A 72,089-nucleotide genomic window follows, 5' to 3' on the forward strand; every position below is an offset into this window, starting at 1 on the left:
TGATACCCAACGACTTGAATGCTGACACAAATAAAGTCCTTTTGAAAGGTTTTATTTTGCAGTGATAACATCCAATAACACAGTCTCTCATGGGAACAGAGGGCACGGGGTGAAGAACTCAGGCACCTTGAACTGCAGATCTAACAGAGTCTCTAGTTCCACCCAGAGAGTAGCCACTCGCAGCTGGGTACTTCAAGGCTGAACAGATCTCTAGCCAGAGATCATGGCAGTCAGCACGTCAACTCAAAACTTGAAACAATCCTATGAAGGTGTACAAGTTGTAACTAAGGGTGAACAGGAACCTTTTTCTTCAGTACCTGGAACGTTCTCTGTCTCCTTAATAGTACTGGAAAAAGTGTGGATTCGTCAATGCCCTTCCCAACTCAGTAACCAGGCACTTCTCAGGATGCCACTTGTCGACCCTCCTTTAAAGAATCCTCCCCCGGTCACTTCCAAGAGCTGTGGTGCCCCTCCAAGCCGAGAGCACACCCGGACACCTTGAATCCTCCCTCAGTTACTGCGCCTCGGACCAGCCGGTTCCAAGACTCGGGAACAGATGGATCCCTATCCCAGACCAAGCTGGTCTAGTGGGGGCATCTAACAGGAACATGTTGTGGAATGTCAAACACCCCGTGACCGGGACCCCTCACGGGGCTACCCCGGTCCTGGAACAAGAACAGACCACGCGGGCCTCACAAACTCCTCTCTCGAACACGTGACCCACACATCTTAAGTACCCCTTCCCAGACTCCCCAGCGGGGGCCCGGCACTCCCAATGATTGGTTCCAATAAGGTTGATACTCAAAAATGCCAACCAGGCCTGGTTCTGGCCTGTCATGTGCACCTCCCTGTTCACATGACCAGACAGAACTTCTAACATAGCCCAGCCAGACTGATGTCAAGGCCAACCTACATAATTAATCCTCAGAACCCCTACCGTTCCGAGGCAAAAAAACTAATTTTCATCGCATAACACTTTGTCCAAAATGTCATCCGCTACATTATTATTATTTTTGTCCCCATTCAGTATCCCTGCCCCTTTATGTGAATGTGCAATGGATGGCTGATGGGTTGCTAAACTAAGATCAGTCTGTCTTGCATTAACTGTATCAGTGTTGAAATAAGCACACGTGGTTCAGCTCATCCCTCCTGGTATAAAGAATTCTGGTCCAGATCACTTGGAAGTCTTCTGTGCTCAGGTACATTGGGACCCAGTGACACAGTCTTCCTGAATAAGTCCTCACAAGGCTACATCTCTTAGCTCCTCGCTGGTTCTTCCTTGCTGTAGACACTCGTGTCTTACAGCTCTGGTGCTAGCTGAGCAAGCAATCTCTCACTGGCTCAGTATCCCTAATACTATTCTCAATCAACAAGTCCACATTTTCTGGTCCCCATATTACTCTAAGATGGTGCCCTGGTCTCTGCACAGTCTCAGCAAAGGCCTCAGGTCTGTATGACTTTGCTTCCTTCACACAAAAGAGCAATATCTATCTAGAATTGTCCAGTGAATGTCCTATTTCTCCTCCTCTGTTGTGAAGGGAATACTGGGTAGTGAAGTCCATAGCTCCATCAGGCTCCATTCATTTGCATTGCGCGATGCCCCCTTAAGGACAGCATTTCCCAGAACCCATGGCAGACTCTGCATAGCAAGTTCTCTTGCCGCTGACTGGCTCTGATTCTCTGCTGTCAATGGGGGGGCAAGAGTGAGCAGGGGATTTCACACAGAGTCCACTCTGCTTACACAGCAAGGAAGTGAGTGGTGAGAGCTGGCTGCTGCATAACACAGAGAAGTCATGGCTCTGTCCCAGTCAAATGGGGGGGGGGGGGGCAAATGATTGGCAAATGATTGGCGCCTGGTTACATGTGTAAGGAAAATAGAATTCTGAATTTTTGTTACACATGATTTGTTGATGGAAGTCAGCAGCTCATTCACTAGACTCTGGGAAAAAAATTATCTTGTGAGGTGCACATGCCTTGCACAGTCATTTGCCTTTAGTAAATCCAAATCTGAACATTACAAAACATAACCCCAATATCCCACACAAACAAATCTCTATATACATAGTTTAAAAAACAAACAAAATCTAATGGACAAATCAAATAATATTACAGAACACACACACACACACACACACACACACACACACACACACACACACACACATATATATATATATATATACTTTTAATTGTCCGCATCACCCTACATATTGTAATCATTAGACATAAATATAATCAATAGGGGCTAATTGGCACTCATAAAAAGTACTACAGCTGCAGCCTTTCAATTTCCACTGTAACCATGCTACAATTCTTAAAGTCTTTATGAGGGCCAGTGATTGCATGAACTGCACTTACCCTGAGTATTTAGATTTGATTATATAGGGCATATTTATTTTTTGTGATTGTTTTAGTAGGTCGGGATAGCTCTGATTTTTTTCAATTGTTATTTTGAATAATAGGGGTGTAAATCACTTATTTAGTGTGGCATGGAATTCACTTGTTTAATTTTGGTAACTTGTAGCATTGGTTGTGCAGACAGTTTTCACTCTCCTGCACAGGAAAATTATACATTTCCCTGTGTGAATGAGCCCCAAATGCTCTTAACAGAAGTTAAAGAATATCTGCCTCTTTGAAGAAAGCTATCAAATTGTAAAACCTGTTTCAATCTTGTCTGGTTTGACAGTAAGTGTCACAGACAGACATTATTTAAAGCGGTAGTAAACTTTGCAAGATAAAAAAAACTTTTCCCTGCAATTAATGTCATAATGTGCTAGTATGCACCAGCACATTATGAAAGACTTAACTTGAAACTAAGCCCTCCAGCAGCACGCTGTTATTGATGGCAGGGCTTCAATATTTACCTAGTCTTCCTTCCGGATATGCTGTTCCTTCAGAGTGCATGCGCTAGTGACATCACCAGCTGCAGAGAAACTGAATATCTTCTAAACGGTGCACGTTTCAGAGATATTCCTTGTACCTACAGGTACCGTGTATCCCCAAGAATAAAGTTGGGTCTTATATTAATTTTGGCAACAAAAGACACAGTAGGGCTTATTTTTGGGATAGGTCTTAACAGGTAATGTGCTGTCTTCTCTCCCCCTCTCCCTCCCTGCCTGTCAGAAATCCCCAATGGAACCGAGTAAAAGGGGTTGTAAAATCCTATAATCAAATCTAATGCAGTATTATATGATGTAAAATGTGTGTGTTTTTGTAATATAATATTGTGCCAAATACTTTCCTTATAGCCCCACTCAACATTTCTGTGACCCGCGGGAGCTCTCTTCCCCGCTCAGAGCACTGAAGGGGGGAAAGATCCCCTGATGACAGCTGGGAGAAGAGGAGGAGAGCAGCGGGAGGTAAGCTGTACCAAAGGTATTTGGCACAATTAGATTGCAGAAACGCACACATTTTACATTATATAATACTGTAATAGAGTGGATTATAGGATTTTACAACCACTTTAAATTATGGCATATTTTCAGGGTAGGGCTTATATTGCAGCCATCCCTGAAAATCACAGTAGGTCTTATTTTCAGGGTAGGTCTTATTTTCAGGGAAAACACTGTAAGCTTTATTATACGTTTACTGTAGGTTGAAGTGTCTAAATGGATTTTACTATCACTTTAAATGTCAGAATTGCTACAGTGGGGGTCGATTTACTAAAAAAGGATAGTGCAAAATCTGGTACAGATTTGCATAGAGACCAATAAGCATCCAGTTTTTTTTTTGTCAAAGTTTAATTGAACAAGCTGAAATTAGAAACCGATTGGCTACAATGCACAGCTTCACTATATGTTGCACTCTCCAGCTTTAGTAAAACAACCCCATGGAGGTGGATACAGTGTGGGTGTGTAAGGAATGACTGCAGAGATAACCACTCCAGTGCTAATCACTCTCAGTCTGCTGATGCTTAGATTGTTGTCCCATAAGCTGAACCATGTCTGTACAGGCTAAGTCTGAGCAATCATTCCAGAACTCACGTGACATCTTAAAATCTTAAAATCTTTTCCCAGATTGCCTGAAAGAGTTGTGTGCAGAGACAAAAGAATAAAATAAAAATGTCTGTATACAGTGCCTTGAAAAAGTATTCATATCCCTTGAATTTTTCCACATTTTGTCATGTTACAAAAAAAAAGTATTTTATTGGGATTTTATGTGTTAGACCAACAAAAAGTGGCACAGAATTGTGAAGTGTAAGGAAAGAAGATTTTATTTTATTTTTTACAAATAAATATGTGAAAAGTATGGCGTGTATTTGTATTCAGCGCCCTTTACTCTGATACCCTTAACTAAAATCTAGTGGAACCAATTGCCTTCAGAAGTTGCCTAATTAGTAAATAGTGTCCACCTGTGTGTAATTTAATCTCAGTATAAATACGGCTATTCTGTGAAGCCCTCAGAGGTTTGTTAGAGAACCTTAGTGAACAAACAGAATCATGAAGGCCAAGGACACCAGACAGGTCAAGGATAAAGTTGTGGAGAAGCATAAAGCAGGGTTAGGTTATAAAAACTATCCCAAGCTTTGAACATCTCACAGAGCACTTTTCAATCCATCATCTGAAAAGGGAAAGAGCAGTGGCGGTGCGTCCATAGAGGGCGCAGGAACGCCACCCCTCTCTCCTGCACCGCTCTATCACCAATAGATAGATCGCTACTGCTGCATCTTGTCAGGTGTCCGGCCCCTTGTTGGGCATCGGGCATCTGAATTACAGCAGCAGGGTTTCTTTGGAAGCTCCTGATTAGAGCTCTCGGCTCTAATAGGCGTCCTGATTAGAGCCGTGGGCTCTAATAGGCTTCCAAATTGGTAAACAGCAGGCGCAATGCTGTGCGTTCCCTGTTTACACAGTATTGTGTTAGAGAAGTGAATACATCACTTCCCTAACACTGGCCCGCCTCTCAGCCAATCAGGTTGCCAGTTCTGTGTTACCTGTCACCTGATTGGCTGAAATCCCAGGCACTGTGATTGGACGCCTACCAGGCATCCAATCATTGCAGAAGACGAGAGGAGGAGCGGGCGGGAGAAGACTAGGGATGAGCTTCGTGTTCGAGTCGAACGTACGTTCGACTCGAACATTGGCTATTCGGCCGTTCGGCGAATTCCGAACGTTTGGGCCGTTCGCGTCAAAATTCGAGTGACGCGTGCGCGGACCACAATGCACTGCGGTGGCGCAGTGCATTGCTGCCCCATGATTGGCCAAGCATGCACTGTGACCCCGCATGCTTGGCCAATCGCAGCGCCGGCAGCGAGGAGAGCCATGATTGGCCACAGGCATCCTGCCTGTGGCCAATCATAGCTCAGGCTGTGTAGTGCACGCCCCACACTATATAAGGCCGCCTTTGAGGCGGCCTCGTGTAGTGTTACTTAGCATCTGAAGCAGTGGGTGTTCTGTGTACCTTCAACACAGTACACACCAATCGTTTTGGGCTGATTTCCTATCTTGCTGCTGTGTAGTGGTTGTTGTCTGTGCCCTGACTGCAGTATACACCACTATATTCACCTCACCTATATAGCTAGTGATCTAGCTTTAACCACTTAACAACTGCCCATTGCCGATTAACGGCTTCAGGGGGGTTGTTTAACTCTGAGAGGCCGTTAATTAACGGCCTCCCAGAATTCTGCTCTCGCGTGCCCCGAGGTGTGCGCACTCGAGAGCATCCGTGACCGCCGGGTCGCATCACGGATCACGGTAAACGGCCGCTCATAGCGGCCGTTTACCACGTGATTGCTCCGTCAAATGACGGAGTGATCACTTGGAAACAAACCGGCGTCATGTTATGACGCCTGTTCCTCCCTCCCCTCTCTGTACCGATCGGTACAGCGGAGGGGAAAGAGATCGGTGTCAGCAGCGATGTGGGCTGCATCTGCAGTGCCCACATCGCTGCTCACCGAATTTAACCCCTCAATTCCCTGCCAATACTCTGCAATACCAGTGCATACTCTGCAGTACCCTGCCATTACTCTGCAGTACCCTGCCATTACTCTGCAGTACCCCGCCATTACTCTGCAGTGCAGTACCCTGCCATTACTCTGCAGTGCAGTACCCTGCCATTACTCTGCAGTACCCTGCCATTACTCTGCAGTACCCCCCATTACTCTGCAGTACCCCCCATTACTCTGCAGTAACCCCCATTACTCTGCAGTACCCGCCATTACTCTGCAGTACCCCCAATACTCTGCAGTACCCTGCCATTACTCTGTAGTACCCCCCAATACTCTGCAGTACCCTGCTATTACTCTGTAGTACCCCGCCAATACCCCGCCAATACTCTGTAATACCCTGCCATAAATTGCCATACCCAGCCATACTCAGAGATACCCAGCCATACTCGGTGATACCCTGAAATACCCAGCCATAGACGCCCCCCACCCCTCACCGCCCTCCGGTGCTTCTACCAACTCGCCAGTACGATCAAAGCCAGAATCTTTTTTTTATTTTTTATTTCAGGCTTCCCAGCCTAGAGGTGAGATGTGGGGTCATATTGACCCCCCAGATTTCACTGTAAAGAGGACCTGTCACCCCATATTCCTATTACAAGGGATGTTTACATTTCTTGTAATAGGAATAAAAGTGATCAAAAATATATTTTTGGGGAAAAAAATGTCAAACTAAAATAAATAAAGTAAAATGAACAATAAAAAAATAAAATAAAAATTAAAGCGCCCATGTCCCCATGTGCTCGCATGTGCCACACATGTGAGGTATCGCCGAGAATGTTAGAGCGAGAGCAATAATTCTAGTCCTAGACCTCCTCTGCAACTCAAAACATGTAACCAGTAAAAAAAAAATTAAAGCGTCGTCTATGGGGATTTTTTAAGTAGCGACGTTTGGCGCCATTCCACGGGCATGTGCAATTTTGAAGAGTGACATGTTTGATATCTATTTACTCAGCATAACTTCATCTTTCACTTTATGCAAACATTGGGCTAACAAGTGGTTAATAATAGAGCTTGCAGTCAGTAGTGTTAGGAGATAGTGCGTGCTGTCTGCGTGCTCTGTACCCAGTACATACTGCTATAATATAGGGCAGGCCCCTACTTTCAAACATCCAACTTACAAACATCTCCTACTTGCAAACGCAAGGAGACAGCAGCAAGTGAGATGAAAAAAGATGTACGACAAAACAAATTATACAGGGGTGATAACCCTTCCCTATGTTTTCCAAAAAGCTTAAAGATAGTTTTTTTGACTGGAGCTACACTTTAAAAATGTACCGGTTGAAAATGACAAACAGATTCAACTTAACACAACAAACCTACACAGTCCCTGTCTTGTTTGCACCGCCTGTATACTGCTGTTCTGAGTATATAGGGCCTGGGGGCCACACGCATTTCCTTTTTTTAATATGGGTACGGGGTTCCCCTTAATATGCGTACAAGACCCAAATAGGCTGGTAATGGGCAGGGAGGGCTACCCATGCCATGTTTCTCAATGATTTTCAACCATATTGCAGGAACCAGATATAACATTAAAACCGCAAGCAGTTTTAAATGGTGTTATTTCCGTTTTAATGTCATTTTGTGCAGGGACTGTTCTAAACACGGGAAACACGTGGCACTTCACGGGCATACTACAGACACCCCCCAGGCACCATATTTAAAGGAATATTTCACTTTTTTTTTCACTTTAATCGTCATTAAAATCAGTGCTCCCGCCAAAACGGCAGTTTTTAAAACTTTTTTTTGCAGTGACCCATGTCCCCTGAGGCAGGAGGCAGGTCCCCAAACCCTTTTTAGGACACTATCTTGCATATTAGCCGTTAAAATTAGCACTTTCCAATTCGAACGTTCGAGTCCCATAGACTTCAATGGGGTTCTAACGTTCGTACCGAACGCGGGGGTCGTTCACAAGTTCTGGTGCGAACCGAACCGGGGGGTGTTCGGCTCATCCCTAGAGAAGACATCGAAGTCGGGATGAAATGGAGGACTACCACTGTCACCTGCTGCCCACCCAAGACAAGGTAAGTGCCGGGCAGAGGGCACAGTGGCAGCACCTGGGGCACAGTGGCAACATTTGGGGCACAGTGGCAGCACTTGGGGCACAGTGGAAAAAATGTGGGGTACAGTGGCAGCACTTGGGGCACAGTGGCAGCATTTAATGGGCACAGTGGCAACATTTGGGGCACAATGGCAGCATTCGATGGGAACAGTGGCAGCATTTGGGGCACAGTGGCAGCATTCGATGGGAACAGTGGCAGCACTTGGGGCACAGTGGCAGCATTTAATGGGCACAGTGGCAACATTTGGGGCACAATGGCAGCATGCGATGGGAACAGTGGCAGCATTTGGGGCACAGTGGCAACATTTGGGGCACAGTGGCAACATTTGGGGCACAGTGGCAGCATTTGGGGCACAGTGGCAGCATTCAATGTTAACAGTGTCAGCATTTGGGGCACAGTGGCAGCGTTTGATGGGCAAAGTGGCTTTGTTTGATGGGTAAAGTGGCTGCGCTTGATGGGCAAAGTGGCTGCATTTGATGGGCACTGTGGCTACGTTTGATGGGCAAAGTGGCAGCATTTGATGGGCACAGTGGCAGCATTTGATGGGTACAGTGACAGCGTTTGATGCCACAGTGGCTGTGTTTGATGGCACAGTGAGGCTGCAATTGATGGGTTTTTTTTCTGAATTTGTCAGTTTGTTTGCACCCCCATAAACATTTTGAGCTCAAGCCGCCACTGGGAAAGAGTATGGCACAACTGCAAACCTATGAAGACATGGCCGTCCACCTAAAATGACAGGCCGGGCAATCAGCCAAGAGTCTCATGGCAACTCTGGAGGAGTTTTAGAGATACACAGCTCAGATGGGAGAATCTATCCACAACTATTAGTCGTGCACTTCACAAATCTGGCCTTTATGGAAGAGTGGCAAGAAGAAAGCCATTGTTGAAAGAAAGCCATAAAAATTCCTGTTTTAAGTTTGCAAGAAGACATGTGGTCAGATGAGATCAAAATTGAACTTTTTGGCCTAAAAGCAAAACTCTATGTGTGGCGGAAACTAACACTGCACATCATCCTGGACAACCCATTCCCACCTTGAAACATGGTGGTGGCAGCATCATGTTGTGGGGATGCTTTTCTTCAGCAGGGACAGGGAAGCTGGTCAGAGTTAACGGGAAGATAGATGGAGCCAAATACAGGGCAATCTTAGAAGAAAACCTATTAGAGTCTGCAAAAGACTTGAGACTGGGGCAGGGGTTCGCCTTCCAGCAGGACAACGACCCTAAAAATACAGCCAGGCCTATAATGGAATGATTTAAACCAAAGTATATGCATGTGTTAGAATGGCCCAGTCAAAGTCCAAACCTAAATTCAATTGAGAATCTGTGGCAAGACTTGAAAATTGCTGTTCACAGACACTCTCCATCTAATCTGACAGGGCTCGAGCTCTCTCAATTTGCAAAACTGATAGAGACATTCCCAAAAGACTTGCATGTGTAATAGAGAGAAAGGTGGTTCTACAAAGTATTGATTCAGGGGGGCTGAATACAAATGCATCCCACACTTTTCACATATTTACTTGTAAACAATTTAGAAAATCATTTTTAATTTCCCTTCTACTTCACAATTATGAGCCACTTTGTATTGGTCTATAACATAACACCTCAATAAAATACATTTACATTTTTGGTTGCAACATGACAAAATGTGGAAAATTTTAAGGGGTATGAATACTTTTTCAAGCCACTGTAACTGGTGTTTTTTTTTTTCTCATGTGCATGAGGCCTTACAGAAGATCTGCTCTGCAAACTTCTTTAAGGTGTAATACTTACCTTACTTTTATAGAATCCAATTTTGTCCTTTTACAATTTCTCCAAGGTGAAATATTAACTTTTTCCCCGCTCACATGATTAATTGTTCAGTCCTGCCCTATAAGAATGAAAGGGTCAAGGTGTGCATGCTCACTAGGAAGAGGATCCAAGAAGGACATTTTGTCTGAAAAGCTTGATTGGTGCTAGCTAGGTATGGTTGCACAGTGAAGATTTTGGTAATGGGCAAAAAGGACAAAAGGGTGAAGTAATTTTTTTAAAAATTGAGGTGAGGTGGATTTAAGATCTTTTCAATGGATTTTATTAAAGGAAGTAACAGTACAAGATATGCTTTAAGAAAGGCCTGGATTATTTCCTAAGTGTACATAATATAACTGGGTACTAACATTTATAGGTAAAGTTGATCCGGGGAAAATCCAATTGCCTCAAGGTCGATCAGGAAGGAATTTTTTCCCCTGCTTTAGCAAATTGGATCATGCTCTGCTGGGGTTTTTTGCCTTCATCTGGATCAACTGTGGTTATAGAATTGGGTATATGGGCTGATATGATATTATTATATATATATATTTATTTATTTCTTTTTTGTGGTTGAACTGGATGGACTTGTGTCTTTTTTCAACCTGACTAACTATGTAACTATGTAACTATATATGATAAAGGCAACAGAACATTGTCACACATCACCTGGTTTGTACATTTTTCGACTAACTGATCCTTACAAAAGAAGAAACAATAAGGCCGCGTACACACGGGCGGACTGTTCGCCCAACCTTGTCCGCTGAACAGTGTTTGGGCGGACAGTCCGCTCGTGTGTGGGCTTTCAGCGGACAGTTTCAGCGGACAGTTGGACGGACAAAGTCTTTCGGAAATTCCGAAAAACTGTCCGCTGAAACTGTGTTTGAGCGAACAGTCCGCCCGTGTGTGGGCCTGTCCGCTGTACTTTCGAAATGAGCGGACTGTTCCCGCTCGGAAAGTCCGCCCATTTCGAGCGCGTGTACAGGTAGGCGGGGCCCGCGAAGGAGACGTCGCGGGCTCCGCCGCCTGGAATGGGCTTAAAGGGGAACCCCAACGCCGAAAAAAATCGGCGTGGGGGTTCCCCCCAAGTCCACACCAGACCCTTGTCCGAGCACGCTACCCGGCCGGCCAGGAAAGGGGGGCGAGCGAGCGCGCCCCCCCTCCTGAGCCGTACCAGGCCGCGTGCCCTCAACATGGGGGGTGCCTTGGGGAAGGGGGGGCCGCGCGGCCCCCCCACCCCAAAGCACCTTGTCCCCATGTTGATGAGGACAAGGGCCTCTTCCCGACAACCCTGGCCGTTGGTTGTCGGGGTCTGCGGGCGGGGGGCTTATCGGAATCCGGGAGCCCCCTTTAAGAAGGGGGCCCCCGGATACCGGCCCCCCACCCTATGTGAATGAGTATGGGGTACAATGTACCCCTACCCATTCACCTGTGAAATAAAGTACAAATAAAAACACAACACAGGGGGAAAAAATATTTTATTGCACAGCCGGGGGTCTTCCGTCTTCGGGGGTCTTCTCGCCGGACTCCTCCGCTATGTGTGTGTAGCTCTTTTGCCAGCGGAGGAGTCCGGCTTTCTTCCTCCCCGCCGCCGGCCTCTTCTCCCGACTTCGGGGGTCTTGTCCCCCTCTTCGGTTCTTCTGCCGGGCCACCGCGCCTGGTCCGGTGGCCCGGTCTTCTGTCGCCGTCTTCCGTTCTTCTGTCGCCGCCTTCGGTTCTTCTGCCGGGCCACCGCGCCTTCTTGTAGCTCTTTTACAGGCGGTGGCCCGGTCTTCTGTCGCCGTCGCCGCCTTCCGTTCTTGTTCTTCTTCTTGTTCTTCTTGTTCTTCTCCAGGCGATGTTGACTCGACGAGCTCTCCGGCCGGAATGCCGGGGACGCGCTGTGCGGTCACTTATATAGTGACAATGGGGCGGGGTCACATGGTATATGTCACATGGGTTGGTCACATGGGTTGATGTCACATGGGGACTATGACATCGTAAGGGGGCGGGGTCACCATGTGACATCAACCCATGTGACATATACCATGTGACCCCACCCCATTGTCACTATATAAGTCACAGCGCAGGGCGGCTCTGGCATTCCGGCCGGAGGGAGCGACGTGTCAACATCGCCTGGAGAAGAACAAGAAGAACAAGAAGAAGAACACGAACGGAAGGCAGCGACGGCGACAGAAGACCGGGCCACCGCCTGTAAAAGAGCTACAAGAAGGCGCGGTGGCCCGGCAGAAGAACCGAAGGCGGCGACAGAAGAACGGAAGACGGCGACAGAAGACCGGGCCACCGGACCAGGCGCGGTGGCCCGGCAGAAGAACCGAAGAGGGGGACAAGACCCCCGAAGTCGGGAGAAGAGGCCGGCGGCGGGGAGGAAGAAAGCCGGACTCCTCCGCTGGCAAAAGAGCTACACACACATAGCGGAGGAGTCCGGCGAGAAGACCCCCGAAGACGGAAGACCCCCGGCTGTGCAATAAAATATTTTTTCCCCCTGTGTTGTGTTTTTATTTGTACTTTATTTCACAGGTGAATGGGTAGGGGTACATTGTACCCCATACTCATTCACATAGGGTGGGGGGCCGGTATCCGGGGGCCCTCTTCTTAAAGGGGGCTCCCGGATTCCGATAAGCCCCCCGCCCGCAGACCCCGACAACCAACGGCCAGGGTTGTCGGGAAGAGGCCCTTGTCCTCATCAACATGGGGACAAGGTGCTTTGGGGTGGGGGGGCCGCGCGGCCCCCCCCTTCCCCAAGGCACCCCCCCATGTTGAGGGCACGCGGCCTGGTACGGCTCAGGAGGGGGGGGCGCGCTCGCTCGCCCCCCCTTCCTGGCCGGCCGGGTAGCGTGCTCGGACAAGGGTCTGGTGTGGACTTGGGGGGAACCCCCACGCCGATTTTTTTCGGCGTTGGGGTTCCCCTTTAAGCCCATTCCAGGCGGCGGAGCCCGCGACGTCTCCTTCGCGGGCCCCGCCTACCTGTACACGCGCTCGAAATGGGCGGATTTGCCTCCTCCTTACGTGGGCGAGTCCGTTCATTTCAAAAGTTGAGCGAACTGTTTGCCCAACCTTGTTCGTCAAACAGTCCGCTCGTGTGTGGGCAAGTCCGCTCATGCAAATTTTGAGCGGACTGTTTGACAAACTGTTTGCCGAACAAGGTTGGGCGAACAGTCCGCGCGTGTGTACGCGGCCTAACAGGATTTTTTTCTTTCAGAGTGCACCAATGCACTCCTAGGGAGTACTAGGTAAATTATGCAATGAGAGAGACATAGAGGCAGAGGAGAATTTTTTTTACCCTGAATTCCCATAACTGGGGGAGGGGAAGAAAGCAGAACCTGAGCGATAAAACAGCATTTCATACAGAAGAAAATCTGCACTGCAGATAACTAGATGGATCCTCTTTGCAGGGTTACCAAACTATAAGGGGGGGGGGGGTACACCTACTGCATTGTAACTGGCACCTAGGCCTGTGTTTGTAGTCAAGAGCTATTTGTTGTCATCCAAGATACTGGCATAGTAGAGGGAAAAAAGTTATCGATATCATGTTTAGGTCTCTGGGGCCTACTGGAAAGGGATTGTTTTCAGGAGGTATCCTTATTGTAGAGCATTTGGAGGCCCCCCTATAGTATGAAAAAATCTCTCAAAGGACTTGAGTTCCTCATGGGATAGTATTGCGTCCATGAATTCCTTCCATCTTAAGTAGAGGCATTTTCTAGAGGGATTATGGTTAAAATCAGTGTTGATCTTGTCCTTGTAGAGTAACAGCAGAAGTTTACATTTGATATGCAAGATATTTGGGAAGTTGGAAGAGGTCCAGCTTTTTCAAATGGATCTCCGGACCATGAAGAGGCAAATCAGAATGAAGTCCTTGTGTTGAGAGTTGGCGTTGGAGGACCACACCAGGAGTTACTTTTTCCAGTATCCACAGATGAGAAGAAGAGGGTCTTTTGGGAGTTCTAGCTGAGTAATCATGTGTATGAATGAAAGGACCTGGTCCCAAAAGGTGGAGATGTAATGCAGGTTCAGAATCAATGGGTTAGAGAAGGTCTTGGCTGGTGGCATAGAGGGCAGGAGGCAGACTGAGGGTTGTGTTTTTTCTGATAGGAGGGGTATATAAGCACGGCATATTTTCAGTTGTGTTTCTCTCCAAGATTTGTTGGTAATCAATTGCAGAATTTTGTTGTAGCCTTACAGTACTTTGTTTATTATTTCTGCTTCTGGGAAGCCCTACCCCAGTTGGCCGCTGAGGAGAAGGCAATAGGAGGAGTAATCTTACGGATAAGTGGTTTGTAGCTGTCTGAGATGGTATACAATCCTTCTCAGAGTAAACAGTCTGTTATAGATATATAAGATAGATAAAGGTTGCAGTATTCAATTATGCACTGTATTTTTCGATCCATAAGATGTACTTATGGAGCAACTATTGACCAACAGGGCAAATATTGACCAGCAGGGCCGCTAATAGGGGATGGTTGCGGCGGGAGAACTATGCCCTGTGCAGCTCTCTGCAGCAGCTGAAAAACTGTTTCTCCCCTGCCTTAAGCTGCTAAAGGGAGAGAAGCACAAGGTATTGTTCTGTGATTAACTGATTGCCTGGTAGAATATGTGCTTTTTATTTGAAAATTGATGTTTATAAATAAAACAGAATGATTTTATATTGCTGCTTCTTCTGTTGACCAAATGATTATGGGTGACAGTATAATTCTAAAGAAGATACAGTATCAGGAATGATGATCTATAGGTTCACAGGTTCAGCATTCACATGTAAATTGCCTGCTATTTATAAGTAACTGAAGTCGGGAACCAGCCGTGATTCATATGCAAATCAGGTCACCTCCTCTACATGCCACCCACGTAGAGGATGTAAATAGCATACAGGTGAGCCTAGGGGGCATTTAGAGGTAATCAAAGAGGGGGGTTTGAGGTGCAGGGGCTAGGTGGCAAAAAGTTGGAGATTTTGGGAAAAAAAATTGACAGATTTTCTACAGTTTTCTCTTGTCCCATGCAGTGTATATGCACTCTAATAAATATCAAGATGACTTCTTTAGCACTCTACCTTTGACTGTGTTTTGCTTTGTGATAGCATTCTGCTGAAGGTCAAGGTAAATTGGACGAATCACTGCCTGTATGTGGATGATATATCCTAACAAATGCTATGTTTCACTTTTAAGCTACATGACTATAGATCATCATTCCTGATACTGTATCTTCTTTAGAATTATACTGTCACCCATAATCATTTGGCCAACAGAAGAAGCAGCAATATAAAATCATTCTGTTTTATTTATAAACATCAATTTTCAAATAAAAAGCACATATTCTACCAGGCAATCAGTAATTGAAGATATGTTTTGATTGTCCACGATATTGAACATGTTTAATATTTCTGTATTTATATATGTATATATATATATATATAGCGTCAGCTCCTGAAGAGCATGCGCTATGTGCTTTGCCATTTAACCCTACCCTTGAACCACAGTTTGATTTTGGTTTCAATTATTCTAAATCTAGACCTCAGCACCAGTCTAGCTGGACTGCCTGATGTTCTGCCTGATCATAGGTGGCGCTGTCATCATGGCAGTGTGCAGAACGCAGTCTAGTTGGGTGCATTAAGGTTACTCTCTCTCGGAACCAGCCCAGTGGGAGTGTCACTCTTGCTGTGCCTTCTGGTAGAGGGTACTTAAGGTGCGGCTGTCACGTGTTTCGAGGTTCCGGTCCAGAAGTGTTTTCTGACTGTTTGGTCAGAAAACACTTGGATACTTGGACAGTTGGAAGACCCCAAGTGAATCCAATCTCGTGTGGTATTGCCGGACCGGCTGCAAGACACTGGTACCATACAAGGGTTCTACAAGTTGTCTACAACCTTTCAGTTTTACACCAAGTCTGTGGCAGACACTTGTATCTGATTTAAACACCTTGATGGCTACTAGGCCTGGTGAGAGAAGGACTATCCAATAAGGGTGAGGATCCAGCTGTGAGTGGCTATTCTCTGGATTTCCTGATATAAGAGATGTGTTTTGTTTCATACTGACTTAGTGGATGACTGAGTGGATCTGGTGTCGGTCTCTACAGTTCTTGGGCCATCTACCTTGGTAAACCCCTAGATGCGCATGAGGTGAAGAAGGCCCAATTAAATCAGCCGCTCCTTCGGGGTCAGTGCTACATATATATGTATATATATAGATATATATACAGTATATTCACACATCTTGTCTGTCATGTGGCCATATACGATTAAAATATCCTTATACTTGGTTAATGTAAGTCGTTGTGCTGGAAAATAACTTTCTGTGACATTTAAATAGTTAACACAATATTATAATACTGTAACTAGCAAAAAAATAAAACACGGATAGTCTAAACAAAAAATCATTACAACTATTCATATGAATCAGCTATATTAAATGTTAGTTTACCTTCTATAGTCTGCTGGAGAACTGAACAGATAGTTTTATGATGCAGACTGTATGTGGTGAAATGAAAACTGAAATATGTACTATGTCCTCTTTTAAAAATATTAGTTGATGAAAGCCACACAAAATACATTTGCCACAAATATGTGTTCCTTTCATGTCTGAATTGGAGGATTTTATAATGTTAATATTTTTTCCGACAATTTGACCAATGTTGCAACAGTTCATAAGGTCTACAGTTTACGAGGTAAGTAGTTGTTCTGTATTTTTGTTATTATATTACTATAGACAATCTTTTGTTGCTGTACACGAAAAGTGCACAATGCAAGTGAAAAAAGAATGAAATCATAATAAAAAAAGACTCTGCTCAAAGGGGATGGTGAATCAACGTTATGGAAAGGAAAGGTAGAGAACAGAAGCAACATTGTAGAGCGAGGACACTTAGAAGATTAGCAGTGTTTTATAAAATGGAGGTGGAGGAGGGGCATAAGGCTAAGGAGAAGAGAGGTTAAAGTGGTTGTAAACTCTTACAGACCACTTTGACCTACAGGTAAGCCCAGATTAAGAAATATTTCCTAAACCTACATGGTTTAGGAGATATGTGCAAAAAGACATGCACCGATGTCTATGGCGTTAGTGGCGGCTCCAGTGCGCATGCACGGGAGTGACGTCTTCGTGGCTCCAGTCAATCCCAGTGCCGGAGCCAAGATGCCTGGAAAGAAGATGGACGCTTTGTGGAAGAGGGGACGGTGGTGACATCGCTGGCTGCTGTGTCAGGTAAGTGACACATAATGGGCTACTATGCGGTGCAGAGTAGCCCATGATGCTTTACCTTTGCAGGGAAACTAAGAGGAAGTAAACCCATCAGTGTTGTCACATGAAAAGATATAATACAATATTTACAAAAATGTAATGGGTGTACTTACTTTTGTTAGATACTGTAAGGGGTAACAACAGTGATAGGCGTTCTGACATAAAAAATATATGTTTAGCAAACTGGATAAGTACTATAAAACAACTAAGGCCTAAAGAACAAGCACCGTTGAAACATACATAGAATAATACATATAATTACTACTTTACACACAAATATACACACAATCTGTTTATTGCATACAAGCATGCACTATAATCACTAGCCTACACAAAATGCACACAAACATACACACAGTCAGGGGCGGACTGACCATTTGGCCACTCAGGCACTGCCCGAGGGCACCGAGCCACTAGGGGGCCCCATCAGGGTTGCCAGCCTCAGTAAAACCAGGGACAGTATGTAAAAATCTGTGTTTTTTTTTTTTACATCTGTCTCTGAAATATCCCTTACCGACATATTTTTGGTCTAAAAATCCAGAGATTATAGCTGCCCCACCTCTCTTTACCTTTTCAGTCAATAGAAACATGCCTGTGTATACTGTGTGTACATGTATGTGTATACTGTTTGATTGTATACTGTGTGTGTGTGTGTATACTGTGTGGCCCCATAATCTCTGATTGCCTGGGGGCCCCATAATCTCCTATTGCCCAGGGGCCCCATGAGCTATCAGTCCGCCCCTGCACACAGTACTGCATTATGCACATACTGTAAATGCAACCATGCCTGATTATAAATACAATCATAAGCCAGCCTCCCCCTTCCATCCTAGCACACTTACATGTAAAGAAGAACAGTTTGTCTTGCATTGCAGCACGTAGCGTCTCTTCTCCTGAAGAGAGAAAAGAGTGGGCAAGGCCTGGTGGTTCTACTGTGTTTTGTTTTGCCAGATCACTAAAAAGCTGCAGGTGTTGGTGAGGGAGGAGCCCTAAAGAATGGGGGTCAATTGCGCTATTTGATCCCCTCAAATACTGGCCCTGTTGCAATGACAGCCTGGGCTCACCGGAAAATAGTTAAATTACGCTGGCCATCATTTAAACAAAAAGGAGGAGTGACACTGAATATTTGTCCATATGGTACAGGGCTGGAGAGAAGGTGAGTAGCACAGCTGGACCTACATTTTTTCTTTAAAAAAATGAAAAAAACTGGCAAGCCACTGATTAAAAAAAAAAGAACCTAGAGTTCAACTTTAAATATTATATTCAGCTTTCACAGATAATAATAAAAGACAGTAGGTTAATTGGATCCTGTCTAAATCGGCCCTAGTATGTATATGTATGAATGGGATTCAAGGCCTTTAGATTGTAAGCTCCTTGAGGGCAGGGTACCGCTAATAAATAAGTAAAAATAAATACAGTACATGTGGTGGAACTGGATTTCGACCAATTCACACCACCATTTGCCTGACCTCTGGTTGCACTCTTCCTATTTGTTTTATAAAAAAAAAAAGGGAACAGTAATGGAATGATTTTAGCTAAAGTTGAATTTTTACACTTAACTGTTTTTTAATGCTTCATTGCTTATTTAGTTGGAGCTTTAAAGAGGAAGTAAAGCCTCTGAAAAAAATAAGCAAACTAGTTCATTATGAATTACTTACCTGAGATCGAAGACCCCGCATCGGCCTTCGTTCACCTCCTCCAATGCCTCCATCTATCCCAGAGTGATTTCAGGGTATCGCGGCTCCGGTGCTGTGGCTGGCCGGAGCCGCGATGACCTCACCCCCGCGCATGCGTGATGGTGCCGCCACTAACGGCATGATCACAGTTAGAAACGGCACGCTCAGTGCGCCTGCGCCCAATGTCTAAAGTGGTTGTAATGAGCTTACTTCAACTGGTATAGTTTATATATTATGTTTCCAGGGCAGCTTTTTTTTTACACTTTTAGAAATCTGTTTGTATATGTATTAAGTTATACATTTTTTCATTAAACTTGGAACCAGATAACAAGCACAATAACCTTAACATGCTTTGGTAAAAGCAGATCCAACATAATTAAAATACAATTAAACATTTAAGAATAAGCGGTTACAATAAGCAAATTCAATATTGACTGATTTTTATTTTTTTCAGAAACAAGTATGACACTGTGAGCGGGGTCTTGCTGCGGTGAAGCTTCATGTCTGGAGGAAAGATGCATTCTAGTAAAATAAGCTCAGCAAATCTTTTATCTTTCTGTGACGATGGTTTTCTGACAACCAGATCAAGTTTAGCAGTGTCAGTATGCTAATTTTTTACTTTTTCCATTTGAAAACAAATGCGCATTTCTAGTTCTATGCCTCAATGTTAAATGTTAAGCTCACCTTTTTCCAGAAAATATCCTATGCAGAGCTCCAGTAGGTGTTGAAAAAACTGTGCAGCTTTGTAAAATGCTTATTGATTTTATTGTGATACATGTAATCCATTTGGGCCACCTAGAATCCTGGCTGAAAAACTCCCAGTTAGCTATCCCCACATCCTGCCTTGTTGCTAGGATGTGAAAATAATTAGTTTTCACGCCTGTAACATTGGGAGTGAACATACAACAGTGAACTTTAATTAATGTTCTTAAGTTAGGGGGCAATTTTTATGTGGACTTAACAGGGCATAAAGAGGTTAATGACTTATTTTTATCAGAATGGCTTCACCGTGGTGGGCTTAAATGCTCACCTTTAAAATAATACAAGTATTTTTTAAGCCATGATACTTTGTATTTGTCATATAGTAAACATTCTATTTTGCTTTTAACTTTAAAAAAATGTATATCTATTTTTACTTAAGCACGTTTCTTCTTTTAGTTACTTTTAATTAAAATGTGTTAAAGGTGTAAAAAAATACTGCGCTGTGAAAAGATGTGTTCTACCCAGCTGCCAACACTACTGAAGACTACACAGTAACATACAAAAATTAAAACAAAAAAGTGTGGCGCTTAGGTGGCAACAAACCACATGAACCAGTAAGGCACTAATTCAAGCAAAGAAAATTACATACACTTCAAAAAAAAGAAATTATGTGTAAATTCCGTTGTATATTAAGAGATCTTACTCCCAGGTGGAAGAGTGCATGAACCTCATGCACACAAAAGATTAAGGTAAATAAAATTAATTTAACATATACAGTCCATCAAGTGAACGTCTAAGGCCGCGTACACACGCGGAGACTGTTCGGCCAACTTTGTCCGCTGAACAGTGTTTTGGCGGACAGTCCGCCCGTGTGTGGGCGTTCAGCGGACAGTTTCAGCGAACAGTCCGCTGAACAAGGTTTTTCGGAATTTCCGAAAAACTGTCCGCTGAAACCTTGTTTCAGCGAACAGTTCCCTCGTGTGTAGGCTTGTTCGACAAACTAAGTTCCGCGCATGCTCAGAAAGGATTTACACGCCGAAAGTTATAATGCAGTGTATAGGACGTCGTATTTTTCGTCCCGTCGTACGTGCCATTCACGTCATCGCACACGGTTTCAGCAAACTGTTCGTACGTCGTGTGTGGCCATGTCCGTCCATGCTAATTTTGAGCGGACTGTTTGCCGAAACTGTTTGATGGACAAAGTTGGCCGAACAGTCCCCGCGTGTGTACGCGGCCTTACAGTCCTTGAAATGTGTAATATCAATCACAATTCCAAACTTGAGGTGACGTGAAAAAAGGTAAAATTCAACTTCTGATGTGTAGAATAATACCACCACCACCGTGATAAAGAAGGGGAGAGGAGGCTTACCAAATGACGTGGACTCAGAGGAAGGCTTACGCCTCTCGAGTCATATGGGCCTGTAGGTTAGCAAACCAGATAATCATACATCTAGTATGTAATCTCCCGCAAGTCTTCAGGTCATGTAATCATCCGTAGCGATCCTCCTATAGTGCTCATCCCACGAAAATAGGGGGCTCAGGTATCAAAGACCATGGAAGTAGAAAACTAGCATAGCGTGATACCGTTTTAACATCCAATTTATTAAAAAATAATAATAAAATTACACTCACATTTGGTTCAATCGTAATAACATAGTCAGAAAGTAGCGATGTCTGTAAGGGGGTCCACCCGACGCGTTTCAACTAAACAGCCGTCCTCTGGGGTGTGGACCCCCCCAAACAGCATCGCTTATAAATACAAAATGACCCCAAAATAACCAATGACCCCGGAAGCACTTGGCACTTCCGGTCACATGTTCCGGAAGTGTATATATTAAAAACTCCTCCATGTATATTTATTATCCTTACATATAGCATCATCCCCATCAGAGATGCCCGCCAAATATCCAAAATATAAGCGAGACTGTGAATATTTGGATATGAAAGATTTTCCACATCTTGGGCATAAATTAGCATCCGTCCTGTGTCATAACCAAGCCTCGTTCTGATCACGAGGCCTGGCCATCCAAACAGCAGCATGCAGCATAGTCAAGCCTTGCTCTGATTATGAGGCCAGGCCTCATATTAGCATCCATCCTGTGTCGTAACCAAGCCTCGTTCTGATCACGAGGCCTGGCCATCCAAACAACAGCATGCAGCGTATTCAAGCCTCGCTCTGATTATGAGGCCAGACCTCATATTAGACCTCATATTAGCATCCATCCTGTGTTTGGAATTGTGATTGATATTACACATTTCAAGGACTGTTAGACGTTCACTTGATGGACTGTATATGTTAAATTAATTTTATTTACCTTAATCTTTTGTGTGCATGAGGTTCATGCACTCTTCCACCTGGGAGTAAGATCTCTTAATATACAACGGAATTTACACATAATTTCATTTTTTTTGAAGTGTATGTAATTTTCTTTGCTTGAATTAGTGCCTTACTGGTTCATGTGGTTTGTTGCCACCTAAGCGCTACACTTTTTTGTTTTAATTAAAATGTGTTAGAATGTTAGAAAAAAAATGATATGAAGCATTAGGTCTGAGATTTGTAGGTTACTATATGGTTTCTTCTGGTTATAGTAGGACATTGCTAATTCAACTTGATGACAGCACTGCAATCAAAGGGTCATCATGTATTAATATATAATATATACTTACAAGTGAATATCTGTCCTGCATTTTCAATTTAACTGCACATGTACTGTTCAGTTTTCAACATATTGCCCAGTTATACTTCTGTTTAGATCAGATCGGCCCACCATTGCTGTTCCTGGGTCTGTACACCTGCTGTGCCCATTGTGAGGGGTTCCCACCATCCCTGTGCTGGTTTCCAAGTCTCCTTACCTGCTGTGCCCATTATGAGGGGTTCTCAGCATCCCTGTATTGTGTTCCTGGGTCTGTATACCTGCTGTGCCCATTATGAGGGGCTCCTACCACCCCTGTGCTGAGTTTCCAGACCTGTACACCTGATGTGCCCATTATGAGGGGCTCCCACAATCCCTGTGCTGAATTCCCATGTCTGTACACCTGCTGTGCCCGTTGTGAGAGGCTCCCACCATGCCGGTGCTTAGTTCCAGGGTCTGCACTTTCACTGTGCCCATTATGAGGGGCTCCCACCATCCCTGTGCTAAGTTTCCAGGTTTGCATACCTGCTGTGCCCACTATGAGGGGCTCTCACCATTTTTTTGGGATTTTAATAATGCTTAAAGTGAAACAACAAAAATGAAATATTCCTTTAAATATCGTGCCCGGGGGCTCACCCTAGTCTGCCTTTAACCACCTCAATAAAGGGGACTTACACCCCCCTTCCTGCCCAGACCAATTTTCAGCTTTCAGCATGCTCACACTTTGAATGACAATTACTCAGTCATGCAACTCTGTACCTATATTAAACATGCAACCTTTTTTTTTTACACAAATAGAGCCTTCTTTTGGTGGTATTTAATCACTAGTGGGTTTTTTTGTGCTATAAATTTAAAAAAAAAAGACCGTACATAGTGTGAAAAAAATGCCTTTTTCTTTGTTTCTGTCACACAATTTGCAAATTAGTAATTTTTCTTCATACATTTTGGACAAAATATATACTGTTACATAGCTTTGGAAAAATAACTCAAATTAGTGTATATAATTTGGTCTTTGTGAAAGTTATAGAGGCTACAAACTATGGTGCTATCTGATCAGGCCTTCAGTACATGAGGTGTATCTCATTGGTTGAGACACTAACAAGTCAGAAATAAATAACCCCCAAATGAGCCCTTTTTAGAAAGTAGACATTCCAAGGCATTAACTAAGTAACATGGTGAGTTTTTTAAGTTGTAATTTTTTACCGACAATTCCTTGCAAAATGAAGATTTTGTTTATTTTTTATTTTTTTTTACAAATTTGCCATATTATCAGGTTATTTCTCACACACAGCTTATGCATACAACAGATTACACACCAAAATACACTCTACTACTCTTCTCGAGTATGGCGATACCACATGTGTGAGACTTTTACACAGCTTGGACACACACAAAGCCCCAAAACTGAAGTAGCACCTTCAGGCATTCTACAAGCATAAATGACACATCTCATTTCTCAACCACCTATTACAGATTTGAAGGCCCTGGAGCACCAGGACAATGGAATTGCCCATAAAATTACCCAATTTTGCAAAGCAAACACCCCAATGTATACTGGTACCCTGATGGTCTACAGATAGGTACTCAAGTACTCTGATAGGCTGGTGACTGGTTTTCGGGTACGCTGAAGGGCGGTGACAGGTACTCAGATGGACTGTGACACTTACTCAGGTACTCGGTACTCATATGAACTGTGACAGGTACTCAGATGGACTGTGACAGGTACTCAGTTACTCAGATGAACTGTGACAGGTACTCAGGTACTCAGATGAACTGTGACAGGTACTCGGGTACTCAGATGGATTGTGGCAGGTACTCAGATGAACTGTGACAGGTACTTTGATGGGCGGTGACAGGTACTTTGATGGGTGGTGGCAGGTCCTCTTTATTAGGGGGGCAATCAGTGTGATTTGTATACACTGTAGGCAGTAATTAGATGTTACAGCAATCTCCTTCTCACACATGATTGGTGTGTGAGGAGGAGAACCCGGTAATATCTCGTTACCGCTCTGTGTTTACATTTAGTGATCGGCTGTGAAAGGATTATAGCTGGATATGTGGTAAACAGCCACCGTGAAATGGCTGTTTATGAGCATCGGTGACTAGCAGTGTTCCTGGGCGGATGCTGCCACTGATGTGCATGCACAGTGTGCTCGCAATTGCGCACATGCACCGTGCAAAGTGGAGTGGTACCATCTATCACGTGATAAACAGCCATGCCATATGGCTGTTCACCCCCTCAGCGGCGAGCGGTGTCTCCATGACACACTGCCACCAAAGGTACAGGGCTGCGTGCACACGGTTGCACGCATGTCCTGTTTAAATGGACTGATGTCATATGATGCCCACCCAGAACAAGAGTAGTGCAACCTGGCTATCATATGACGGCTGGTGGGCAACAAGTGGTTAAAGTAGCGCATCTTTTCCATGTTTATAACAGTACCACAGCAAAATTACATTTCTAAAGGAAAACATTTAATCTAAAACTGCTCACGGTTGTAATGTATTATTCGGATCCTGGCAATATAGGTCAAAATCATTGAAAAAAAACAGCATGGGTTCCCCCCCCAGTCCATTACCAGGCCTTTTGGGTCTGATATGAATATTAAGGTGAACCCGTGCCAAAAATACCAAAAAACAAATGCCTGGTATGGCCCCACCCATTTTTTTAAATGGCGGGGGGGCTCCCAGGCACTATATACTCTGAACAGCAGTATATATACAATACGGCCTGCCCTACATACTTTGCAGAAAAATTGGGTGGTGGTGCCAGAACACTGTAATCCCTGCTCTGTGACTGGCAATCGCAGGTGCCTGGTGGACATCGCGGCTCCCGAGTGATGTAGCGGATGAGTGCATGCGCTCCCTTGCAGTAGGGAAGCCCAGGAAGTCATATGACGGCCGTCGAGGTTGAAAGAGCCACCTTGTGGCTATCATTTGACTATACGCGGGATGGGGTGGGCCTTTAATAAGCCAACCGTGACTGAAGAATGAGGCGATTTCAAGCCTCACTTCTGCAGCGGCTTAGGAGGGTCATGTCTGAGAAGGAAGAAGAGCACAGAGAAGCTGGCCTTATGAAAGACCCACTTCTTGGCTCACTTCTTCTTTCCCGGTAGCACCCCTCCTAATTTGCTATGAAAGTGAGGCTTGAACCTCACCTATGCAGTGTTTGTGTAGGCCTTCACGCTATGACTTCACGCATGAGTAGTAAGTCACTATCACTAACACTTTTAAATGACCAATATATGGTAAGCGCAATCTTATCTTGGTGGTCGGGCTCTTTTTCACGTATTCATCTGTGTGGAATCACCATGGTGTTTAAACAGGATTATCCAGAGTGGACTGTGTTTTTTCATTTTTTAACCCTTTCAGTTTTGAAATAATGATCTGTATAGAAAAGCCAATACCAGTGGTTGATTTCTACTGATATGGACTTATATATATGATCAAATGAATTGATATACAATTTATATAATTTTTTTACATATATTTTAGTTGGCGCAGCTCTTTAGCGCTTCATACAGAAGATAATGTCTCTTGGTGATCTATCCGGTGGGGGTTTAGGGTGCAGATATGTGTGGATCCATTAACAAAAGAACACAGAGGATTCTGGTTTAGGTAGCACAAATTAAACATTTTAGAGACAGCAGACATGAGATCAATAACTGTTTCAGGAATACTGAATAAGGTTATTAGTATCACCACAGAGTAGTCCTGTGGATACTTGTAAAATACTCTGTCCAATGTCCTATAATTTGGAATTTTTAGGCACAACCACATGGGTAATTAATGCATAAAAAGTTTATCATACATAGAAATTACATAAAAAATATTGACATTAGAAAAAGACAGTATAACAAGGTTGAATAATAATATTACCCATGTGGTTGTGCCTAAAAAGTCCAAGCCTTCTACTCCATTTTTTCTGTCTTAAATTATAGGACATGGCACAAAGTATTTTACAAGTATAAACAGGACCACTCTGCGGTGATACTAATAACCTTGTTTCAGGAATACCCCTGATTCTCAGGTTATTTCTCTCATTTCTGTTGTCTAAGTCTTCTACTTGGGACTCCACTTGAAAGAAAGACATTACCAAGGATTTGTGTTTTCTGCAAAGATCAATGTATGCCAGACTGAGTTCATCATGCGGCACCTCTGACCTGTCTGTGCAGCTCCACATAGCTGCTGATAATTCCTATGAAAGTGTATTAGTAGTTTTGTGGAGCTCTGTTCGCAATCTATTATACATTGTTTTTAAACTGCTGTTAAGATCCACCTTGGTGAGCTTGTTAGAATACTCACAGTCCTGGAAATATATACATCAAGGAAAGTGCCCTGTGTCATCAGCCTGGAGGAAGTCCAGAACTCCATTTTGATTCATGTTGCCACAGAAGATAGTTTGTGATAGTGGGTGCTCTTGTGTGTGTTTTTTTTTCTTTGATGCAGATATTCACAGTGATTCAATAGGAGAGTGCTGTGGAGGTATGAGTGGAGTGACCTCAAAACAGGCTGAAGTCCAGGTGCGAGAGTGGAGCTGTGCCAACAGGCTGCTGCTCCATGTCATGCCACGCATGCGCCTCCTTGAGTAAAAATGTGTATAGCTTTTGGATCTGTTGTAACTCCTACTTCCACTCATTAAGCCAAGCAAAATGTAAAAGCTAAAAAAAAAAATCAGTGGCATATCCTAAATATGTGATGCCAGAATACAAAATTGCAGAAGCTGTTCACTAAAATTATAATGTTCTGTACAAAAATGGGCAGCCTAAATAAATCTCACGAACATTTATTTTAAAGGTGTGGAATCTTTCCTGTGTCACCTTCTAAGTTTCATTAAATGAATTCACAGTTCCTATGCCCCTTTTCCCTACAGTAGATTGCCTTTTAGTCTTCTAAACTGAAGAATTGATTATAAATATTTAAACCCTCACACATAGACTTCAGTTTTTTTTTTTACTTTTTTGCAGGATTTCAAACCCCCCAAGAAATTCATACCCAGGTGTTTGTCCTTTATAGCATGTTCTAGGGGAAAAAAAGTAAAGAAAAATGAAGTAATAGTGCTTACATTTTTTTTAAATTTGTACTGCCCACATAATGCATACATGTGGCAGCAAAGAGGGTGGGCTTTACTGCCCACATGGTGAACATACTGTATGTGTCTATGGATCGTTAAGGATTCTATGTAAGAGCGCATTCACTAAACGCTCCCAGCACGGTGCCAGAGCTATCATAAACAGCTCTTGGTCTCTCTTTATGATTGGGAACCAGCATGAAGGGCTCAAAATAATGTGACCACCAATCACAGTGGCCATGTAGTTGCGAAATTCATCCCAGCCCTCCCCAGGCATATAGACCCATTAAAGGGACACCAGGGCTGGGTGAGAAGAGGTTCAATTGGCTATATGTTTTCAAGCATAAGTGGTTACGCAGAATGAAATTTGGATTAACCAATTAAGGTAATGATACCTAAACAGACTGTAGTAAAATTTTTAGAGTGGTGGATTGTACAGCTGCAATATGAGTAAGTGTGAATCTTATCAATAATGCAAGTGGTGTTTCTAACAAAAAGGATATTGTACTTTTACAGGAGAGTGGAGAGTGTGGAGAGTGAGAATACAAGAGGTTACTTCTGGCCACCAGCTGGATCATAAAATGATCTTACCAGGAGCATGTGCGCTAGGGATACTTGATCTTCATTAGTCACCAATGATTTGATTGTAAATTTGTCAGTGAAAACCCACACAGTGTTATTTCCAAGATGACCTTGCTAGTGGCAGCTGGCAGGACACACAAACAAAAACAATGAATAAAGCATACGCATTAGGCAGGGTCATGAACAAGATGGTCTAAGGTCAAACAACCAAAGCAAAGAACCAGGAAGATACAAAGTTAAAGGAATACTGTAATTCAGAGTTTAGGGCAGGCAGGGCTAGGACATGGTCAAAGTTAGGCATGGTTGGTATGTTTGCAACAGGGAACACCCACAAAGAAGACTTGTAGACTCCATCCAGGAGATGTTTATTCTGAGGGGAATAGCCATTGTAAAAGTGCTAGACAACCAATAGTGGTCTGAATTACCACAGTAACACACTTACATGCAAATTAGCCTGCAGTAACATACATGCACTATCAAAGACCTTTGGCTTCTATTTTATCAGTTGTGATTTGGACATTGCATATTATAAAATTTTTAATTATTTTCTAATCATCACACACATTTAGATGCAAAACAAATTAGAGTTTATTTTATATATATATATATATTGTATATAATATTATATTATATATATATATATATATATATATATATATATATATATATATATTGTATTAAATCTTTATGAAAGCTTATATTATTCATGAGATAAGTGACCTTGACCTCATCTCAAAAGCCAGGAAGCATTGACCAGAACACTGCAGATTCCACTGTATTTTGTTAAATTATTAAACATTTAGAAGCCTCCTAGAATATGCAATCATAAACTTCCTATTAAGTAGACATTTTAGCTCTAACTCTGACAGCATGAAACAATTTACTACTATATGTAATGAAAGAAGATATTTCCAAGTAGTCCCTAGTGGTTGTGAATCAAATCAGAGAACCAAAAATGGGGTCTAGATTGGACATGCCTTCCTTGTTTTAAACATGTAGTCCAAGATAGGAAGATAAAATTAATCTTGTGCATCCATCTGTTGCCAGCATCAACGAGAAATGTGAAACATCATTGAGAAGCAAATGTAAAATGCTCTCAAAGGCAACACAGGGAACTGACATAAAGAAAAAAACTAAATAAATGTTTCCACCAGTAGCTTCCAATTAAAAACCAAACCATTTATTTTTAAAGAGATAAGGTAAATGGCTTTAGAAAAGTGTGTCTTAGCAGCTTAGATGGTTGCTTTGTTATCAAAACTGTTGCAAACCAAATAATAGTTGCAACTGCATGTGTACTACATTGTTAACACAGAAGAAAGCAGTGCAATGGTTCATAAAATACACACTTAAAGCAGACCTCCACCCTGAAGGGGAAGTTCCGCTCATCTGATCCCCCCCCCCCCTCCGGTGCCACAATCAGCACCTTTCAGGGGGGGAGGGGGGTGCAAATACCTGGATAATCCAGGTATCTGCACCCACTTCCGGGACAAGAACGCCACAGACCACCGCAGATGCCCTGCTCCCTGTTGTGTTCTGGGAAACATGCAGTTCCCAGGACACAGCGGGGACCAGTAGAGACGCGCAGCGCGACTCTCGCATGCGCAGTAGGGAACCGGGCAGTGAAGCCGCAATGCTTCACTTCCCAATTCTCTGACAGAGGATGGAGGCGGGGGCAGCAGAGAGACGAACGATTGCTCATCATCTGCCGCTGACATCGCTGGACCCTTGGACAGGTAAGTGTCAATTTATTAAAAGTCAGCAGCTGCAATATTTGTAGCTGCTGGCTTTTAATATTTTTTTTAAAAGGTGCAGTTCCTCTTTAAGGTACAACAATAACAATATTTAGTAAATAAGACATTGGGGGTTATTTTCTAAAGGAAAATCCACTTTACACTGCAAGTTCACTTGAAAGTGAACTGAAAGTGCACTTTGAAGTAAAGTCACTGTAGATCCAAGGGGGACATGCAAGGAAAATAAAAAACATTTTAGCCTGCACATGATTGGATGATAAAATCAGCAGATCTTCCACTCATTTTAGAGCTACCCCTTATATTTAGAGAGACTGTGCTTCCAAGTGCACTTGCAGTGCAAAGTGGATTTGCCTTTCGTAAATAACCCCCATTGCCACATAAAAAAGAAAAACTGTCTATGTTTACAGTTTTACTATCACTATATTATCTTTTTTATTTTCTTTTTCTTTTTAAATATCTTTTTTTTTTATTGTTATGATGTCAAGCGTACAATTGCACAACACACAAAACAGAAAGGAAAAGGTCATAATAAAAGTCATAGTCAGGGAGCAGTGATTTTAATAATGCCTAAAGAGAAACAATAAAAGTGTAATATTCCTTTAAATTTTGTACCTGTGGGGTGTCTATAGTATGCCTGTAAAGGGGTGCATGTTTCCCGTGCTTAGAACTGTCCCTGCACAAAGTGACATTTCTGCAGGAAAAAAAGTAATTTAAAATTACTCGTGGCAATAATGAATTGTCGGTTCCCTATAATACAGAGAACAGTCATTGAAAGTCATTGATAAAAAAAAATGTGTGGGGTTCCCTCAAATTCAATTACCAGGCCCTTCAGGTCTGATATGAATATTAAGGGGAACCGCGTCAAATAAAAAAAAAAATGACGTGGGGTTCCCCCTAAATATCCATACCAGACCCTTCAGGCTTGGTATGGATTTTAAGGGGAACTCCACATTCAATTTAAAAAAAATATGACGTGGAGTTCCCCCTAAAAATCCATACCAGACCCTTTATCCGAGCACGCAACCTGGTAGGCCACAGGAAAAGAGAGGGGGACGAGAGAGTGCCCCCCCTCCTGAACTGTACCAGGCCACATGCCCTCAACATTGGGAGGATGCTTTGGGGGTCACAGACCCCTCAAAGCACCATATCCCCATGTTGATGAGGACAAGGGACTCATCCCCACAACCCTGGCCAGTGGTTGTGGGGGTCTGCGGTCGGGGGGCTTATCAGAATCTGCAAGCCCCCTTTAACAAGGGACCCCCAGATCCCGCCCCCTGTTTGAAATGGTAAGGGCCTACCATTTCACAAAGAAAGTGTAAATGAATGTTAAAAAAGACAAACACACTTTTGAAAAAGTCCTTTATTAAAAAAAAAAAAAAAAGAAAAAAAAGATTCCAGCGGTGGTAATCCACTCTTGCTATCCACCGAGGGATGATCATCTCTGCGGGGTCCAGAGATGGCTGATCTCATCCAGTGAGGGTGATATCTCCGTCCAGTGCAGCACAGCGCAGTCCATCCATCCTCTGTCTCCACTGGCGGAGACACTGCGGGGATCCCGGCAGCCTGACATTTCTTATATGAGGAGGGTGGGGCCACCCATCACCTGACCCTGCCCCCTCTGACGCAGGGGGGAAAGTCTGGCTTCCCCAATGATGTGTGGGTGACTCCGCCCCCCTCTGGTGTAACGCAGGTTTCCCGAAAAAACAACTGTTTTTAAAACTTATTTTTGTATTGATACATGTCCCCTGGGGCAGGACCCAGGTGCCCAAACACTTTTCAGGACAATAACTTGCATATAAGACTTTAAAATTAGCACTTTAGATTTTGAACGTTTGAGTCCCATAGACTTTAATAGGGTTCTAAAGTTCACACGAAGTTTAGGTCTGTTCGCAGGTTCTGGTGCAAACCGAACCTGGGGGCATTTGGCTCATCCTTATCAGCCACGCAGGGGTTGCAGTAAACTGTAGCCAACCTGTAGGATCTAGTAGACCATGAACAGTCTACTCATGGCACTTGTCCCAATGATGCACCCATACGTGATTATCAATAAGGAAAGGTGAAGGGAGGCATCCCCTATACCATCTCAACATTCTGTACATCAAGAAGATAAAATGACATGAGTGTTATGGATTGTCTACCATAGATGCTGTGGCCGGGTCTGCAAACCATTTTGACCACATTTTATGATACTTTGTAGGGCATCCCCTATTAACATAGTTATCTTTATATAGAGGCAGACTGACATTGATCAGATGTTTCCAGAATGTAAGGGAAGGAGAGGCGGCCTTCTTCCAGGACATTGTTATGGCATTACAAGTGTAATTAAGCAAGGTTCTCCTCATCACAGTAGGAACCAATTCCTCCCCCAATCCCAGTAGGCACAGACCTACAGAAGGTGTCAGGGAGATCAATAATAGATCTAATAGTAACGATCACCTCCTCCCAATATTTGACAATAGCTGGGCAACTCCAGAAAACATGAATAAAATCAGCGGGAGAGTAATCACACCGCCAACGTTCTCGGGAGGTCAATAGGTTCATTGCATGTAATCTGTGCAGAGTAAAGTAGGCTCTATGAACTATTTTAAATTGAACAAACCTGTCTCTTTGAGGGACCAAATGACAAAAAAAAGATACCAAACTTCCTCCTAATCATCATTATCTAACTCAGGCATGTGTCTCAGCCACCTCTGGTGTAGAGTACAGAGGTCAGGGAGGGAGACACTCATTACGAAGAATGAATGAAGAATGTGTTAGGAATTTCCCTTGTGATCAGTAAAAACTCCGGGTAGTCTGAGAAGCAGGAAAATTTATTTCTGATGTGGCCCACAACAGAGAGACATGCTTACAGGACGAAAGCTGAAGAAAAATGTCTCCCAAAAGACTGTGTCCCGCCTTCACATAACCCATAAGAATAACATCTCTATGCTTCTATTGGCTGAGGAAACATAAATTAAGTTGTCATGGTACGAACTAGTACCTTTATTCTTTTAGCTATGTTTTCCTGTACATTCTTAGGCTATCATATTTAGTTAAATCTAATGATTCTACAACTTACTATGGAGTTAATTAAGACAAAACAATACAATGAGTTAATACAATAATGTGCTCAGAAGTAAGTTTTTTAACAAATCAGTCTCAGGATTATTGTTTTTCTAATAGTCACACAATAAACATTTAAAACTTTTCTAACATTCCCTCCTCTTTGTGTGACTATTTTATCTCAACACATTTCGATGATAGTCCCTGTGTTATACACTTTCGGACTGTATGTCATTAAGTTGAGCTTCAATGTCCACATAGGTATCCTCAGAGGTAGAGAGGGTTTGATACATTGTTCTTGAGACTGCAGTTTCAATGAGTTTTTGTGAAAGTCCTCGAATACAGGGAATGCAGCAGCATCCGCAAGTGACCAAAACGGCCAAAGCCACAGCGATTGAGATCAAACATGATGTGATAAATCCAGTCCATTTACCGAACCATCCTTCAAGCCAAGTTGTGAATGGATCATTAATACCTGAGTTTTCCGCCAATTCATTCGATAGCGCAGTCAGTCCTTCCAAGGCTCTGGTCACGGTCCCTCCAGGAGCTGTATTGTTGGGGATAAATGTACAACACATGCTACCAAACATTTTGCATACCCCTCCTCTTTCAGCTAAGACCATATCTAAAGCCATTCGGTTCTGCCAGGCCATTAGAGATGTGGGGGCCAACTGTTCTGCTAGGCCCTTCACAGCATCCCTAGTATAGTTTACAAATCGTTGTTGGTTATAATATATATAATTAATCCAGTCAACATTTTTATTTATAGTCACCCACCAGAGAAGAGACTCAAACCCAGCTGTCACCTGATTCCTGGCTTTAAACTCGTCCGGCACCCCGCGAGGAACCCCAATCTCATCTATGTAGATCTGAGAGTCAAATGACCCCAAGGGAGAGGTGTCCCTACGATACTGTCGGTGACTCTTAGTCCACGGGTATTCTGACAGGATTCTCAGGGGCATAGCCAGCTGGACCATAGCGCAATCCCCTTGGGCATTGGCTGGTAGTCTAGCTCGCAGTTTCTTATCCCCACACATCCACCAGACATCAGCTCTCTGAGGCCGCGTACACACGCGCGGACTGTTTGCCCAACCTTGTTCGTCAAACAGTTTCGGCAAACAGTCCGCTCAAAATTTGCATGAGCGGACTTGCCCACACACGAGCGGACTGTTTCAGCGAACTGTTTGCCAAACAGTTTGCTCAACTTTTGAAATGAACGGACTCGCCCACGTAAGGAGGAGGCAAATCCGCCCATTTCGAGCGCGTGTACAGGTAGGCGGGGCCCGCGAAGGAGACGTCGCGGGCTCCGCCGCCTGGAATGGGCTTAAAGGGGAACCCCAACGCCGAAAAAAATCGGCGTGGGGGTTCCCCCAAAGTCCACACCAGACCCTTGTCCGAGCACGCTACCCGGCCGGCCAGGAAAGGGGGGCGAGCGAGCGCGCCCCCCCTCCTGAGCCATACCAGGCCGCGTGCCCTCAACATGGGGGGTGCCTTGGGGAAGGGGGGGCCGCGCGGCCCCCCCACCCCAAAGCACCTTGTCCCCATGTTGATGAGGACAAGGGCCTCTTCCCGACAACCCTGGCCGTTGGTTGTCGGGGTCTGCGGGCGGGGGGCTTATCGGAATCCGGGAGCCCCCTTTAAGAAGGGGGCCCCCGGATACCGGCCCCCCACCCTATGTGAATGAGTATGGGGTACAATGTACCCCTACCCATTCACCTGTGAAATAAAGTACAAAAAAAAACACAACACGGGGAAAAAATATTTTATTGCACAGCTCCGGGGGTCTTCCGTCTTCGGGGGTCTTCTCGCCGGACTCCTCCGCTATCTGTGTGTAGCTCTTTTGCTAGCGGAGGAGTCCGGCTTTCTTCCTCCCCGCCGCCGGCCTCTTCTCCCGACTTCGGGGGTCTTGTCCCCCTCTTCGGTTCTTCTGCCGGGCCACCGCGCCTTCTTGTAGCTCTTTTGCAGGCGGTGGCCCGGTCTTCTGTCGCCGCTGCCTTCCGTTCTTCTGTCGCCGCCTTCGGTTCTTCTGCCGGGCCACCGCGCCTTCTTGTAGCTCTTTTACAGGCGGTGGCCCGGTCTTCTGTCGCCGCTGTCGTCGTCGCCGCCGCCGCCGCCTTCCGTTCTTGTTCTTCTTCTTGTTCTTCTTCTTCTTCTCCTGGAGATGTTGACTCGACGAGCTCTCCGGCCGGAATGCCAGGGACACGCTCCGCTGCCACTTATATAGTGACAATGGGGCGGTGTCACATGGTATATGTCACATGGGTTGGTCACATGGGTTGATGTCACATGGGGACTATGACATCGTAAGGGGGCGGGGTCACCATGTGACCAACCCATGTGACATATACCATGTGACACCGCCCCATTGTCACTATATAAGTGGCAGCGGAGCGTGTCCCTGGCATTCCGGCCGGAGAGCTTGTCGAGTCAACATCTCCAGGAGAAGAAGAAGAACAAGAAGAAGAACAAGAACGGAAGGTGGCGGCGGCGGCGGCGGCGGCGACGACAGCGGCGACAGAAGACCGGGCCACCGCCTGCAAAAGAGCTACAAGAAGGCGCGGTGGCCCGGCAGAAGAACCGAAGAGGGGGACAAGACCCCCGAAGTCGGGAGAAGAGGCCGGCGGCGGGGAGGAAGAAAGCCGGACTCCTCCGCTAGAAAAAGAGCTACACACAGATAGTGGAGGAGTCCGGCGAGAAGACCCCCGAAGACGGAAGACCCCCGGAGCTGTGCAATAAAATATTGTTTCCCTGTGTTGTGTTTTTTTTTGTACTTTATTTCACAGGTGAATGGGTAGGGGTACATTGTACCCCATACTCATTCACATAGGGTGGGGGGCCGGTATCCGGGGGCCCCCTTCTTAAAGGGGGCTCCCAGATTCCGATAAGCCCCCCGCCCGCAGACCCCGACAACCAACGGCCAGGGTTGTCGGGAAGAGGCCCTTGTCCTCATCAACATGGGGACAAGGTGCTTTGGGGTGGGGGGGCCGCGCGCCCCCCCCCTTCCCCAAGGCACCCCCCATGTTGAGGGCACGCGGCCTGGTACGGCTCAGGAGGGGGGGGGGCGCTCGCTCGCCCCCCTTTCTTGGCCGGCCGGGTAGCGTGCTCGGACAAGGGTCTGGTGTGGACTTTGGGGGAACCCCCACGCCGATTTTTTTCGGCATTGGGGTTCCCCTTTAAGCCCATTCCAGGCGGCGGAGCCCGCGACGTCTCCTTCGCGGGCCCCGCCTACCTGTACACGCGCTCGAAATGGGCGGACTTTCCGAGCGGGAACAGTTTGCTCATTTCGAAAGTAGCCTACACACGGGCGGACTGTTCGCTCAAACACAGTTTCAGCGGACAGTTTTTCGGAATTTCCGAAAGACTTTGTCCGTCCAACTGTCCGCTGAAACTGTCCGCTGAAAGCCCACACACGGGCGGACTGTCCGCCCAAACACTGTTCAGCGGACAAGGTTGGGCGAACAGTCCGCCCGTGTGTACGCGGCCTGAATGTCATGTTCAACCCAGTCACCGTTGTCCGTGTTAATCCTCTCCACACAGTAGTCATCAGGTAGTGACCCAAGATCCACCGCGCTACGGTTCCCTGGGAGTGCAAAACAAGTAAAGTTGCCTGGATAAGCGGTAACCGCTGGAGGTATCTGAGGTCTCTGTACTGGGGGAAGCAACAAACTCAATGTGTGACAAGTAGAATTTGCTTCAGGTTTATAGCTCTTATTATACAATTGCAACATACATTTTAAACCCTCTGGATCTGTATTGTGATCTAGAGGAAAAGGAACTGTTGCTAAATGTGGTCTGGCTCCGGCACAAACTAAACAGTTTTCCTTTTTCAGAGTTCTAACCGTGTACCTCAACCATTCTAACCACTCATTTTTTTCTTGGTAGCCCGTCTCCAAGGCTATGGCATCTTCTATTGTTAGGTTAGTGAATCTTATAGTTTTACTCAGAACTTCTATTTTAGTATGGCCTTCTTCTTTCCCTTCTGAGTCTACTTTTTCCTGTTGTTTAATTTTATTAGGTGGTAATACCTCAAGGAAAAATGTCCCTGAGGGGTCAGTTCCTGACACCCATGCTCCCATGGAATACAACCGCTGATCTTCCTTCCTCGGCTCCGTTAATGTTATTAATAGTTGGTTACAGTTCTTACTATTTGTGCAGGGGGAGTTGGCCGCTTTTGTGATTATGAGTCTCTCCTTTATACCACTCTTTTTAGCCCCTGGTTGATTATACCCCCAATCTTGATGCGCTGTAGTCCATAGGGCCTGATCCCATGCTTGACATCCTGCCTTATTCCAGAGCCAGCAGATATATTTATCTGCCCATAGAAGTCCTCTAGCCCCAGTTGTATCCCCACAATCTGCAATCTGACAGAAGTCTACCAGTATAGTGCTAGTTATTCCCTCTATAAAGGTTAGATTTAATGCCTTTCCTGTTCTTTCCCAATCCAAAGGTTCCTCTACTCTTCCATAGCGCCTACCCCCTCTTATGGATGCCTCTCCTAGAGTCACCAGTAACCCAAGGATAATTACTGTCCCTTTCATCCTAACCAGCTACAGAGTTCCAGCGGATAGGATAGGGGAGTTGGAAGGGGAGGGAGACTTCACCGGTTTGAGACAAGTCCCACCTTGTGTGAGACCTCCCTTTGTAGCCGGACTTTCTGGACCTCTTGTAGCCAACTGGCCCTACTCTGCCTGTAAAACCTTCTTACAATGGGACTGGTGAATCCAGGTAGACCTCTCTGCTATCCTTATAGCCGTGGGAGTGATGAGAAGAACTTGATACGGTCCCTCCCACTTAGGTGAGTGCCAATGCTTTCTCTTTATTATTTTTACCAGGACCCAGTCTCCAATATGGATTTTCTCTTCTCCTTGGATTGGACCTTCTGGAATAGAACAGACTTCATTAATTTGCTTCTGTTTCAACAGATTAGACATATATTCTGATAGAGTACGTTCAGATTCTTCAGCTGGTGTTTCATTTGGCAATAAGGGTATTTTATATGGCCTTCCATATATTATTTCAAATGGGCTCAAACCTTCTTTTGTGGGTGTAATATGCATACTAGTTACCGCCAATGGTAAGCAGTACATCCAATTTTTACCAGTTTCTTCCATAGCTTTTCTCAGCTTATTTTTTAAAATTCCATTGTGTCTCTCCACCAATCCAGCTGATTGGGGGTGGTAGGCGCAATGGTTTTTTATTTGGATACCCATCACTTCTGTCAAATGTTGTATAGTTTTATTTACAAAATGGGGTCCATTATCACTGTAAATCCTTTCAGGGATTCCAAATCTAGGAATAATATCTCTTAGTAATGCTTTGGCTACAGTCTGTGCATCTGCACTTCCTGTCGGGAATATCTCCACCCATTTTGTCAGGGCGTCTATAATTACCAAACAATATTTCTTCCCTTCACATTTGTCTAATTCAATAAAATCCATGCAAATGTGTTGGAATGGATATTGCGGTGTAGGGAACTTCCCTTTCTGTGGTCTTATACCTCCCTGAGCATTGTGTCTTGCACATATAAGACATTGAGAGCAAAAAGTTTTTGAGTAGTTTGTGAATCCATAGGCTGTACATACTTTATTTAACATCTCAGTCATCCCCCTGTTTGACACATGCGTTACTCCATGTGTCAATACTGCTGCATACCTAAATAAAGATTTTGGTAATACCGGTTTCCCTTCAGGTGATGTGTAAATGTCATCAATTATTGTGCAACCCTTTGTTTTCCAATATTGTTTTTCCCCAGGGGGGGCATTTTGCTGCATATCAGTAAGGACTGTATGATCTATCACTATGATTTCCTGTTCTGTCATTATTTTATGTGTTTCTTGTGCCACTATTTTGGCAGCTTCATCTGCCCTTTTATTTCCCTTTGAGATGGGGTCCGTATATTTTGTATGTGCTTGACATTTACAGATTGCAAGCTTTTTTGGTAACTGTATTGCATCTAGGAGTTCTAAAATGAAGTCCGTATGTGAAATTGGTTTACCACTGGAGGTGACCATCCCCCTGTTTTTCCATTGTTGTGCGAAAACATGCACTGTTGAAAAGGCATATTGACTGTCAGTGTATATGGTTACAGATTTTCCTTCTGACAGTATACATGCTCTTGTCAATGCTACAAGTTCTGCAACTTGTGCTGAATAATGTTTTGGTAGTGGCCCCGCTTCCAAAATCTCATCCTGTGTCACTACTGCATATCCTGTTGCATTTGTGCCATCTGGATTTTTCTTACTAGAACCATCAACAAAAAGTATCATGTCAGGGTTAGATAATGGTACATCTTTCAGATCACTTCGTGGCAGTACCTTTTCAGCGATGGCAACAGTGCAGTCATGTTTATACCCGTCAGTAGGAAGTGGTAGTAGCGTGGATGGGTTTAATGTAGTACACCTCTGTATTGTTAAGTGAGGTTGTGTCAAGAGTATTGTCATACAGGAAAGGTGTCGTGCTGGGCTCAAATGTGATATCTTTTGCTGTAACAGGATAACAGACACTGCATGTGGTACCTTGAGAGTCAGTGTGTGATACAGCACTATAGATGCTGAGGCCTTGACTGCTTCAGCTGCAGCAACCACTGCCTGTACACAGGGTGGAAGTGCTCTAGTTACACTGTCTAACTTTGTAGAGTAGTAGGCAATCGGCCTCTGGTGGCCACCATGTGACTGTGTAAGTACTGATGTCATGTGACCTTCCCTTGAGTCCACTGTTCAAAAGGTTTGTCATAATTTGGTAAGGCTAACACTGATGAGCTAGAAAGGACTTGTTTTATGTCAGTAAAAGCAGTCTCTGTTTCCTCACTCCATTTTATAGCATCCTGGGGGGCCATCGGGCTCCCATATATTGCCTGTAGCAATGGGGCCGTCAGTATTGAATACCCAGGAATCCAGGCTCTACAGAAATTTGTCATACCCAGAAAGGACATCATTTGTTTCTTTGTCTTTGGTTTTGGCAGCTGGAGGAGTGCTCGTATTCTCTCCTCATCCAGGTGCCGACCTTCTTTTGAGATGTTGTACCCCAAGTATTTGACCTGCTGTTGCCACAACTGAAGTTTAGCTCTATTTACCTTATGCCCTTGATCATGGAGAAAATATAACAGAGCCATTGTATCAGCCCTACAAACCTCCTCTGTGGAAGACGCCACTAAGATATCGTCTACATAGAGGAGGAGCTGGCTTCCCCCTGGGGGTATAAACTGAGCCAAGTTTGAGGACATTGCTTGTGAAAAGATGGTAGGGGACTCACAATAGCCCTGGGGCAGTCTGGTGAAGGTGTACCTTTTTCCCCTGTAGGTGAAGGCAAACCAAAATTGATGGTCGGGGTGCACCGGAATACTAAAGAAGGCATTACTTATATCAATCACAGAAAATAATTCATTCCCTGGATCTAAATCATTCAGTAATGTGTGTGGATCTGGTACCACAGGAGCTCTTGGTATAACTGCCTGGTTAACAGCTTGGAGATCTTGTATCATTCTCCAGCCTGTAGAAGGCGGAGCCTTCTTAACAGGGAAAAGAGGAGTATTGCAAGGGCTGTCAGGACATGGAATAATCACCCCAGTTTTTAAAAGTTCATCTACTACAGGGGCTATACCCTCCTCTGCTTCCTTCTTAAGGGGGTATTGTCTAAGGTGGGGTCTGTAGTGTGATTTTGGAGTGATGGTTACTGGTTGGACTCCTTTTATGAGTCCTACATCTGCTGGACCTCTAGTCCACAGTGTCTCTGGAAGCCCATCTAACAGATGATCCTCTTGTGCCAAGTATCATTCAGTTCCTGCAGCCCACATGTGTGCTGAGGGTGTTGTAATGATTTCGTGTCCCAAGGGTTTGTGACAGAAATAACCTGTCGACTTACTTTTGTATAAATCAGGTAGGCCCACAGGAGCCCAATCTCTTAGGTCTTGACATTCCTTCACAAACTCTCCTACATCTTTCCAATCTCGGCTTTTAGGTTTAGCTAAGGATAGATGTGGGGCAATTTCCCTAAACAGAACCTGTTCTTCGGGGGGTATACAACATGCTGATACACAGAATCCCTCAACACTCCAGTAAACATTGGTTAATTGCAGGGTAACTTCCTTCTTTAAGAAAAATCTGGAGGCATAATACCTATCAGGCCCTGGTGTTCTCTTAAAATACATTGTGCAGTGAACTCTATTTGGTGTCTGTAAATCCACTGTCCTCCCTTCCATCACAGTTTCAGCATAATTAATCATTTTGTCAACAGTATCAACTGTCTCCTTGTCTTTCATATACACATCTAAGGAGTAATAGTAGTGTGTATCTTCTATTGGGTTAATGGGTCCCTGTCCTACCTGGACTGCAAACCCATTATTTTGTGCACTGACTGACATGCACATGGCTGACATTAGGTCTCTACCCAAGAGATTCACAGGGCAGACAGTAGATAAGATCACTCTGGTTGTGATTTTAACCCATGTCTCTGGTTCCTCAATGGTGACATACTCAGACAGTAATTCCCTCACCAATTTTCCACTTACTCCTTGTACCAAAATAGATTTTGTAGATTTATCAATATGGGGCGCATCTGCAGGGTGAATTAAGGTCCTAGAGGCGCCAGAATCCACTAAAAACTGTACACATTTTCTCTCCACCATTAACTCGACCTGTGGTAAGCTTTCAACATACCCATATCTTTTCCAGGTGGCTCACACATACTGTTTCTAGTCAATCCGATTTGTGAGGGCCTGGCCCCTCAGGGCAGTCCCTAGCCAAATGTCCCTTTTTTCCACAATCCCAACATTCCCTTCTTTCCACCCATTCTTTATTCCTCCATTGTCCTCTACCCCTTCCTCTTCCTCTAAAACTGTTCCTTCCTCTAAAACCACCTGTGCCTCTCCCTCTATGAGACCCCTCTTGTTCTGCCTCAGCAGTGTACTCTTCTGCATCCTCCTCTCCTTCATCACCTTGCATAAAAACCTTTACTTTCACATTCTTTTTTGCTTTTGCTTTCAAATACTTCTCAGAATGCTTAGCATATTGTAAAACATCTAAAACTGATGCAGTTCGGTAAGTAACCATGTTTTTAACAATGTAATCCTTATGATCCTGTTTCAATCCATTTAAAAAAGCAATCTTTAGCTGTTGCTGATATGCACTATTCACATCTTCAGCTTCGGGGAGCCCGGAGAACACTCTAAAAATCTCTCCTAATTTATTTAGGTAGTCACTGACACTTTCTTTATCTTCTTGTACTGTCATATTTATTTTTTGCCAATCAGTCCGTTGTACCCATCTAAGCTGGCATCTGTTCAGTAGGGCAGTCAACCTGTTTCCTAAGTCTGGGCTTTCTGGAGGCAATGGATCCCCCCGTCCATGTGCATTTGCTGGGGCGCAGGGGTCCCAATCCCCCTTTACCGAAGCCCAATCTGATCCTAATACTCTCCTCAGGGCTCTCTCTACTTCCACCCCATTCAATTTATAACTGTTCCGTAATCCCTCTATGTTTTCAATGAATTCAGCTGGACCTAATTTTGGATGTTTTATGTGTTCTGTAGCCTTTTGTATATCACTGTCAGTCCATGGTCGAAAAACAGTCATAGTCAAGGGATATGGCTGGCCCAGTGCATCATTCTGTCCTCCCCTTGGGTTTGGGACCTCTATCAAGGGGTATTCCTCACCGTCCTCCACACCATACCTAATAGGAGGTTTACTTAGTCTCTTGGCTCCTGCTGGGGCACCTAGTGCATGAGTTATGGCGTCAGTTAATGTTTCAAGGATCGATCTGTTCATCTCCAGGACTGAACTACTGTCTGGAGAGATTGAGGAAGTGGAGTTGGGGTTTTGTTCAGAGGCGGTTCCTTTGACAGGGGTGGATGTCACAGGGAAGGTGTTACTCTGGGCAGTTACTTGCACCTGAGGGGGAGGACCATTATAGGGAGGTGGTCTCTGGGTATAACAGATGAGATCATCCTCTTTGTCCACTAGGGGCAATTGGGCTTGGCATTTTTCCTTTGTTCTTTTCCCTTCTACCCTAATTTTAGCATGCTGAAGCCAATACTCAGCCATTTTTAACCCATACTTTTTTTGATCTTTAGGTCCTAACAACTTCAGCTTATCCACCAACTCCTGACACCCTTTCACAGTTAATTTACCATTAAATCCAAACTTCCTCTCCCACTTAGCACAGTATTGAACAGACTTTGGGTCATTGCTATGCATACATTTCTTATCACCTTCTAATGGCACCTCAGGGACACAGCAACATAAACAAGCACAAGATATTCTCTTACAAAGGTTACTCCCCATTGTCAGTGTCTGTCTGGTCTCTCATTAACCTATAAAACACTGGAATAGTGACTCTCGGTTCACGGTAACAAAAGGAATATAAGAAGAATATAAACATCAACACTCCCCACACTATAGGGAGAATTAGAAAATAATTAAAACGTATCTCAGCAGTACCGTTATTCAATGAGCTTGCAACATCAACAGAAAAGTTAAACATGAGAAAAGAGAAAGTTAACACACTGAGAAAGGAGAAAAAAAAATATTAGCCTTGCGATCTTTTTAGATCACTTAACTAAACAGCGCTTAAAATAGTCAGGCATGCAACCTCTGACATTCGGTATACCACAAATCTTTTTGTTATCTGTCCGGACAGCGGGCGACGTAATTTTTTACCTTAGACAACGTCCCCAAGTGTCTCTGTCTACGAGCACTGGATCATCTAGATATTATACGATCAATACCAATGTCGGCAATTACAACACATTAAACCAGAAGCAAAGAGAGAAGAAAAGACTCTTAGAAAGAATTAAGAATAATTTAAATTATCTTACCTCTCAAACACCTGGACTGGATCACACAAGGTTCGGAAACAGACAGTGGAATCCAGATCTTTCTTGCCCCTGCCCCTTTTTCACCAATAACTTTGATTGGGGGGACTTATAAATCGGTCGGTGAGCTTCAAAGTCCAATACTCACCGAAGTGTTGTAGGGGCAGTCTGATCTGAAAACCAGCGTGTTGCTCCTGGCTCGAAAGACCAAAAATGTTAGGAATTTCCCTTGTGATCAGTAAAAACTCCGGGTAGTCTGAGAAGCAGGAAAATTTATTTCTGATGTGGCCCACAACAGAGAGACATGCTTACAGGACGAAAGCTGAAGAAAAATGTCTCCCAAAAGACTGTGTCCCGCCTTCACATAACCCATAAGAATAACATCTCTATGCTTCTATTGGCTGAGGAAACATAAATTAAGTTGTCATGGTACGAACTAGTACCTTTATTCTTTTAGCTATGTTTTCCTGTACATTCTTAGGCTATCATATTTAGTTAAATCTAATGATTCTACAACTTACTATGGAGTTAATTAAGACAAAACAATACAATGAGTTAATACAATAATGTGCTCAGAAGTAAGTTTTTTAACAAATCAGTCTCAGGATTATTGTTTTTCTAATAGTCACACAATAAACATTTAAAACTTTTCTAACAAATGTGTTCCAGGTCAGATTGTCCCAACCTTAGAGGAGTGGTGGAGAACTGACTGCCAAAGGCATGGGACAACCGAAGGTAACTAAATCGATGGTAGGGAGGGATAATATATTAAGCAGAGAGGGATGCAAAGGACTTCAGAGAGCTGTTAACAACAATATGAGAGACAGGTGTAACATGACATTTAGTACACGCTTGTGAGTCCGGGAGCTTGGATACATGTATGAGAGTGGGATTGCGACATAGAGGGGTATTTGGAGAAATAATATCCCGCAGGGTGTTTCGTAGGCTATTCCCGCTTTCCACGCTTTAATAGTAGTAACCATGGAAGGGGTCAGGGGGTAGGGGACTTTAAGACCTCGGAAAAGAAGATGTTGCAGGGCCTCCTAGGAGTGCAGTACCGCCACCTCTAAAATCATGGAAGTATTAAGCCTGTCTGGGCAGAGCCATCATCTAGCAGTTACCAGCTGAGATGCCAAATTTTACCCACTCTCATTACATATCTCGGTGGAGGAGACCTCCAAATAAATGAAGAAAATACTTGATTCAGTTGCGTAAAGAAGAATTTTGGAATTCATTGAGGCGACTGTCAAAAAGATACGTAAACTTCAGGGGTATTTTCATCTTAAGTAAATGAATGCGCCCCAATAGGGACAAAGGTAGATTTTCCCATGCCTTGAGCTGTGTTTTTGTTTCAGCTTCATATAATCAGTAGTATGTCGAGATATGGTCAAACCTAGATATTTAAATTGGTCTACCCACTGGGCATCAGGGTCAATTGGAAACAATAACGATTTTTACCAATTAACTTTGAGTCCAGTGATGGATGAGAACTGCTGTACAGTTTTTATAAACTGTTTGCAACTATTTTATGAAGAGAAGAGGAAAGCCTATCCTCCTTTACACTTCCCAGAGATAAGGCTATTGAACTGTGTCAAAAGCCTTCTCGATGTCTAGAGAGGCAACTATTCTGGAACCTGCATTACGATGTGGGGCATGAATATTCGTAAATAGCCTCCGTAGATTTACATCCATGGCCCTGTGAGCCATGAATCCTGTTTGATCCACATCTATAACTGAATGGAATACAGTACTTAGTCTACTGGCAAGAAGTTTGGTGATTAGTTTGAGATCACTATTCAATAAAGCGATTGGTCTATAGGAGGTGCATACAATTGGATCTTTAGGGGATTTGTATATTAAAATTATATGGGCCTCACTCATGAAAACCAGAAGCTTATCTTCTGTAAACATTGCATAAAAATGGATGCCAGGAGTGGGGCAAGAAGGTCATCATAGATCTTGTAAAATTTCATTGGTAGATCATCAGGTATGGGTGCCATCCCTTTAGAGAAGGATTTCTGACTACTTGAACCTCATATGGGGAAATGGGGATGCACCATAGGAGAGCGCTCCTCATCAGATAGCCAGCCAAGAGCCACAGTATCTAATAGGGGGGTGAGACCCAAAGAGTCAGTGGGCGAGAGCAAGGAGTAGGCATACAGTTTAGTATAATACCATCAAAATTCCTCTAAAATGTCCTCCGAAGAGGTAAGTATAGTACCGTTATGGGACATGACTTCTGAAATAATCATGTGGGGAACATCCTGTTGGGACAGCAGCTCCACAAACCTACCGTTTTTGTCCCCTTGATCTTTTTTGTTTTCTATGGTTTAATTATCTTTGTTTTTTCTTTAGCTTGATTGGGCACATAAGTCAGACAGGTGTCAGACACTAAAGGAAGGTAGAAAGGGGGGAGATAAGGGGAGGGCTATGGCAGGTGATAATGAGATTCCTATGTATCAAACAAGCATGCATTTTTACAGTACTGTTTGAACTACAAAATATGTAGTAAATAGAAGTGCAAAATGCGACAATGACAGCTCTGGTGCATGAAGACTACTAATATTAAAGCGGGATTCCGCTGCGGTTTAGTTTTTTTTTTACCTGTGTCACTGGTGGGCGATTCCTACCGTGTCTTAGCAGTCACGATCGGCGTGTTTTTGACCCCCGGCGTGACGATTTTATTGCAGAGGAAAACTTTTAAAAAAGCAGTCCGGCTGTTTCCATTTTTACTGTGGGCATCTGAAGCCCACAGGCATTTACTTCCTGTATGCGATGACGCTGAGCTCCCAGCATCCACCGCTCCATCGGCTTTACTATGTCCCCCATGGATTCTTGGGCAATAGCTAAGAAATTTCCCAGGGACCATTGCGAGGCCGATAACCACGCCTACTCCCACGGGAGGACAGCCCGGAAGTCGGCACAAACATCACAAATATAAGGTAAGTACTGAATAATATTTTATTTCAATGTTCATTACTGTAACTATGTTACCATGCGATTTAGATAAGAAGAAGATGCAATTTTAGGTACAAAACCGCTTTAAGATGTTATTGCTGAATCTTTGCTTCATTATTCACATGATTATCCTGCGAATATTACAGGCTATGCTCACTTTCAGAAAGATAGGGTAAAACAAAAAGGTGGTGGAGTTTGTGTCTATGTACTGTAGGAAGCGATTTAAAAGTGAGTGTGAAAGAGGACTTTGTGGATGGAGAGTGTGTTGGCGCTGAGGCATTATGCATATAAGAGGGGGTGCATACTGTTGTGCATATTGAAGTTTGTTACAACCCCTCAGTGTTCATAAGGAGGTAGAGACTCTGCTCCTTACACAAATAGAAAGGACTAAAAGGGATAGGGTAATTGTGATAATGGAAGACTTTATCAACCACAAAACTGACTGCTATAATGGCACTGCTGGAACAATAGGGCCCCATTCACATCTAATGTATGCTGAACATGTTTTTTTAGATGCATTGTTCACATATTTTTCATGCATTTTCATGTGTCAAGCATAGAGCAGCCTATTTGCTTGAATGGGCTGCCCTATGTGCACCAAATAATCTCCAAAACCTTTTCAAGCATAGAGCTTGAGGCATGGTTTTACCTTGGCATTTTTGTGCATTTGTTGCTCTTTTTGTAGTCCCCAAAATGCTGGCTGCTTTAGCTGTGCCCATGAGAGTTAAAGCAGTATTAAACCGAAAAGCAAACATTTATTATATTGCAGGGTATCAACGCTTAGATGTGATGGCTGTATTGGTTTCCTTTTTTATGCCTTATTTCTCCTATTTTCATCTAATGATCTAGCCAGCAAATGTGTTTTTTTTTTTCACATCATAAACTGTCAAATTTGCCAAAGCAAAGGCAAATTTATGAATGGCACTGGATAAATAGTCATAATGTGGCTGGTCTGCCTGTCAATTGCTGTGTACTGAGATGTTATTAGACATCTCAATACAGAGACACTGTAATAAACGAATCCAATGGCTGGGTACCATCTGATTGCTGTGATTGCTCATCACAGCAATCACATAGTACTGTTTAAAGTGCTGATCCCTCCCCTCCACCTTACAACTAGGGAAGGAAAGATATTGTTATTGTGAATGTAAGCAGAACGATTAGGTTAGCATCTCCAGATTCATTCATTCAGTTACAGTAACAAAGGTACTGTTTTTATCAATCCTTACATGCCCCCTCCCCCTACATAGTATGTTTGTGCGCTCTCCAAATGACTTAAATTTTAACTAGTTTCATCTCCTATATCCTGCCCATCTGAACATAAATCCCTTTATCTCTCTCCTGCCACTGTATGTGGCCTGTACATTAACCCCTTCACTACCTCTTTCTTTGTATGCCCAGTACAATAATGTATGTAGTGCACCATATAGCAGCATGTTTCTTCATTGTGGCTAAAATGATATCACCTTGCGGTGTCTACTTTCCAAAAAATTGTAGTTTCAGCGGTTTTCATATTATTCTGGAATTTTTATAGTAATAGAAAATATTTTGTCTTTTTTTCCTTTTTATAGTAAAAATAATAATAAAAAAGTGTGTGAGTCAAACATCACAAAAAGAAACAGTATATTTATCTCAAAAAAATATATAAAGTAATTTGGGAACAATGTTGCATGATGGAGTAATTGACATAAACGCATAATTGTCAATATATCACAGCACTGAAAACTGAAAAATCACCTGGTAATGAAAGGGTATTACAGGCTGCTACTCAAGAAATTATGGTCAATACAAAGGCCAAGGGGGCACTCTTTATGACTGGAGGGAAAAAGGTTTAGCCTCTGCATATGAAAAGGCTTCTTTACAGTAAGAACTCTGAAATTGTGGAAAAGACTCCTTTAGAAATTAGTCCTGGCCAGCTCAGTTGTTAGAAAACTGCATTTCTAAATCCCCTTGATATGACTGGCCATTATCATGATAACACCAGAGACTGTTGATTTTGGGAATAGTGAGGATCCAGACATGATTTTGTTCCCCCAGGTGAAACAAATTGGATCACACTTTAACTGCTTCAATATCGGGCACTTGTACCCCCTTCCTGCCCAGGCCAATTTTCAGCTTTCAGCACCGTCACACTTTGATTGACAACTGTGCAGAAATGCAACATTGTACTCATATGAAATTTTTTTATTTTTTTCACAGAAATAGAGATTTATTTTCGTGGTATTTATTCACCACAGTTTTTTTTTTTTATATATATTTTGCTAAATAAACTAAAAAAGACTGATCATTTTGAAAGAAAAAAAATATTTTTCTTGTTTCTGTTATAAAATTTTACAAATTAGTAATCTTTCTTCATACATTTAGGCCAACATGTATCTACATTTATGGTCAAAATAACCTAAATCAGTGTATAGTATTTACTTTGTAGGGAAGTTATAGAGTCCACAAACTATGGTATACACAGTTGCAAAAAAAAGTACCCCTTTTTGAATGATATGGATTTCTGCACAAATTGGTCATAAAATGTGATCTGATCTTCATCTAAGTCACAACAATAGACAATCACAGTCTGCTTAAACTAATAACGCACAAAGAATTAAATGTTACCATGTTTTTATTGAACACACCATGTAAACATTCACATTGCAGATGGAAAAAGTATGTGAATCCCTAGACTAATGAGTTCTCCAAGAGCTAATTGGAGTGAGGTGTCAGCCAACTGGAGTCCAATCAATGAGATGAGATTGGAGGTGTTGGTTATAGCTGCCCTACCCTATAAAAAACACACACCAGTTCTGGGTTTGCTTTTCACAAGAAGCATTGCTTGATGTGAATGATGCCTTGGACAAAAGAGCTCTTGGAAAACCTACGATTAAGAATTGTTGACTTGCATAAAGCAGGAAAGGGTTATACAAGTATCTCCAAAAGCCTTGCTGTTCATCAGTCCACTGTAAGACAAATTGTCTATAAATGGAGAAAGTTCAGCACTGCTGCTACTCTCCCTAGGAGTGGGCATCCTTTAAAGATGACTGCAAGAGCACACCGCGGGCTGCTCAATGAGGTGAAGAAGAATCCTAGAGTGTCAGCTAAAGACTTACAAAAGCCTCTGGCATATGCTAACATCCTTGTTAGCGAATATACGATGCGTAAAACACTAAACAAGAATGGATTTCATGGGAGGATACCACAGAGGAAACCACTGCTCTCCAAAAAAAAAAACATTGCTGCACATTTACAGTTTGCACAAGAGCACCTGGAAGTTCCACAGCAGTACTGGCAAAATATTCTGTGGACAGATGAAACCAAAGTTGAGTTGTTTGGAAGAAATACACAACACTATGTGTGGAAAAAAAGAGGCACAGCACACCAACACCAAAACCTCATCACAACTGTAAAGTATGGTGGTGGGGGTATCATGGTTTGGGGCTGCTTTGCTGCATCAAGGCCTGAACGGATTGCTATCATCCAAGGAAAAATGAATTCCCAAGCTTATCAAGACATTTTGCAGGAGAACTTAAGGGAATCTGTCCACCAACTGAAGCTCAATAGAAGATGGGTGTTGCAACAGGACAACGACCCAAAGCATAGAAGTAAAATAAACAACAAAATGTCAGATCTAATCATATTGTACAGATGGGCTATGACTGGCCCTGTCTGTTCCATGTGATCGGTGTGACCAATTGCAGCTAGCAACACAATGGATAGCATGAAAAGAATCCATCAATTTTACAATTGTCTTGTGATCTGCTGTGATTGGTCAGAGCGATCACATGGTAACAGTCTGATCAGTCATCGGCTGTGTCTGGTGACAGATCATACTGCAGCACAGCCCCACAGCCGTGTGCAAGGCACGATCTGGGAGGACGTCATATGACATCCACCTAGATCAACGACTGTCCCACCCAGCTGTCAACTGACAATGGGCTGAGAGGGAAGTGGTTAAGGTTTTTTTGCCTTTCTCTGGATCAACCGTGGGTATATAATTCTGTCTATGAGGGTTTTCAAATTGTTTAGTTATTCATTTTTCGTCTGTTGGTTGAACTACAAAAAAGTATTTTTCACCCCGACTAACTATTTAAATCTATCTGTGCTTTTGTACTTTTTTGCATTGTTATAATACATTTATGCTGAGTTGCATTGATTGCATAATGAACTGAACTGTGGCAACTTGAACTTTGGGTTAAAGGAAAACATCAACAAACAGAGGGTTTTATTGTATTTTATTATTATACCTAGACCTACGGAAAAACAAACTGGATCAGACAGATCAGTATTTATTGTGGAAGATTGATTGACACGCTTGAAACTTAAGAGTGTATTGGATTTTGAAACCTCGCTGAACTGTGCCTGAACCGCTTCAAATTGCAAGTTTGGATTTCTAAGAGTTAGTCTTTTGCTGAAGTGAACTCTTAGCAGCATTTTTTACCATAGCACAGTAGGAAGCCTTACTGTCTTTCTTGTTCTCTTAAACAACCAGACATACACATTACACTTTATTGGCTGCTACAGTGACCATAGAGATATATCAGATATACACAGACTGGAAGAAATAGGTGAACGCAGACGGAGGCATGGCCCTCCAAGCAGCCAGGCCATTGAAAAGCAAAGTGCGATTTGTGCATGAGCAATAGGAAACCAGCTGTAAAGCCACAAGGCTTCATTGTCGGTTTCCCTTAACCAAAATTCTGGCATCAGCACCTGAGAGCCGATTCAAGAATCGGCTGGGGTGGGGACACCACAAGGTCCCTGGTAGGGATGAGCTGAACACCCCCTGGTTCGGTTCACACCAGAACCTTCGAACGGACCGAAAATTCGTACGAACTTTAGAACCCCACTAAAGTCTATGGGACTCGAACATTCGAAATCAAAAGTGCTAATTTTAAAGGCTAATATGCAAGATATTGTCCTAAAAAGGGTTTGGGGACCCGGCTCCTGCCCCAGGGGACATGGATCAATGCATTTTTTTTTTTAAAATGGACTTTTTTTAGGGAGCACTGATTTTAATGATGATTAAAGTGAAAAAAAAAAGTGAAATACAGTGAAAACAGAACAACGCCAGCAATAAGGGGTAGTTTCAGGTGTATACTGTGCAGGAGGCACACAACAACCACTCTAACTGCTGCAGATGAATGTATTACAGAAACAGAACAACACCAGCAATAAGGGGTATCTTCAGGTGTATACTGTGCAGGAGGCACACACCACCCACTGTAACAGCGCTAGGTTCCCAAGCAAAAATACACTGTCCCTGCCTATCCTGCTCTTTCCCTGTACGCCAACACACTACACAAGGCCGCCTCTCTGGCGGCCTTATATAGTGTGGGGCGTGTACTAAACCCCCCTGAGCCATAATTGGCCACAGGCATCCTGCCTGTGGCCAATTATGGCTCTCCTCGCTGCCGGCGCAGTGATTGGCCAAGCATGTGGGGTCACAGTGCATGCTTGGCCAATCATGAGCCAGCAATGCACTGCAATGGCATAATGCATTGTGGGCCGTTCGCGCCACACGAATATGGTACGAACGGCCCACAAAGTTCTGAATTCGCCGAACAGGCGAAAGGCCCGTGTTGAACATGTGTTCGAGTCGAAACACCAAGCTCATCCCTAATCCTTGGATAGGTAAGTGCCCTAATAGTAAAAGTCAGCAGCTACAGTATTTGCTGGTGGGGGACTGGAGCTCCGCTTTAAAGGTACCCACAGCCTAAACAGTGGTGAGAAACATGTCCCATAAAGGACTATTTTCTGGAGTCCTGTACACAGGTCATGTTTTATTTAACTTTCTTTCTTTCTTTCCTACAGGTGCAGGACTTCTTTTAAATGCATCAAAATCCCTTTCATTAGATTTACAGCAATATACAAGCACACAAATTTATTTCTTACCATGCTTCATTGTGCCACAAGCACTTATAACGTTTTGTATTTCTCTTGGAAGTGAAATGCAAGGCAACTGACAGTAACACATTTTAAAAATGAGAAAAAAATGATTTGAAATATCCTTTGTGCTTTTCCTGACAGATAGAATAAACAGCAGTGTTAACAAATATAAAGACATTTATGTTCTGTTGAGAATGCAGCAAACAAATCACTAACTGGAATGAACTAGAGCAGAAGAACATTGAATATGGCCTTGAACATCACACATCATTAAATCTCAGTATTATTCTTACACAAGAATGCAGTTTGCATAGGAGGAAGAGGCGTATGTAGGTGCACTTATATAAGTAGGTGTGCTGCATTACATCTTTGAGAATATTTAAATGACACAAATATGGCCAAGAGACACTTGCAGAGTCTAGAAGATTAGTCAACAGCAAGGACACAGTAAATTTAAATCTAAGAGGTACTCTGAATTGTATGAGTTTTAGTGAAGGTAAATTAATGGGAAAATGAAAATGTCCGTGTCAGTGGTCTTGAATACAAAACAGCCAGATAAAAATATGCGGGAAAAAAAGGCAAATTTTGTTGCTGCAGAAAATATACAAAAAAAAAGGATTAAACTTGGTCAAACTTGGTCAAGTGTAGCTTAATTTGAAAACCAGAAAACCAAATTTGCAATAAATATAAGTGAATCCAACTGCCAAAACAGGTTGTATGTTAATAAACCATATAAACATTTTCAGGTTTATACAGCTGCATAAGTTAAAGTGAAGTTCCGGCTGAAATATGACTTATTCTAGGGGTAAATACCCCTAGAATACTCATACCTTGTGCAATGTAACAAAACATACAGTATGCTGTAAACTACAGTATGCCCAGTTTTCTGTTTGTGCAGCATAATTTTCTTACTTTGTGGGCATCTGAAGCCACGGTGTCCTTCTTCCTGGATTTCATGCATGTTGGCTACCCAACATGCACCTGCCGATCTCTCACATGTGCAGTGTGGTGCAATCTTAGTCAGCTTGCATTTCAAGCTGACCAAGATTTTCCATAGATGCCAATGTTAAATGTTACGGGAGCAGTGTCATGCCAAGCTGATCAAGATTTCCCATAGCCACAGATGTTAAATGTTACTGGAGCAGTGCCATGCCAAGCTGGCAAAGATCTCCCAGGAGCCAATGCAAAACCAGAAATGACATACAGCTCTGCAACCCCTAAAGGAGGAAGTGAAATTAGGCATAAAACAGGTAAATGAACCGAAGAAAATAATAATAAATTGACAATTCATTTTAAGGATGCACATTAGTACTGCATTGTGAGGAGTGAAAAATGTGGGTGGAACTCCGCTTTAAGCTGAACTTGAGGCAAGTACAAAAAAAATAAAAAAAACTTTAATCCATTTATGCATTTGGTAAAAGAGAAGCATCAATGGTCTCATTCAATACGTTTTCATGCTTTTTATTATTTTATGGCATATACTAAGCTGATAATAACACTTATTTTTCATCCGTCTTATTTTTAGAGTCTTTTTTTTTTTTTTTGCATAACTGAATTTATATAATTTGTTGAATGATTCCCACAAAGAAAAAAAATACAGTCATAATGTTGCAGCGGAAATTAAATATCAAGCTAATGCTGGTAAAAACTTGTAATATAGTAGGTAATACAGGCATGCAAGTATAAAAGACACTCAAATTGAGCACTGTATTTTTTTTTATATGTATTTATTTTTTACAACTAGTATAACTACCTGAATTGGACTTGTGACCCTCTATACTAAAGAACTGGGAAAGGGAGGGGCAGCCCTGGAAGTCAATCAAGTGTGCTACATGCAAATATGCTGACAAAAAACATGATTATCAGAGGACAGAGCAGAATGCACCAAGCAATGGCTTTTTCAGTCCACTGCTTCTGTTTTATTGTCTAATGAGCAGGATGAGGATTGAGAAAGGACACCACTGTAATAATTAATTTAACATTAAAGTTGGTGTCATACACTTAGATGGAGCGTGTGGTAGAGCTTTGTAAATCACATGACTGGATAGACAGGGATATATATCCTTTGATACAAAAAAATCTCATATTATACAGTATATATATCATCGGTGTATTTAGATGTTTGCCCGGAGTTTAGCTTTAATTAGGAAAAGGAAAAAAAAGAACAGCAAAGGCATGAGATAAAAGAAAACAAAAATGAAAGGTGAGGCATAGAGTTGTTAAAGTGTATGCCTAAGCAAAATGAAAAAAAAGAAACATATTTCATACACCTCTGTAATATGTGAATGTTCTCCTTTTGGGCTCTTGCACACTGGGCATTAAAAAAAAAAAAAAACACTGCTTTTACAGGCATTTTTTTTTTCAGCAAACCTACCTCTATGTTAGCCTATGTGGCTATGTACACAAAGGCGTTTACAGGTGTATTCAAAAAGGAGCATTTAAAGGCTGAAAAAAAATCACTTGTACATTTAGGATGGGAGCTTTTGGGCGGAAAATTTGTTTGATACGCCCAAATTTGTCTAAAAGCACATAAACGCTAAGCACATTTACCGTTTCAGATTTCATACATTCCAATGGCCAAAATAAATTAAAATTCTGGCCAATGGAATAATATGAACACCCAAAAGCTTAATGCGCGCAAATATGTCTAAATGTGCCTAAACTCATTTGCAAAACACAGCTTTAGGCATGCTTTTTAAGCAGTTTTTTTTTCCTTCCAGGAGCAAAGGCCCTCAGAGGAGCGTGCGTGAGGCCTATAATGCTGCAAGTACAGAAAAATAACTGTAATTGTTTTAGAAATACAGTGTGCTCCTACTTCCACTTTTTCATGACAACACAAGGGGGTACTAAGGACAAATAGTGCATTTGCAGTCACACTTATTTTTCCCAGAGCTTAGTGAATGTGGTGAAGGTTAACCTTGTAAAGAATACCCAATCAAGTGCAAGGGAAAAAAAGCATTTATGTTTGCGCATGATTGGATGATGGAAATACTGTAAGCAGAGATCCCTGCATTTACTAAGCTCTGGTGAAACTGCGTTTGCAAAGTTTATTTGCCTGTAGTAAATTAACCCCAATGTATCTTGGGCTTTGAGTTCCAAATCAAGTGTTGTTAGCTCGGTCTACATAATGTCCGATGCACTACAAGGCCCCCTTCTTATTTCTCTCCCCCATAATAGATATTTTTTGCACTGTTACCCGCCTGCTGACTGCTCACAGTAAATATACTGTGAGTGGGCAACATGTGCAGGTACAATCACGTGCCTGTGCATCACTGGATAGTGGGCCAACATCACGTCTGCTGTGTCCACCAGACACTTCGCATTTCTGCTTCTGGTACCCGGACACTTAGAGCGACTGGGGTATCACGTGATTGCTATGTAATCACATCTGTTATGAATGGGTTTCATTCATAACAGCTGTGTTTAGTATTGTGATGCAGCGATTGATCCACAGCTATCACATAATACCTGGGCCAATCCCAGCACCCTGTACCATGAGATAGTTGTGGGCCAATCACAGTACACAATAACAATTACAATTGTAATAAGTGTAATCCATTCATGAGATTTCCAAACCTTTCAGATCATCACTGTAACAGCAATCATGGTTTAAAAAAAAAAACCCTTGTCACTATGGTGACACTGAACTACTCTGATAAATAAAAAAAAAGTTAAAAAAAAATATTTTTTTCATGGGCAGCACAGTGGTGTAGTGGTTAGCACTCTCACCTAGCAGTAAGAAAGGTCACTGGTTCAAATCCCAACCATGACACTACCTGCCTGGAGTTTGCATGTTCTCCCTGTGCCTGCGTGGGTTTCCTCCGGGTACTCCGGTTTCCTCCCACAATCCAAAGACATGCAGCTAGGTTAATTGGCTTCTGTCCAAAATTGGCCCTAGTATATGAATGGGGACCTAGGATTGTGGGCTCCTTGAGGGTAGGGACTGGTGTGAGTGTGCAGTGTACAGGGATGGGGACAGTTGTAGACACTCACTCGGGTTGAACTGGATGGACTGGTGTCTTTATTCAACCTTACTAACTATGAAACTATGAATAAAAAAAAATAATTAATTAATTTATTTTAACATACTGTCACTAGTCATTATAACTGATCACCACCACACCAATCATACTGTATGATGATGCTGTACAGCACCAATGACAGTATGTAAAAAAATGTGGAGAAAACTAATTTTATTTAATCTCTTCATTTTCCAAAAACATTTTGACAAACACTTTTAACTTAAAAAAAATTGTCAGCCTCTTATTAATTATCTCAACCTCAGTCTACTTTCCAAAAAGCTGTCATTGGGGGGGGGGGGGTGGTATTTGTATTGTCCTGCCATTTTAAGGTCATCAAGAAATTAAATATGCCATCAGAACATCAGGATTTATCAATTTTCAAATATACACTGAGCAAAATTATAAACACAACACTTTTGTGTTTGCCCCTATTTATCATGAGCTGAACTTAAAGTTCTATGACTTTTTCTATGTACACAAAAGGTCTATTTCTCTCAAATATTGTTCAGGAATCTGTCTAAATCTGTGTTAGTGAGCACATTTTAGAGTGGCCTTTTATTGTGGCCAGCCTAAGGCACACATGTGCAATAATCATGCTGTCTAATCAGCATCTTGATATGCCACACCAGTGAGGTGGATAAATTATCTTGGCAAAGGAGAAGTGCTCACTAACACAGATACAGATTGAGACAGATTTGTAAACAATATTTGAGAGAAATAGGCCTTTTGTGTACATAGAAAAAGTTGTAGATCTTTAAGTTCAGCTCATGATAAATAGGGGCAAACACAAAAGGTTGTGTTTATAATTTTGCTCAGTGCATATACAGTACCATAGTTTATAGACATTATAAGGCTGCATTTACACTGAGGCGCTTTAAAGGTGCTATAGCACTAAAAATAGCACCTGTATAGTGCCGCAGGATGGTAAAAAAAATCCTGCAAGCAGTATTTTTGCAGCACTGTAGGAGCAGTATACACACTGCTCCCAATGTGCCCCTGCCCATTGAAATCAATGGGCAGTGGCGCTTTGTGGGCAGTTTTAACCCTTTTTAGGCCGCTAGCGGGGGTTAAAAGTTCCCCGTTAGTGTCTGAATAGCTCCACCAAAACTACTGTAAAGCACCACTAAAGATAGCGGTACTTTACCTCCGACACCCCCAATGCCTCAGTGTGAAACTTTCACACACACAGTCAGACTTTCAGACAGAAAATGTGCAATCGGATCGTGTTGTTGGAAAATCCGATCGTGTGTGGGCTTCATCAGACTTTTTCCGTCGGAATTTCCGACACACAAAGTTTGAGAGCAGGATCTAAAATTTTCCCACAACAAAATCCGATCGTTTATATTCCAATCATGTGTAGACAATTCCGACTGCCAAAGTGCCATGCATGCTCATAATAAATTACGAGACGAAAGCTATTGGCTACTGGCCTGTTTATAGTGCCGTTGTATGTGTTTTACGTCACCGCGTTCAGAACGATCAGATTTTCTGACAACTTTGTGCAACCGTGTGTATACTAGACAAGTTTGGGTCAAAATCCATCAGAAAAAATCCAACGGATTTTGACGTCGGAAAGTCTGACCGTGTATACTGGGCATTATTGTTTTTTTGTTTGTTTTTTTTATACCAAGGACATGTAACAGAATACATTTTGGTCTAAATGTATGGAGAAATTAGATTTTACTGGATAAAATCAGAAAGTAGAAAATGTATATTTATTTTTTCAACATATTCAGTCATTTATATAGCAATAAATAAAAAACCCATCAGTGATCAAATACCACCAAAAGAAAGCTCTGTTCATGTGAAAAGGATAGAAATGATAATACATGATACATTTCATTTGTGTATAGTGTTGCATGACTGAGCAATTACTAATGAAAGTAGCATAGCGCTGAATAGCAAAATTGGTCTGGTCATGAAGGATGTAAAACCTTTCGGAGGTCAAGTGGTTAAAATACAAAACGCTTCTAAATGTATATTTAGCAGACCAAAAGTGAGAGAAGTTCATTAATAGGGTTTACATATACTTTAAAGTAAAGACAGAAAAATAATTGAATCTAAACCCATCCTAATTGTACAGGACGTTATTAACCACTCAACGTCAGTCGGTCTCCCGTCGATCATGTCATGGAGCCGCAGAATGAGGAAGTGCCTATGTAAACAAGGCATTTCCCCATTCTGCCTTGTGACATGACAGAGATCACTGATCATTGGGAACAGTGATCGCTGTCATGTGAGTTGAAGCCCACCCCCCACAGATAGAATCACACCCTAGGACACACTTAACCACTTCATTGCCCCCTAGGGGTTAACCCCTTCATTGCCAAAGTCATTTACACAATAATCAGTGCATTTTTATAGCATTGGTCCCAAAATAGTGTCAAAAGTGTCCGATATGTCTGCCATAATGTTGCAGTCATGATAAAAATCGCAGATCGCCACCATTACTAGTTAAAAAAAAGAAAAACAAATGATCCCCCATTTTGTAGATGCTATAACTTTTGCGCAAACCAATCAATATACGCTTATTGTGATTTTTTTTTACCAAAAATATGTAGAAGAATACATATCGGCCTAAAATGAGGAAAAACATTTTTTTTATATATTTTTGGGGGATATTTATTATAGCAAAAAGTAAAACATATTGCTTTTTCTTCAAAATTATCACTATTTTTTTTCTTTATTATTATTTATTATTAAAAATAAAAGTTGCAGAGGTGATCAAATGCCACCAAAAGAAAGCTTTATTTGTGGGAAAGAAAGGATGCCAATTTTGTTTGGGTGCAACATTGCACGACCATGCAATTGTCAGTTAAAGCGGCACAGTGCCGAATTGCAAAAAGTGCTCTGGTCAGGAAGGGGGTAAATTCTTCTGGGGCTGAAGCGGTTAAACTAGTGTATTCATATATTCTCATGAATTACAAAATATTATCTATGCTAACCAGGTTATGTAAAGCTTTGGTGTATTCAGTGACAGAACAACCAGGGTTGCACCAGTTGTGCTTGCGACTGGGCCCTGGCATTCTGGCAGTATGGGGGGCCCGTCGCCAGAAGGATCTTCTGCTATTTACCCTGAGGCGATGATCGGAGAGCGGACTGCTCACCCAGCGTCTCCACCCATTGAGTTCTCAGCTGCACTGTGCATTACTGTATACTGCCAAAGTACCTGCAATAGCCATCGGGAGACAGAAGCTGGTTACTCTTGTCAGATGACCAGGTGGAGTGGAGTGGGAGGAGCCGGAGTAGGTTTCCGCCATCTAGGAGATTCTTTCTTGAGATAGTGACCTGGAGACACGTAAAGGGAGCTAAAGCATACACGGAACATGAAGTACAGAGTCCCAAGCTGAAAGTGAGAGAGCGAGTGCCATAGATCCCAAACCCTAGCAACACTGCTACTGATCCCATCACCCCCCAGACTGCCTCTTCCCCCACACAGCACTGGCACTGCTCCCATCCCACCAGTGTCACATCCATCTCCCACACACACATCAACACTGCTACTGATCCCCCCTAGTGTCTGCCACTGATCCCCCCCTAGCATCTGCCACTATACCCCGCCCTAGTGCCTGCCACTATACCCCTCTAGTCTCTGCCACTATACCCCACCAGCATCTGTCACTATATGCCCCCAGCATCTGCCACTACACCCCCCAGCATCTACCATTTATCCCCCCGTGTCTGCCACTGATCCCATTCCCCCTCCACCACCTGCCTCTATACCCCCCCAGTGTCTGTCACTGATGCCCCCAGTGTCTGTCACTGATTCCCCCAACATTTGCCACTATACCCCCCAGCATCTACCACTGATCCCCCCAGTATCTGCCACTGATCCCATCCCCCAGCATCTGCCACTACACCCCCCAGCATCTACTACTGATCTCCCAGTGTCTGCCACTGATCCCCCAGCATCTGCTACTATACCCCCCAGCATCTACCACTGATCCCTCCCCCTAGTGTCTGCCACTGATCATGCCTAGTGTCTGCCACTGATCCCACCCTCCAGCATCTGCCGCTATATCCCCCAGTGTCTGCCACTGATCCCCCAGTGTCTGCCACTGATCGACCCCAGCGTCTGCCACCTTAACTGACCCCAGTGTCTGCACTATTGCCCCCAGCATCTGCCACTACACCCTGAGGGCATCTGTCACTATACCCCCCAGTGTCTGCCACTGATCCCCCCAGCATTTGCCACTATAACCCCCCCAATGTCTGCCACTGACCCCATCCCCTAGCATCTGCCACTATACTCCCTCAGTGTCTGCCACTGATCCCCCTAGTGTTGGCCACTGATCCCCCCTAGTGACTGCAACTGATCCCATCCCCCAGCATCTGACACTATACCCCCCAGTGTCTGCACTGATCCCCCCTAGTGTCTGCCATTGATCCTATCCCCCCAGCATCTTCCACTATACCCCTCCAGCATCTACCATTGATCTCTCCCCTTAGTGTCTGCCACTGCTTCCCCCTAGTGTCTGCCCCTAATCCAATCCCCCAACATCTGCCACTGATCCCATCCACCACCTAGCATCTGGACAGATTGATTCCTCTTTACGCCACTACTATTCAGATTCTTTCTGCTCCCCCTGGGCCCCTGTACTCTCTCCCGGCTCCCCCCCCCCCCCCCCCCCCAGCACTGTCTGAGGATTTTTTAGGATGGAGAGCAGCGAAAGGACTGGTAAATATGTAATTTACTGGCCCTTCCTTCTCTGAATGGACAGAGTCAGTGATAGGTACCAATCACTGACTCCATGCATTCATAACTGAGCCATAATAAACTATCTTTACAATGTTTCAGTTTTGAAGAAAGGGAAGATTCTGTGCAGCTGAGGCTGCAGAGATGGAGATTGAGGGCTGTGTCTTAAATCTCTTTTTCTCTGTCTCAAAGGTGGTACATCAGAGGTCTGTTTAGACCCCCCAATATCTCACCAAAGCCCCCCAACGGGGCACCCAAAAATAAAAAATAAATATATTTGGCCCATCTGAGGTATGGGTGTCCCTTCCTAACTGTGAAAAATAGTGGGTTGGGCCCATCTGAGGTATGGGTGTCCCTTCCTAACCGTGGAAAATAGTGGGTTGGGCCCATCTAAGGTATGGGTGTCCCTTCCTAACTGTGGAAAACTGTGGGTTGGGCCCATCTGAGGTATGGGTGTCCCCTTCTAACTGTGGAAAACTGTGGGTTGGACCCATCTGGGGTGTGGGTGTCTCTTCCTAACTGTGGAAAACTAGGTCCATCTGAGGTATGAGTGTCCCTTACTACCAATACAATGGTAACATCAGGGTATGAATTAGGTTGTATCTGGTAGCTCATAAGTGGTTAATTGTCCCTGGACCGGTGTAGTTGCGCCTGGGGGCTTTGATTATGTGACAGATACAACCGGTTAATCGTGTGTATATAGGGTCTCTAAGACCTTATTTTCTTTTCATAGCAGCAGGCAGGAGGTCTATTGGGTCTTTGAAGGTGGTCCTGGTTAAATAATTGTGGGAAATTGTGGGTTGGGCCCATCTGAGGTATGGATGTCCCTTCCTAACAATACAGTGGTAACATCAGAGTATTAACCACTTACAGACCGGACCATTTTGCTGGTCAAAGACCAGACCACTTTTTGCGATTCGGCACTGCGTCGCTTTAACTGACAATTACGCGGTCGTGCGACTTGGCTCCCAAACAAAATTGACATCCTTTTTTTCCCACAAATAGAGCTTTCTTTTGGTGGTATTTGATCACCCTTGCGGTTTTTATTTTTTGCGCTATAAGCAAAAATAGAGCGACAATTTTGAAAAAAACGCATTATTTTTTACTTTTTGTTCTAATAAATATCCCCCAAAAATATATAAAAAAAAACATTTTTTTCCCTCAGTTTAGGCCGATACGTATTCTTCTACATATTTTTGGTAAAAAAAATCGCAATAAGTGATTATTGTTTGGTTTGCGCAAAAGTTATAGCATTTACAAAATAGGGATAGTTTTATAGCATTTTTATTAATAATTTTTTATTATTTTTTTTTACTAGTAATGGCGGCGATCAGCAATTTTTATTGTGACTGCGACATTGTAGGGGACCCATCGGACATTTTTGACACATTTTTGGGACCATTGTCATTTATACAGTAATCACTGCTATATAAATGCAGTGATTCCTGTGTAAATGACACTGGCAGTGAAGGGGTTAACCAGTGGGTGGCAGTGTAGGGGTTAAGTGTTCCTAGGGGTGTGTTACTAACTGTGGGGGGGTTGGGCTTTCATTTAGTGAACACTGATCTCTGCTCCAATCACATGGAGCAGAGATCAGCGTCACTAGTTGCTAGGCAGAATGGAGAAATGCTGTTTACACGGCATTTCCTCCATTCAGCCGTCCCGTGAGAAGATCGTGGGTATGCCCGCGGCGATCGAGTCCGCGGGTCCCGCGACCGGACTAACGAGGGTCCTGACCAGCGCGGGAGTGAGCCGCTGGCGGCGCGCTCCCGATGGCAGGGCGGCATTGATGATTGGACGTACCTGTACGCCAATATGCTTGCCCGTGCCATTCTGTCGACGTACATCGTCGTGCGCTGGTCGGGAACCGGTTAATTAGGTTGTATCTGGTAGTACATAAATGGTTAATTGTCCCTGAACTGGTGTAGTTGTGGCCGGGGGCCTTTGATTGGGTGGCAGATACAACCGGTTAATCGGGAGTATATAGGCCTTCAAAGACCATAGACTGAGCATACATTGAGGTTTGTTTATTTGTTATGCATTGACTGTATTATATCCATTAACCCCCCCTAGCGGTAATCCCGAGTCTGGCTCGGGTTGGGATTTTACTGACAGAAGCGGTAACCCCAAGCCAGACTCGGGATCGCATCGCTGGATGCAGGGGAGGACACAGGGAGCGTTACTTACCTTGTCCCCTGGATCCAGCGATGTCATCCACGCTGTGTGATCGAGCTGTCCTCCGCTCGATTCACAGTGCCGAATGACGCCGAGCTCCTTCCCTGCGACGTTACGGCGCACGGGAGCAGAGAACGGCGGCAAATTCAAAAAAGTAAAAACACACAGTACTGTAATCTTACAGATTACAGTACTGTATTAAAAAATACACACCCCCTTTGTCCCTAGTGGTCTGTGCAATGCCCTGCATGCACTTTTATATTATAAATACTGTTTTTTCTGCCTGAAATTTGGAGATTGTCCATAGCAACCAAAAAGTGTCCCTTTTTCAGTGTTTTAGGATTTGATTATATTATTGAATAATTTTTATTATTCTTTATTATATTATAAACGTTATCATACCCGGGATGTCTGCTAGACTCTGGTTTGAACAGATTTAAAAGAGTTATTCCTAAGAATTACAGGACTACAATATAAAACGCCAAATTTCCATGCAAAATAATTGTACCGCTTTCAGCACCTAAAACCAGACTGAATCATACCACCAGGGAGGTTAAACTACAGTAGTTTTCTTGTGAATGTTGTATTTAAGGGTTTGTAATAAAAGGCTGCTATGGCCATTCGACTCCAAATAAAATGTGTCATCTGATTGGAGCCTCTACACTCTGCAGGTCCCTCAGTCAAGTAAATCAACCCCACTGTCTCTGCCTAATGACTGATTAAAATTAATCAGAATTCTAAAATATAAATAACCTCTGACTTTGCATTAAGAGCACATTCTGTTGCCTGCAAATCCAATTTGATAATGTCTAGCATGCCCCAGAAATCTGAAAAAAAAACTGAGGTGCTCTAATTTGCAAATAGCCTCATTAAAGTGATAAGCAAACCAATAGTAATGCTTAGGAGGTGAGGCCAGAGCCACCCACTAAAGCTTGTCATTATTTGCATATCAGTGAACCTTTATTTTTCAGGCTTTTGGGGTGTTCTAAAGAAATTAAATGAATATTTAGAAGCCTAGAGGTGCCTTTTATACGTTGTACAATGTTAAATATTTATTTTTCACCCCATGGGTTTACTATATTCCCCTCCTTACCTGCCCATGGACATATGACATACGCGGATGGGATCTCCCATCCTGGGAGGGCGTCATATGACGTCCTTGGCTTCACCACATCACCGAGCAGCCGATGCGCTCTCCCAGCGGCTGCGATGTCCGGCAGGCACTTGTGATCACTCGTTACAGAGCAGGACCGTGGATCTGTGTGTGTAAACACACAGATCCACGCCCTGTCAGGGGAGAGGAGACCGATTGAGTGTTCATACTAAGTATGAACACCGATCGGTCTCCTCCCCCAGTCAGTCACCTGCCCCCCACAGTTAGAATCACTCACTACGTAACACATTTAACCCCTTAATCGCACCCTAGTGTTAACTCCTTCCCTGCCAGTGACATTTATACAATAATCAGTGCATTTTTATAGCACTGGTCATTGTGTAAATGTGAATGGTCCCAAAATAGTGTCAAAAGTGTCCGATATGTCTGCCGCAATGTCACAGTCACAATAAAAATCACAAATCGCCGCCCTTACTAGTAAAAAAAAAAAAATGCCTAAATCTATCTCCTATTTTGTAGGTGCTATAACTTTTGAGCAAACCAATCAATAACGCTTATTGCAATTTTTTTTTTTAACAAAAATATGTAGAAGAATACATATCAACCTAAACTAAGAAAAAAATGGGATATTGATTATAGCAAAAAGTTAAATATTGTGTTTTTTTAAACTTGTTGCTCTTCTTTTGTTTATAGCGCAAAAAATAAAAACCGCAGATGTGATCAAATAGCACCAAAATAAAGCTTTATTTGTCATATGGGTACAGTGTTGCATGACCACACAATTGTCATTCAAAATGTTAAAGTACTGAAAATTGGCCTGGGCAGGAAGGGGGTGAAAATGCCCTGTAATGAAGTGGTTAATCTAATGTATGTGATGTTGAAATATACATATTGTTGTTAAAATAAAATAAAAATTGTGTTAATTACTTTGCAAGGTGAACAAATAAATTATCAGAAAATAAAGGCATATTAGACTAACAACACAAAAAAAAATCATAGCTTTTTGCTGTATAAAATAACGGTCTTAACATTTGGTTTGGAGCCTTTGGGGTTTCAATGCTGGAGATCCTGTGGCTTTTTCAAGCAGAGTGATAAATTGTTATCAAAATAGAACTGAATTTTAATGTGTCTACTGGCACATAAAATATGGTTCGAAGACCACCTGTAAAATATATCTCTTAGGATTCTGTGCACTATAAAAAATGAGTCTGTTTGGACTTAGGAGGCCGTTGAAATGAAAACGCCAGCACACAGAGGACAACACATCGATCTAAATTGTTACCTGCAGGTTAAAGTTGTCATATGTATGTTTTTTTTTCTGTAAAATTACACCATAATACACTAAAGTATTATATCTGACAAAATTCATTTTTGTATTTTTTATTTCTGTAGCTCACTTATATTTCATTATATGTGTTCTTTTCAAAGTCAAAAGATTACATATTATTAATACATGAATTGTTCCACACTGCATGATCAATCCTCTTTTCTAAATTCAGATCAAGGATCAGCACACATCCTTATCTTTTTAATATTCCCATTAGATTAGCAGTAAAGCAAACACAAAAAAGGAAGCACGGAAAGATAAACAAAAAAGATAACAGATTGATAAGTAGGAAGATAGCATGAGACAAGACAGACCATCTAAGAAGAAGGAAGGTGACAGACTATGTGTTTTACTCTCCTAGCACTGAATATTAACAAAAGAGAGCTTCAAATTTGTTGCATTAAATATGCAATAAATATATGTAAAACCTGTACATATGCCTTATCTTAAGTTCATATTCATCACTGGCTTAAAAAAAAAAAAAATGTTTAGTATTGTAGAGCAAATTATGAAATAATAATTAAACACTGGGACTCACTGAGACCTATTTTTCAAATAATAATAAATAATATTATAAATAATAAGTCAAGCAAAAACCTACTTAGATGTATCTGTTAGAAAAGGCAAAAATGACTGTATGTCTTGTATCAATCTAGCTCCTTTTCAAAAATGTAACTGATAGATAGTAAAACATTTGGTGCTAGCAATACATGTCTGGAAATGTCTAAAGCCCCCATACACATTATTAGATTTTCTACTGATTTTTGTCTTCAGATTTACCAAAACCATGTAGTACAAGGGACTGCCTGATTGCATACAAATTGAAACTCCTAAGGTTTGACCTCATATTATATGGTTTTGATAAATCTGAAGGAAAAAAATCAGCACAAAATCTGATAGTGTGTATGGGGCTTTACTCATTTCATTGTGAAAACAATGATTTGTGCCTTTGGCCAAATTTTGTCAACATTAGCTTTAAAATTTTGCTCCTGCTCCTTTTCAGGTGACAAGCTTCATGCAATTTTTAAAGGCGCAGTTTGCCGCAATTGCAGTACAATGCTGATATAGGACAATCACGTCAGATCCCATCACGTTTGGGGTGCCATTGGAGGATAGATGCACCTAACTATGCGCTGTGAGTTGTGCTGTGATTGCCATGCAATTTTTAATTGCGAACAGAATCACGGCGATCTCAGGAAAGTTTAGGGAACTTTAAAGGATTACAGGTGCCAAACCAGAACCCCATTGAATTCAATTGGAAGCCAAAATCTGTCAAATCTAAAATGCCCATTTTCTAAGCTAAAAGCCTGAGGAACATGTACCAGTACGATGTTTTTTTTCATTGGACCTCAAGCAGTGATTTCTTTTAAAACACATGCCCTCAACATGGGTAGAGTTGAGTTGAACACCCCCCGGTCCACTTTGAGTCAGAACTTTCAAACATCGCAGAAGTTTGGACCTGAACCGCCAACCCTATTAAAGTTTACATAACCTGAACCAGAAAAATCCAAACTACATACTTTGAAAGCTTATATGCAAGTTATTCAACATAAACAGGGTATGGGGGCCAGGTACTGCCCTGAGGGACATGTATCAATGCAAAAAAAATTGTTTTCAGAAATTGATTCTAATTTATTATCCCTGTTTTCTAGTGGGTATAAAATCACTAAAGGGACAGTTTTGGTTGCTATGGACAATCTCCAGTTTCCAGGCAGAAAGAACAGTTTTTATAATATAAAACTACATGCAGGGCACTGGGCAGACCACTAGGGACAAAGGGGATGTGAAATAATTAAATACAGCAAAGTAATCTTTAAGATTACATTATACCGTATGCAATGTGTGTGTTTAATTTTTTGAATTCTCCATCCCCGTGCGTCGCAAAGCTCGCAGGAAACGGAGCGGACGACGAGCTGCTCGCACAGCGGGGGGACATCGCTGGATCCAGGGGATAAGGTAAGTATACTCATCCTGGCTCAGGATTACCACTAATGGTTCTAAATTTTCACCCCGAGCCAGACTCGGGAATACTGCCAGGGGAGTTACTACATCTTTTGTGGCGATGTCCAAAACTTCAAAGATACTGGGTGGAGGTGATTGGTACCTTAAATAGGGTATTGGATATTAATATTCTGGTTGAACCGCTTATATGTATATTGGGTTACTGTGACACCTCTATCTATACCTCCCCTACTGGTAATACTACAAGGTGCGCACTTTTTGTTGCCCGTAGACAGATTGCTCTTAAGTGGACCTCTCCACATCCACCGACTGTGTCCGATCGGATTGTAGATCATTATTTTTGAAAAGCATACATATTCCCTATGGAACTCCCTTAATATGTTTGATGTTATCTGGTCTAGATGGCTTAAATCCATGACTTAGGTATCGTGTCAACCAATGTGTACTGTGTACTATGTAATGTTGGATATTGTTATTCCTTTTTTTTGGGTGTCATATATACTCAAAGTGGGGGGGGGGGGTTGGTGGGGCTTGTTGAAGGAAAGTGGTTTGGGGTTTATTTTTATTTATTGATGTATTTATTTATTTTGGGGGGGGGGGGGGGTTGATTTGGTGTGATTTCTACTTTTGTGGATTTGTCTTATTGTGTCAATGTTGTTTTCATATAATATAATAAAAAGGATTTGTTTAAAAAACAAAACAAAAAAAAAACGTGAATAACATTTTTGTTAAAATATGTTAATGGATAGCTTCTTGTATTCAATACATCATTCATCATATCCATGTATTTTATTTTATAAAAATATTTTCATATCCATGAACTCATACAATACCTGGAAGACTTTAATATTTTGCTTTGTTTCTTTTTCTCTTTTTGTTGGATTGTCGGTCAAACACAACTGAAATCTTTATAAATTTATAAAAATACTAAAACATTTTGTCAGTACTGCATTTACGTCATGGTATTAAAGAGTTATTATTTTTCAGGATTTATATAATGCCAACAGTTTACACAGCTGTTTACAACATGAGGGCAGACACTGTAGTTACACTACAATTTAGTACAGGAGGAATCAGAGGGCCCTGCTCATTGGAGCTTACAATTTAAAACAGACATGGCATGCAAATATGGGTTGATAGTTGTGCCATCAATCTTGACAGAGAAGTGAGGGGAAGGGGCACATGGGGGAGGAAATATTATGAGCTTGGTTTTGGATAGATTGAGTTTGAGGAAATGGTGTGACATCCAGACTGATATGTCTGTTAGTAAATTAGTGATACCTGAGAAGATGGAAGGAGTGAGCTGAGGGGTCTAGAGATACACTTGTCATTAGCATAGAAATGGTATTGAAAGTCGTTGGAGGCTATAAGCTGACCCAGGGAGGAGGTATAGATTGAGAATAGGATAGGTCCAAGAACAGAACCTTAGGGTATCCGGGCAGAAAAAAGGAAGAGGAGAGGGGGAAGTATAATTTTAAGTGAATGCTGAAAGAGGAAGTAAACCCTTCCAAACAACTTGGACCTATAGGTAAGCCTAGATTAAGGCTTACCTGTAGGTCCAAGCAATATCTCCTAAACCTATATGGTTTAGGAGATATTTGCCCGAAAATGGGCACCGCTGTCTACGGCGCATGCGCCGCAGACAGCGGCGCGCAGGCGCACTAAATGCGGCAAATCCAAGAATGGATTTGCCTAATTTGTCGACTCCCGTGCGCATGCGCGGGAGTGACGTCATCGCGGCTTCGCCGTATGGCAGCGGCGGAGCTGCGAGACGCGACTCCCGTGCGCATGCGCGGGAGTGACGTCATCGCGGCTGCGCCGCTGTGATTCGTCGGAGCTGCCAGACGCCACCAGCAACATGGATGCGGCGGACTACAGGGGACAGCGGCGACTTCGCTGGCTCCTGTGTCAGGTAAGTGACACATAATGAGCTACTATGCGATGCATAGTAGTCCATTATGCTTTACCTTTGCAGGGAAAAAAAGAGGAAGTAAACCCATCAGGGTTTACTTCCTCTTGAATGTGTGGTGGGTTAGTTAGGGTGAGTACCAGTGAAGAGTATAGTCATGAAGACCAAAGGAATGACATTTTTTTAGGAGGAGGGGGTAGTCAACTGTGTCAAAGGCAGCAAAGAGTACCATGAGTAGGAGTACAGAATAGTGCCTATTGGTTTTTGCCATTAGTAGATTGTGAGCTTTAGGTGAACAGTTTACCTTGAGTGTTGAGGGCAAAATCCAGACCAAAGAGGATCAAGAAGTTTATTCTCAGTAAGCGGTTGTAGACCAGAAGTTCATGGAGTTTGGAGAAAAAAAGGAGCAAAGAGATGGAGCGTAGCTTATTAAGACTAGTGGGATCCAGTGATGGCTTTTTAAGTATGGGGGTGATTAGTAAATATTTTATAGAGTTGGGGGAGATGCCAGAAGAGAGGGAAGTTTGAAGATGTGAGTTAGAGAGTGTAGGATAAAGCCAGATGGGAACTGTATTATTTGTGAGAAAACAGGGTCCAGGAGGCAGATTCTAGGTGGTTGTTAGAAAAAAGTTTAGCAACCTTGTCTATAGTAGCAGGGTTGAATGAGGGAAGTAATGAGTGTACCTGTGGACGTGGAGTGTTAATTGAGGGAGGTATCTGTACAGTGTAGATCTCATCAGGAAATGTATTAATCTTATTTTTGAAGTGTTTGCTGATCTCTTGGGCAGTGAGTGAGCTAGTGGGTGGTGGTAATGAAAAATGAAGTAGACAGTTAAAGTGGTTGTAAACCCTTACAAACCACTTTGACCTACAGGTAATCCTAGATTAAGGCTTACCTGTAGATCCAAGAAATATCTCCTAAACCTACACAGTTTAGGAGATATTTAGTAAAAGACATTGACACCTGTCTACGGCGCATGCAGCGATATTACATTAGTGGTGACTCCCGTGCACATGCGCGGGAGTGACGTCATTGCTGCTCCGGCGCTGTGAGTGGCCGGAGCAGCGACACCTGGAAGAAGATGGACGTGCCGGACTACAGGGGACAGCGGTGACATCGCTGGCTCCTGTGTCAGGTAAGTGACACATAATGGGCTACTATACGATGCATAGTAGACCATTATGCTTTACCTTTGCAGGGAGACAAAGAGGAAGTAAACCCATCAAGATTTACTTCCTCTTTAAAGGTAGAGAAGAGTTGACAGGGGATTGGATAAGAAGGTGTTAATGAGAGTGATAAAATGGGTATGCTTGGTAGTGTGCAGTCAGGAATTGTATTTTTGGAGGGCAGATTTATATTGATGGAAGTCTTTCTGAGACTTATGCCCTGTACACATGGTTGGACATTCCGACCACAAAATCCATCAGATTTTTTCAGATGGATTTTGGTTGAAATTTATGGTTTACAGTCGGCCAAAGTTGTCGGAAAATCAGATCGTTCAGAACAAGGTGACTTAAATCACATACGACGGGACTATAAAGAGGTCAGTAGCCAATAGCTTTTGTCTTTATTCTGAGCATGTGTGGCACTGTCCATCGGAATTCTCTACACACGACGGAAAAAATGCAATCAGATTTTGTTGTTGAAAATTTTTAGAGGCAGCTCTCAAACTTTTTCCGTCGGAAATTCAGACGGAAAAAGTCCGATAGAGCCCACACACAATCGGATTTTCCAACATAATCCAATCTGACTTTTTTCGTCTGAGTTTCCGACCATGTGTATGTAGCATTAGTCTTATGCCACAATTGCTCAAGAGCACAGCTACATTTTTTGATATTTCTGGTGTCATTTGTTTGCCAAGTTTGTTGGGGTGGGGGCCTGATTCTGTGTGTCATTGGGGGGTGAGCTATGAAAGTCTTATAATCTATATATTATAGCAAGGATTGATTTAAAAGAGAATACGCAGGATTTATAAAATTATATAGCACAGCCCACAAGTGGTAATTATAACACAGAAAATGTAGTACATTGTCCCAAAAGTGGTGCAAAGCAGATTGAATGGGAATTGACCTTAATAAAATTGCCACAATTTGCACAGCAGTGCTGAGCATTTTTTATATTGAAACTGAATATATGATATACAGTATGTCTGTTTTTCAAAAATTTTGCATTTATAGCATCTGTTAGAGGGCAATTTTACTAAAATTAGCATATTTTTAGGTTTTACCTCAATCTTTTCTACACTTATTGGTGTTGATTTACTAAAGCCAAAGAGACTGTTCACTTTGTAAGTAAATTTAACCAGAGCTTAGTGAATGAGGTGAAGCTTTGCACAACCAAAAGGCAGTCTTTTTTTTTTTTTTTCGTTGTATGCAATTAGGTATTCTTTGCAAATGAAATTATACCACATTCACTAAGCTCTGAAAAAGGTTCTCTTGCAAAATGTAACTTCCTTTGCAAAGTAAACAGCGCATTTGCCTTTAGTAAATCAATCTCATTGAGTATTTCAAGTTTTAAGCACAGGCTGAGAAAAACTATTTAATTTGTTCATTATATTAAGATGGAATGTAATACACAATTCATCTTCGATTAGCAACTAAAGAAGTTATAGCAATAAATGAAGAGACATGCAAACATTTGTTAATAACTTGCTCTGTGAATATTTAAATGGTAAGAAAGTAGATCTAAACATCAACTAGATAACATTTAGGTGATTACTTATAAAGCAGCGAACATGGCATTTATCAGACATTCACTGATGATGAATCATTTGCTGTGTGAAAAAAATAA

This window comes from Lithobates pipiens, unplaced genomic scaffold, assembly GCF_037356315.1.
Source record: "Lithobates pipiens isolate NorthernLeopardFrog02 unplaced genomic scaffold, aLitPip1_a1.2 Scaffold_16, whole genome shotgun sequence".
Classification (NCBI taxonomy): Eukaryota; Metazoa; Chordata; class Amphibia; order Anura; family Ranidae; genus Lithobates; species Lithobates pipiens.